This window comes from Poecile atricapillus, chromosome 12, assembly GCF_030490865.1.
Source record: "Poecile atricapillus isolate bPoeAtr1 chromosome 12, bPoeAtr1.hap1, whole genome shotgun sequence".
In the NCBI taxonomy this organism is placed as follows: domain Eukaryota; kingdom Metazoa; phylum Chordata; class Aves; order Passeriformes; family Paridae; genus Poecile; species Poecile atricapillus.
In genome coordinates, this window is record NC_081260.1 from 6,104,209 (window position 1) to 6,176,297 (window position 72,089).

At 37.5% G+C, this 72,089-nt stretch overlaps 1 long non-coding RNA gene across 1 annotated transcript; it reads right to left on the reverse strand.

Annotated features, from left to right (window-relative positions):
* Positions 1 to 7,961: 7,961 nt before the first annotated feature.
* Positions 7,962 to 28,363, reverse strand: LOC131583789 (uncharacterized). The gene is made up of 3 exons (XR_009278594.1): positions 28,222 to 28,363; positions 19,848 to 20,051; positions 7,962 to 11,153 (listed from the first exon to the last, which is right to left on the reverse strand). It is a non-coding gene; the product is annotated as an uncharacterized LOC131583789 (long non-coding RNA).
* Positions 28,364 to 72,089: the final 43,726 nt, after the last annotated feature.

A 72,089-nucleotide genomic window follows, 5' to 3' on the forward strand; every position in this document is an offset into this window, starting at 1 on the left:
AATCTGACCTTCATAATTAGCATGTGGAACTATAGTAAACTGAATTTAATCACTTCAAATTCAATATCAATCTCTTTCTCAAAAAAATGTTGTTTGAAGCCTCCTTTTTACTTTAATTTAAACTTATGAAGCTGATTTGTGAAAGTCCCTTTTAAATTAAAAATAATACTTTATTTCCTTAGCCAGAAATTAATGTGTTGGTGGTCTCCTTCCAATTGTCTGGGAAATGGAAGAGGGCAAAATTCTTGCCTTTTTATGTTAGCTACCTAGATGGCATCATTTTTCTAAGAAAATGCCTGCAAAGCAACCTGTTGTTCCATAGAGGACATATACATGCTGGGTTTCAGTTTAAAAGGAGCTGCTATGAATGTCAAAACAAAACAATTAAGGAAAGATTAATTGCATTTTTCAGGTAGCTAATCTTTGTTTAAAGAAAAAAAAAAAAAAAAAAACAAACAAAAAGCAACCCTGCAAGATTTTTCCTCTCTTAGCATTTTTGCTTCTTTAGTTTATGTTTTCTTGCAACACATTGGGTTTTAGGGTGGGTTTTTTTTTTTCATATTAATTTCTTCCATCTTGCTTGCAGGAGGTAAAAGCTAGATTGTGCATGCAGTAGGGATTGTAGAAGGAAGAAAAATGAGTCCCATGATTAAGTTAATAAAATTACATAGAGATTTTTCTTTTTCCTTCTTCTGCAGATTTTCTTTTTGCTAGGATGGCCTTATTATGAGCATGTCCTAGGGTGACTTGCTTGATGCTTGAATCTGTTCTGTTTATGCTGGATATTGAGTTTTGCTCTTTTAAGACTGGTTCTGAGAGTGAAGAGGGGAAAAGAAGCACAGTTTGTGTTGAGAAAGAGCCCTCACTGCCCCACATCCTGCTCCTGGACTGTGCTGTCTGCAGCACCGACAGTGGGAGAGAGCTTTCCTTCGCTTTTTGTTTTTTTAGCTAGTTGAACCAGAGAAGTTCCCCAGATGGTGGCTTTTCTTTTTCTTGGCCTGCTCGGCCCTGCTCTGGACTGAAAACCCAGAAAACCCTGGGAGCTCACGCCTGTGACCCACAGGGGCCTGGGCCTCAGCACTTTCCAGCACCAGTCCAGGAGGGACTGAATGAGCTGAGCTACACCCCATGACAAGGACTTTCTGAATTTGCCATCTCTTCAGAACAGTGAGGGGTTTTATTGTTTAATATTATTAATTTCTTATGCTTGTGAATGCTTTGCTTGTTAAAGAAACAGGTTTTTATCACTTTTCTCCAAAGAAATATTTTCCTGAACTAGTTGGTGGAGGGGCCGCTTGAATTTATTTTCTAGAGGGACCCCATTCAGAGGTTTCCTCCCAAAATTTGCCCTAGACCAGGACAGAGCAGTACTGTTTGTAGGCTCTCTATATCTCATTTTCAGAACATATTAACACTGTGCTGTGCCTGCTAAAGCATCTCCCTTGAAGAAGGTACCTCTTAACACGGGCACACTGATGCGCCAGGGCTGCTGACAGACACCAAAGCTTTTGCTCACCAGATGACCCTGGCTCTGTCTGCATTTGCCTAAAAGACAGGATAAAAAGCCCATCTTTCTCTTTTTTTTTTTTGGCAAAGATATCTTATGCAGCTCAAGCTATTGATTATTTCAAAGCCAATAAACACTTAACACTCCTTGCCTCAGTCTTGCATCCTTAAAATGTGCAAGTAACATCACCCTTTATCTTTCCAATGTGTGAAATGAAAAAGGGGAAGGGAGATTTTCACCCTTGAGAAACTCAGAGGCTCTCCTCAGCTTTGAAATAAGTTCTGTGGTTACACCATGGGTAAAGAGGAGATCTTAAAAAAAAATCAAAAATTACTCTAAATTGTTTTCATTACCTGGACCTTGTCCTGTTCCTGTGGTGACCACTGATAGGGCACAAGAAAATGAAATGAGGTTGTGTCAGGAGAAGTTCAGATTGTGTATTACGAAAAGGTTCTTCACCCAGAGAGTGGCTGGTCACTGGAACAGGTTCCCCAGGGAAGAGGGTTTAGCAGTTTAGATTTACAGGGACCAGAGACTTGGTGCCCATGATCCTTATGGGTCCTTTCCAGTTTGAGATACTCTGATCCGTGACAGATTTCAATATCTACAGTGCATGGAAATTCTCCTGTGGTCCTTGGACTCATGACCCTGAGTAGTAAGGCAGAATAGCTTCACTCTGGGAAGGAACAGACCCTTCCCTGGGCTTTCCAAGGTGATAATGTTCAAGGTGATAATGTTCAAAGTATATGCTATATAGAGGGCAGAAAAAGTATAACGTGCTGGTTGTGCTTTGTTTTGTTTTTCTTCTAAGAAAATTAGTATGCAAAAGGTGAAAAAAACCTCCTTACTGCAAAACAGGGAATAATCTTCATTTTTCCTGGTCATTAAAAATTCCCCAACACTTCTTTGTGGCAGAAATTCAAAGGCAGCCTGTTTACTTGACTTAAACTGGACAAAAATTTTGCAAATTATAATGATTCAAATATGTCCTGTTCATCAGTTCTTCTGATGGAGGCAGATCCTCCATGTTAGTCTGGTATCCTGTGACAGTGAATTGAAACTCTATTTCAAAGTAACAGGACTCTCCAGAGACACAGTCATCCAATATCCTGCATCTAATTGCACAATACAGGGCTTGAGGATTTCTGTCCATCTAATGAATTTCCCTGTGATCCCATTTTCCAAAGTAGCAAGAGTTTATTTCTCTTTTTTTCTTGCCAATAAGAACTGGGCTAAGGGAAAGTTACTTGTAGGGCTTTGAAGTATTGAGTCATTTACTCATAGAAATAATTAACGGCTGTAGTTTTACATTAACTGTTTTTCTGTTGCACTAGATAGCAATTTAATCTAGGTTTTAAATCATTCGCAATCATTAACCAAAAAAAAAAAAAAAAGCCAACCAAAATAAAATAGTCTTTCTTCTTCACATTGAAAGCTAATTTCTCTTTTGTGTTAGATGACTAAATACCTACCATCAGAAATAAAAGATTGTATGAAAGAGCTAAGCATAATAATACAGAATAGATAGTTAAATATGGAAAGGACCAAAAAAAACAAACCAAACAAAAAGCCCAGCAACAAACAAATAAACCCCTCACTGGTGGGGTTACCACTGAGACACTTGTCCAGGTGTTAGGAGACTTCTGCAGCACCAGCCTGCTGCAGAGGGGTTTCAAAGAATCCATAAACCCCTGTAATGTTCCTCTGAGCTTTGCCTTGATATAAGGAAAAGCAGTATGCAGGAAGTTCCATCATCCTTCCTCTACAGTAAGTGGTTATTTTCCAAGGTCTGTCTTACTCAGGTCAGCCCTGCTGGATGATCCTTTACTTCCTCCAGTGGGGGCTGGGTGAAGGTGGTGAGACCCTCTCTGGGAGCTGTTGCCCTGCCCAGGGCAGCAGGAGGCTGCAGCCCTTTAAAACAAATATCCCAGAGTCTGCAGGCTCCCAAAGAACATTTTGAAAACAAAATTTAATTTCATTGGTTCACTTCTTAAGCTCTATGGGTTTTGAGTTCTAAAAGGCTTTGATAGGTGTTATGCAAGTTGTATAATGATTAAAAGATTGCTTCATTTTTTTCAGGGTGTATTGTAAAGTAGCACACTAATGGAGGATTTTATCCTTAAATTGCAACACTATCTGTGTGTGGCAGAAAGCTTGACCTTTTTAATAACTACCCTCTCATTGATGGTTTTCTTTTGATTTTGTTTTTTTAATATTTTTTTCCTGGGCTGGGTAGGGGGTTGACAGTGGTTTTTAGGGGGCTTGGGGCTGGTTGTTGTTTGGTTGGGGGATTTTTTTGGTGTTGGTTAATTGGTTTAGGTTTGTTTTAAAGGTAGTGGGGTTTGATTGATATCAGAATGCAATTAAAAAAATTGTTTTCCATAGTACATGCATAGTCTTGCTCATGCAGAGTTTAATGCCCAGGTCGCACTAAATTTCAACTAGACTGCATATGAATTAGCTTTTATACTGACACTAAAAAAAGTCCCAAACTGTTTTATAAAAATATTTCTTCCTCAAAAACAAGTGCAAGAGAAATTTATTGCATGAGAGTTTTAGATCAACTCTGTATCTAATTGTCATAACTGCCAGTGATGCTTTGAAACCCAGCTCCAAGTTTATCATATAACATTTGGTATCAGCTGTAAAATTCTCCAATGTTTGATTGAATGGCAAATGTTATTATCCTCCCAAAAGGTTTTAATTAAGATGTTTGGAGGCCAAACAGCTGTGCATGGAAATGCTTACTTCAGCTGAAAAAATCAAACTTTGGAACTCATAGTTTCAAATACTTAATTTATATGCCTTATCTTTTGCTTATTATAGAAATCTAAATAAATGGGACTAGTGGAAATTGCAGACACACTTCTGCTGGTACAAACTGGGGAGCTGGGAATGAAAATGAGCACTGGATTCATCTCTTTGTATTTGCAGAATATCTGATTGCTACACCTTGGCACAAGCGTCTGTACCAGAGAGGATTGAGCCTGGGGGGGATAAGGCTGAAAACTCAGGAAGACTTGAAGTAGTGCATGACTCTGGGTGATTATCTAAATTACAGATAGAAAATTCCTAGAAAATCATTCTTAAATACATAGTATCCAGGTGTAGGGCATCTAGTGATCTCTTATGCTAAAACTTTTGGAATGTGGGCAATTTTTTTGTAAGGGTTGTATCTATCCCTCACTCAGTTTTTATTTATGACTGAAGTTAATGGAGGTATGGGTACCAAGCTTTAGGAACTTCTTTGTTTGTGGAGGGGCACGGACAGAGGTTGTTTCTGTGGTTTGCTTTGGTGCTTGTTTGTTTTGCCTTTTAAAATCTCAGCAAATTTTACTGCCTTCCTCAAAAATGCACTGTAAAATGGGCATGTTATAGGGCTCTGTTTAGACTTCAAGTTTTCTGGGGGGGTTTATGGTGGGGTTTTTTTGTGAAAATTCCCTAGTATGTAATTCTTGCAGCTTAAAAATATAACTGGGAGTATAAAAATTTTCAAAGCAAAACAATCTTCTGCCTGCACTATGAACCAAAGCAGGCTGGGGGGCTCCTAGAAAGCCCAGCAACTGTTGGGCAAAATTACTTTAATTTTTTCTATTTTGCTGATTGAATGGGTTTGAAAATTGGGAGTAACCTTGAAGACTGAACAAAGAAATTCAGTATTTTGAGCCCAGCAAAGGAGATAGAGGTGTCCAAGGGCCAGGGACTGAACTGCCTTTTAGCAGATGTCTTGTTGTATGGGCAGATCCTTGTTGTACATCCTGCTAGGATCTGACAGTGAAAGTAGATACTATCTACATGAGCACCCCTTTTCCTGTGTTTTCATCCTCTCTGTGACTGTCTCACCTCTTTCCAGAAACAAATTACCAGAATATACCTGAACAACTGTGTATGCTACCTCTGTAAATTAAAAAAATAGTAGCTGGACCATTTTAATAGCCTCTTTCCTGGCAGGCACATTTCATCTGTCATAGGAATCTAATTCGGAGGCACAGTAGGTTTCCAGCCATTAGCAGATGTTGTAGGTTACATTCCATTCACTACCCTTGGAAAAAATATCCAGCATGTATTCTAACAAAGGAGAACTGTGCTCTTGGAAAGAGGCTTGCCATGCTATAGAACTCCTGATTTAAAATGTTTTTCAAAAAGAAAAAGATGCAAGAAATCTTCGTGTACCGGGAGGGCAAGAAAGCAAATGTTCACACTGTTTTCACTTCCCAGTATATAAGGGCCACTTCCCAAAGTAAATGAAAAATGAAATTAGGACAGAATTCTAGTGTCAATAAAATACAGTCTTTTTTGTGCCAGTGTCTTTCAACTGAATTTCAAGCTATGCTTGCTTTCTTCCCTGCTGTGTTCCCCCTCAACTCATACAGCTCTTACCTCACTGGCTCTTACCTTCGAGATAGAATAGAAATCAAATTCAGGGGGGTGTTCTCTTCCTTTCTTTCTCTCTCCTGTCTCCTGTAGTGCTGTTGTGATCCCTAGAAGATGGAAGAGAGGGTTTCCCCTTCAGTTCCCTTGAATTCAGGGGGTAATAATGGCATTTACCACTGTGTTCAAAAACCAGATAAATGGCAACACCCAGGAGTCTGAAGGCACACTGTCAGTCAAGAGAAGTGTCAGTCTTGCTCTTGGCAGGGTGTAGCTGAGGGCAGAAGTGACCAGGTGTCCCAGTCACTGGTGACAGCAGGGAGGGGACTGCACAATGGCGAGGGAACAGCTCAGCTTGACAGCCCTCCCCAAGTGTGAACAAGCCCCAGGTAAAGCCCCTCACTTGCAGCATGGGGCTGAGGGTACAGTTGTTGTTTAGTAGCAAGAAAAGAAGGCTCAGGGGAGACCTTTTTCCTCTCTACAACTACCTGAAATGTGCCAAGGTGGGGGTCTGTCTTTTCTCTCAGGCAGCCAGGGACAGGACAAGAGGAAATGGCTTCAAGTTCACAGCTACAGGGGAGGTTCAGCTTAGATATTACGAAAAATTTCTCCACTGAGAGAGTGAAAAACTGGAATGGGCTGCCCAGGGAAGTGGAGTCCACATCCCTGAAAGTGTTTAAAGAAACTGGTAGAAGTAGCATTTGACAATCTGTTTTAGCAGGCATGGTGGCATTGGTTGAAGGTTGATGATCCTGAGGTCTTTTCCAACCTCAATCATTCTGTTTTTCATTGGAGCTGCCAGGTCCCCCTGCACCATTGCACTGATTTCAGGCACACAGAGGTGAGGTGAGAATAAACCCTGTGTGCTGTAGGATCTGTAGCTCTGGGAAGCTGTTGGGAATTGCTGGAGGGCATGCTGTACTGTTGGGAGTCCCAGAGGAGCCTCACTAAGATATCAGAACCCATTATATGGAAGCTCTATTTCCAAACGCTTGCAGCAGAAATCTCAATGTGACAATAACTGGGAATTATGACCCTCGGGGTGGAAAGCAAAATGTTCTGTTATTCTGGGAGGAGGTAATGGATGTCGTCTCAGCTGCTGTGCTCTGTGCTGCAGCTCTTCTGCCGGGATCACCGCAGTGCAGAGGAGCAGGGAGCCCCCTGTGCTGATGGTGCTCTCACTGGAAGCCACAAAGGGCTCTGGCCCTTGCTCCCCCTGGTAGCTCAGGCGTGGTGTTTGTGGAACACCTGGCAGAGAGCTGGGGGCATCCAGCTGATGGTCACTGATGTTCACTCTCTCTCTCTCTCTGCCCTGTCATGTGCTCTTATTGTAGTTTTGCAGATTTAACACTCTGGGCTTGATCTTAAGACTTCACAGGGATGTGAAGAATGATTAGAAAATGATGTTTTTGTAAAGTTATATGATCTGCTTTGGTATAGGTACCACACAATATTCAGCTAAGGATTATGCAAAAAGGCACTTAACAGAAGAGATTGAATGACCAGATATCCAGGTTTCTAAAAGCTTATTGATCAGCCAAGACAATGCAGCTAAAGTGCTTGAAATTAAAAATCAGCCTCATATTTTCTTATATTAGCAAAAGTTAAAGTGTAAATCAAAAATGCACTTATAAAAAAGTAGGATTTTCAGATCCGGAGAATGATTCTTATTGAAATGGCTTTCTCATTTTGATTGTCTGGCAGGCTGAATAGGAACTGCAAAGTATTCTTTTCTGAAAGAGGTGGGACAAAGGTATTGGAATAAATTTTTAATTGTCCTCAAGTATGTATGTGTGACTGCACTCAACTACTGTTCCAACAGAGGATAAAGGCTGCTCATTTCTCCAAGGTGGTCATTTGATTTTTTTTTTTTTAAAAAGAGAACTGGAAAATTAGCCAAAATGCCATAATTTAAAATAGATGTGACTGTGTAGTGTTCAGTGAGCAGATCATGACAGAGCAATTTGAGCCAGAGATAGCAGGTTAAATAATGTGTGGTATTCAGCTTTCTTTCCAATTCTTAAATCTGAAACCAATGTATGTAGATGAAAACCATATGAGACCAAAATGTCTTTTTCTCCTTTTTTTAATAAAAATTGATTTACAATATCCAAAATCAGCTGCACATATTAGATATGGATGATTTCCATTTTCCTACAGAATTAATGTGGGGGTTTCTTATGAATATTTATTTCCTGAGATTATTCAGAAGCAAAGACCTATTTTTAAATGAGTAAAAACTTCTGCTAAACAGAGGAAATATCTTTTCTGTTCTCTATCTACAGGAAAGCTTTCTGTGGCAGTGGCCCAATTTAAGTAATAAGACATTTTGAGGTGGTCTGTATTTGGGATCATATAAAGTTTAAAATTAGAGCTCAGATAGTATCCAAGATTTTTTTTTAAAGATAGATTTTTAGGGAGAAATCTTAAATATAGAATACCATAAGAGCCAATTTTATACAATGGTCTTTGTTATCTGGTTAGGCTTCTGTTCCCAATAAGAGGAAGTGGGCAAATATCTTCTATATTACAGGAATGTGTCCCTTTTAGTTACACATTTCAGCCTCACCTCTAGTTATGCACTGCTTCCTGTAAGGCTTATGCATTGATAGCCCTGCCCTTTGTAGTTTTGCCTGCAGTGCCCCTAAGAATGAAATAAAAAAATCTTCATAATGTGAGAGAAGCTTGAACTGGTGACAGACAGGAGGTAATGAGGGCAGGTGGGCAAGTGCTGGGGTCCCTGTGCTCCCTGCAGAGCCTCGGGACAGAGAGGGGTGCTGAATGCTGGGCACACTCAGGAGGTCCCTTCTGAGTAAGCCCATTGCATTTGTGCCTCTGTGAAAGGGCTAAAATATGTGCACTTGCAACATCTTTGTGCTTCAGTGCCAGCACCTGGATCTCTTTGGGTATAAGAGAGGGCATAGCTGCTGATTATGTGGTACTGCTTGTGTTAAAGCTCTTGCAATAAGGGGTCTAAAGGAAATTGGCATTGAAGCAGCAGGAACAGAGATTTAGCTTAGCCTGCCTAACCTATAATAATCATCATCCTGTGTCTGTTAAACAATGTTATGCACAATTCTACTTAAAAAGCAATAATGTCTGTTCCTGATAATGTCCACTTTTATTAGAAACTGTGAAGACTGACATGCAACATTCTAGATTTGCTGAATAGCATTTTACTAATAATTTATTGCAATTTAAGGTATAGCATATTCAGAGGATATGCTTCTATTATTAGTTGCAGTAAGAGGAATATTCTTGATGCAGTTAGTATAAAGATGACCATTTCTTACTGTTTTGAGTACTTGCCCTCAGAATGCAACTGCTGCTCTTCCTCCTTGATGTGAAGTTTTTCTTGATGGGCAGAATGCTGCTGTGGATACTAAAATAGCTCATAGCCAGACAAGACCCTACAGGTTTAATAACGAAAACACACTTTGAAAGCTGAATACTGGGACAAGTGCTGCCAGGTGCAAGTGCTTCCATGCTCATGTATTCTTAAGGTTAAACAAACTCATAATTTTGTGCTTCAGACCCCTGATCATCTTGGCTGTGCTGCACTCATTCCGTTGTGTCACTGTCTGACAAGCTCAGCTCTGGACAAAATATTCCAGCTGAAGTCTCACAAGTGGCAAACAGGAGGTAATAACCCCCATATATCAGCCACTACTCCCATTTCTGTACCATCTGCAAACTGGGTGTTCCCTTGCTCGCCATGCAGGCTGTTATTAAAAAAACCTGAGAAATGTTGGGCCTGGTATTGAAGCATCAATCCCTGAGAGATCCCACCAGCAACTAGCCACCAGCTGGACTTTGTCATTTTTCTTGTTTCTCTCCTTGTGATTAGAAATGGGTTTGAGGAAGTCTTGCTGCATAATTTTCCCACAGATTGATTTTTCCTATAACTTTCTCCTTTTTCTTAGAAATGGGTTATATGCCTTTCTCCAGTCATATGGAAGTCCCTGAGCACCACACCCTATGAAAGTCTGCTTCCTTGGGACCTTCAGCTGCACCCCATCTGCTTGCCTGGATTTGTATATTGTTCAGTCCTGCCAATAGCCTTCTTCATTATAGAAACACAGGATTTATAGTGTGATGGAAATGCAGTGATCCAAAACATTGTTAAAGCTTCTGATTCTGCAAATAGGATTTTCTCTTTTTTTAATCACTTGTGTTGCATCAGCTTGTGCTTCGACAGATGGTTAAGCATCCCATAAGACTAAAATAGAATATTGGGAATATGTCTTTATCAATACCAAAGTCTAGTAAACAACCTTCTCTTCCCCACATCCTCTGGAAAATATCAGGCTTAGCTTACTTATATCTTGTAATGCTGTTGCTGATAGAAATGTGTGAATGGCTGCTCCTGTAAATGGATAAGATAAATAAGAATTACTATGTGGCTAACTGACACATGAGAAAACTAGCTCTGCTGAATCCTTGATCAATGCTTTTTCATAGGAAATATTTTCTGCTTGTTTTCAATGGAAGTTTGGCTGGCCCAGGGAGCTGGTAACATTATTCCACATCTTTTCCTTAAATCACTACTTACAGGCCAGACTGGCAAAGCAGTAACCGTGAGGTTTTGCTCTCTAAAGACTGATTGATGGCCTGTGTGAAATAAGTTTGTTCTCTCAGTATAGCTACTAGTGGAAGAAATTCATGTCATAACAACAGCATAACAGCATCACAGTGTATTGTCTCTGTGGAAATTCAACAAGAAAGTGAGGACTGATAGAGCCTGGAAATTAATTACCTTTCTGCTCTAGAGGGTCTTCTCTCAAAACATGAAAGGGTGAAAAGGCATCAGTGACACCTTAGTGATCATCCTTGTATTTAAAACATGATAAACATCAGAATATTCTCTACTATTTCTTCTGTTCTTTAAAACTACGTTAGTGATGATAAATTCATCCACATTTCAATATCAAAGGGAGAAGATTGTACCAGATGAAAAGGAAGTTAATGAACAAATGCCTCTACTCATTGCATGTGCTATTTTTAGAGCTGAGTGGAATGAGTGGTTGGGGGGTATTTGTTTGTTTCAGGGGATTTTTTTCCTTTCTTCTTATTGTCATCAGTAGACAAAAAATTATATAAAGACAAGAAATGCATTATCCCTGTAACACTGCCCAACATCCATCCTCTATTCCAAACAGCTGCACCAGTGCACACAAACTCCCAGCCCTTCTGTGACTCCTGCAGCTGGTTTCAGATGGAAATGTCTGTGTTGAAGTCCATCGTCGTGCACTGATGACAGGTTCATGTTGCATTGCTGTTGAAAGAGAATGTGATTCATTGCTGTGCCTCCAGATATTACAAATGTGCTGTTGTATAAAGGCGAGATAGTCGTGAATTCTCCCTCTCTGCTGCAAGCCCTAGTGCACCATATGCTGAAGGATACTGCATTTTAAGCTAATAATGAGAAACAGCATAATAAGGTCAAAGCAGTGATGATCAAACTGAACATATGCTGTGGCATATTCCTACTAAAATGAAGACCTCCAACTATTAATGTTGTTGTTACCAAGGCAGAAATATTTTTTCCAGGACATAGTCCTGGTATACTGTAAGAAAATCTGACATACAGGCTCCAGGAAGTGGGTATCAAATGATCTGTAAATGCCTTCAGTATTAGTTAATATTTTCATCAATAAACTGGAAAAGAGGTAGAACAGCAGCCTAATGGAGTTCAATGACCTGTTGAGAGAGTCTTTTAAATGTATCTGGGGAATGGATAACATAAAAAGAAATCCAGGAGAAAAAAAAGAGAGAAGTATGCCAAGAACTTACTGGTGGAGAGACCAGATTTTCCCTTTCTTTTAAATAGGATAGAATACAACATTGCCACTTTGAATGGCATCCTCTCTATTCAGGGGGTAAATGCAAGAAGGAAAGTGGAAATTTTACCTAACAGCATAATGTCAGCTGTATTTAGTTGTTTGAGGGCCCACCATATTAGAATATTTTGATTCAGCAAAACCCTGCTATTAAGAAGTTACTGTGAACATTGCAAAGCAGTTTGTCTCCATCAGTGCTATTTGATAGGGATACAGTGTGGAGAGAACCCCTCTTCAGAGGGCAGTTTCCTCAGGCAAGACCTCACTCTTGCTGTATGTGTTCAGTCAGGTATTCTTTCACCAGATGTTTCTGATTTTTTCATGCTAGTGCATTAAACACAAAGCTTTCACTGTAACCTCTTCACTGAGAGCAGACTGTCAGAGAGGACTGCATAAAAGCAACCAAAGATAAAAACCTCATACAAATTCAGTGTTGACTTATAGCTAAACTAATTACATTTACTATATAAGTAAAACTTGCTCTTCAGCTTTATTTAGATTCTCTAAATAAAGTGTTGAAGGACAGTTACAGAGATTTGACTTAAAAATAACTAGAAATTGCTTCTAAATTGCTAGACCTTTTAGGGGATCTGGCCAATTTTAAAATGGTTGTGGGAAACTACACAACTATGAAAAAATATTTCTACAAATCTGTTGGATGCATAGAACATTCACCTTTAAATGTATTTTAGCTTTTCTAGAAGTAATATTTATACATGTCAGTTGGCACTATTTTTTTTTTTATATACTTATTTCCTTTAAGTTAAAGTCAGCATTAGCAGTCAGATTCCTTTTAGTTATCCAAAGTGTCTGTCTGTAAATACATTGCTTTAAATCTGAGGTAGTTTTATGGTGATAGGCAGGTGTGAAAGATGAACTTCAATGCAAATTTTTGAAGTCCAGCACATGGCCTGGAACTGGTTCTGCTTGCATGTGCCCAGTTACATTTGCATTCTCCCAAAATGCCAAGTGACATTTCACTGCCTGTAATCTCAGACACATTTGGATAATTACCTTTTGGGCAGAGCTGCTTTCTCACATTGTTCTTTGCCCAAACACAGTTGTGAGAATTGTCATGTTTGGTTATGCTACATTGCTTCCTGTCAGGAGAGCAGGGCACTGGTGAATGATGAGCAGCCCTGCTGTCCTGGGAGTGCCATTAGTACCTCCATGTGTGGTGAGGAATTAGCAAGGACCTGCACAACAGAGATTCCCATGGAGGGGTTTTCTCTGATTTCCTTGTTTCTATCCTGTATCTCAAAGTCTGGGATTTAAGAGATAGTTCCCATTCTGTCTGCATTTACTGCTTTACATATTGCCTTATTCAAGCAATTTTAGAACAGTGCATAAAGCAGTGCAAGCAAAAGCATGAATGTGCATGGACAAATGATTGTATTGGAAATTAATATTCATTAGCTTGAGCCACAGCTGTTTCACTTTTTTTATCTCTTGCCAGTTCCAAAATAAAACATCAAGAGGGAAAATATATGTTTCTGCCAGTTTTAAAGGCCCAGATGCTTAAAAAGTGCACTAAGACATGAGTACTCAGTGGCTTTCAGTTGTCTGTATCACACTGAACATATATCCACTGTTTTTCTCACATTCATTCAGGGCAGGGGGAAATTCATGCACATGCCTATTCATGCTGTTAAAAACAAGATGTTTCTAGGAAGTTTTCTAATGTTTGCTACACTTGCCTTTTCCATGACAGGGGGAAAAGCAGCTTCTGCCTTATCTCTGTCTAATCTTGTTGCATCCTGAATATCAGCCATCTTGGATAATATGTCCTAAAACCATTAGCTGATCGTTTAATTTTTAAATTCTGCCACAAGTGTTTGAATGCAGCAGATGATTAAAACTGTGGCACACACCATGCAAGAAGAACCTAATTGCATGTCTTTTTTTATTTCAATGCATTGATGGATATAATTTCAGCCAGTTAATAGGGCAACACAATATCATTATCTACGCTTGATGTAAATAGGAATGTTACAGGCACATTTCCTAACTTTTCTGAAACCACAGGTAGAGCAAGAGATAAAGTGATGGTATCTTTCATTTTGGTTTTCTCTGCAAATATAAGCAGAATTTTACTGTTTCCTCCTGTCTGGGAAAATGATCTCCAAAGCCAGCAGATGCTGATGCTCTTTGTTGATGAACTTTCCATGCAATTAGAGCAGAACAGGAAGACTTGCTGATTCAGCTTTCATAGCTCATCTCAAGGCACCTATCAGAGATCATTGCCCTTGAGACACCTCATGCTTCCATTTGTATTTATCAGTTGGCTCCATGAAGGTAAGACTGAACTTTGTAATTTTTTCATATATGCTTGCTTTTCAAAAACTGGAAAGAAAAAAACGAAAAACCCAAAATGTGTTAACAGGAAAATTAACACCCTTAACAGTGGTATTATACTGTGTCCAATAATTCATGAAATATGAGGTAAGGAGGAGCTTCCAAATGACATACTTTGCCATAACTGAGACAAATGACCTGTTGTTTAAATTTAGAGGATGTTGTTAGTCATTGTCTGTGTCTGAAGAGAAAATTAAAGCCGTTGCCTGTTTTATACAAGTCAATCACCTTTGAGACTCGCTTCGTGGTTTCAGGTGTTGAGGGGTTTTTGTTTGTTTCCTTCTCCCCCCTCCTTCCCTCTTTCATTAATGAAGAATAACTTCTGTTGCTTGACACCTTGTACATTACATTTCAAAATAACAGCCTTGAAATATATATATATATACATATATATATTTTATTTTTAATGGTGAAGAAATAAGACTTTGAAAGAAAAGGTCAACGATAATAGTGTAGAAGTGAATCCCTGCAACATAGCATCAGCAGCAATTTGAGACATAAGTGACCTTCAATTTAATTTCTATTGACGTCAAATTCTTCTTCTAGAGAACAAGGACAGTACATGGCCTTGTAAATATTAGTCTCAAATAAATTCACCTTTGCTGCAAGCTTTTATATACTAACACTCAGAGTAAACAAGTGCTATTGCTTTGAGGTTTATAAGATTTTAGGAAGGTGCATTTGATAAAGTGTGCAGTGAAAAAATCATAAACTTCTTGAATTTTTTTTTTTTTTATTTCTTGTTTTCTTGGTGACAAATTATGAACGAAGGATTTCATATTAATAATTGCATTTGATCTTGATATATTTACTTTATTCCAGAAAAAAATTACCAAACTGGTGCCTCTCTTTGTTCTATGTACACATTTAAAATAATTCCATGTGAGTTGTTGCCTGCTTATATGTTTAAATATAATTATGTTTTCTCTTTACATCCTCAGTGGAAGTAATAAAATTCTAGCTTTATAAGGATGCAATATTGTTGCCTTCAAATATGGGAGAGATTTTGAAGTGGGAAGCTGTGTTATTACTGAACACTGGTTTTGATAATTTGATGAGTTGGAGTTCTGACAGACTCTTGAACTTCTTAAGCCATGTGTTTCTGAAGTTGCAGTGATAGTCAGAGTGGGAGGGATGCTGTCCTTCACCCACTGTGGAAAAACATATGTAGCTGGGGAAAAACTGCTGTCTGAATCACTGGTTGTTTCTTTATTGGGCTTATTACTTTATATAGGACTACAGCATAAATACCAAATAGAGCCCATCCTGATTTTAAAGTGCCCAAGAAAGAATTTACAGCTTTTACTAGAAGACAGCCTCACATTTGAAGACATAATCCATTTGAACTTTTATACTAAACCAACTTAAGTTTATCGAGATTCAACTTCCAAATCTCCTTTCTGGATTTACTGTTTTCCAAATTCTGTCTACTTACATGAATTGCTTTCCCTTTTTCCAATACACCATTCCATCTAGCCAAATTAGAATGGTCACAGCCTAACCACTGATCCAAGGCAATTTTTGCAACAGTTTTTTATTGTTCTTCAGCACTCTGCTACCTTTAAAGATATTAAATAGCAGAGATGTGGGTCACTCCCAGAACCCCAATATACCCATCCTAAATCACTGCTAGTTCCTTGTTAGGTAACTTTGTCTGCTCTCAGTTCATTCAGTGTTAAATGAATTTTAAATTCACTAGATACTATACACCAACACCAAAACAATCATATAAGTATTCAACCTATGGGAACAACAAGCACCTGGGATAAAATTTGCTCTTCTATTTTTTCTCAGACGCAGAGGATTTAGCACTTTTCTTGCTGAGCATCAATTGCTTGAGATTCAAGAGGTTAAAATGACCTTGAATAAGCATCCAGGTTTGTTTTTCTGGAAGCTGTTAAGCAGACACCTACACTTGAGCCACATGGATAGCTCCATACAGGATTTTGACTCTCCTGTGTACAGTACTTTCAGTTCTTTATGTAGCTGTTCAATGGGTCACTCTGCTCCTTTGTGGTTTTCAGAGAATAAACTGGAACTAGAGAAGTTCTTGGCCCAGCTCAGGTGTTCCCATCCTTTGGAGACTCTACCAAACTATTTCAGCTTTGGTTAGGGAGTCAAGTGCATCCATCAGAGAGAGGAAATGGCCTCAGGTTGTGGCAGGGGAGGTTTAGGTTGTGTGTTAGGGAAAACATCTTCATTGAGAGAGCTCTCAAACATTGAATATGCCATCCAGGAAAGTGTTTGAGTCACCATCTCTGGAGATATTTAAATAACGTGTGGATGTGGCATCTGGGGATGTGGATTAGTAGCGGCTTGACAGTGCTTGGTTGATGGTTGAACTTGATGTTCTTGAACAGACTTTTTCTATTTCTAAATTTATTCTGATTTCTAAAGCTAACTGCCTGGTCTGGAAAAGTGGTTGATTTGAATATGCAGATGGAGACAGTCTCTTCTAAGGTATCAGCAGAGATTTCTGTGATTCTTAATTAACTTCAGCATTTAAGTGGTAGGTTTTAATTTAACTGAAGTGTTTTAATACTTCCAAAACTTATTTTTATTACTAAACTTGCTTTTGAATGTAATTCACATAAACTTAGTAAAATCTTCATGAGGGACTGAAGCTATTTCAGGGTTCACAGACAGGACAACATTTAGCAGAATTTTCTTGCCTCAGCATTTGCTATATGAATACCAATGAGAAAAGGACAATATTTTGCTTTCTCCTTGAACTCTGACTGCAGTCTAAACTTGGATTATTTTGATACCAGCATCTTCCTTTTTTAATATATACATATGTATGGGGAGTGTATGAAAATAATAATAAAAAAATTACTATGTTGTCCTGATCCATGGTCATGTCTCCTGGCATTTCATGATTCAGTAGCTGTGGAATAAATTATCTGCAGTGAACTGACTTACTTGTTGAAGAATGTGACTTGCTGAAGAATGTGTAGGAGGGGGGAGAAATTAGCATATATTGTTACTTTATACAGTGCTAAGCCTGAATTTCAAGGAGACGATAGTGTATTAATTTTTTTCCTAAATTGATATTCATGCTAGACAGCAATGCCATTGTTTGTAAATTATGTCACCTAACAAATCATGTGGGTGCTTCATTCAGTACAAGAGCACTCTAGGAGCCATGGACATATTATTAGAATGGGTTTAAATGCTTAGCATATCGTTATTGCCAGGAGAACATACAGATCTGAGCATGGTGCTGATGAGATTATTAGTCATGTTGTGCAGACCAAATATTTTTATAGCTAAATCACTACCTGTTCAAAGGAGTTAATTTTTTTTTTCTTTTAATATGAGAAGCAGCAACAGTAAAAGATGGTGTTTAGAATCAATGTTGTCTTTCCTACATGAATTCATTTATCTGTCCTTCCTTATTTCTTTCCTTGGCCCCTGTTTTAAAGTTTAATTTGTCTTGTTCTGTTATTTGCACCTCAATGAGGCAGAGATGCAAGGAGAACATGATTTATTGCCGGAGATAAACATGAGCTAAGAAAAGCTTTTAGGCCATCATGAAAGGGAAAACTTAGAGATAAAAAGGTTGAGGTGCCACTGCCATTATTCATGTTAGGGCAGTAGCTCAGCACAGATGGGCCTTTTGCAATTTTGGTTTTTTTTAAAGCAAAGTAAGAGATAATGCCCTTTCTGAAGAACTTTTTCTTTAATTGAAATAAGAATAGGTGAGAAAATGGGATAGCCCCATTTCACAGATAAGGAACTGAGAACAAAGAAATCAGTGCTTGATTCAGTGTCTACATGAGCATGTGTTTGCTTTCAGACTGACTAGCTCCATTTCAATTCACCACTGTATTCAGAGTGACTTTTTACCAGCTGAGGATCCAGCCCAAGTTCTCTTTGTATTAGTTTGTCTAGTCCATGAAGAGTAGCATCCTCCTTCAGCTGCTTTTTTGCTATGCTAATGAAATACTGTAGATTTTAAACATAGAATTGGGTTTTTATCAGTCTGCCATATGTTTTCCATAGATAACTACATGGTCTAATTGGTTTGATTCAAACTACTGACATCAATATGCAAATCTGGTTGAATGGAATGTGTTTATACTGCAGCTTCCTTCTGAACCATTGATTGAAATATGAGTGCTTAAAATAGATTTGTGGGGAATATTTAAGTAGTTTGCAATTGTACACATTTTGTGTTGCCCATGCTGACTCGTGTGAAACAAATAAGGAAAGCATCCTGGTTAGTTGCTCTTCTCTGGCCCAATATGTTTTAGAGCATCTTAATGCTTGCAAGATTTTTAAAATTGAGTTAGAGCAGAAGTGGCATATTTAGAAAGATACGTATGTATGCTTCTGTGAGGCTAACGCTATGTTGTGCTAACTCTGCAGAGATACTACTGGAGGATTGAGCTTTCTGACACTTTTAAAGTATTAGTTACCTTTCCTTTTAATATTGCATGGTTATGGTGTTGTCCTGAACGTCTGTCTTGTTTCCTCGCTGTACTCTGTCCTTTCTTTCAGCGTCCTTCCCCAGTCTGTTAAGGCCAGATACCAGGTGGCCATGCCATCCAATTATTTCCATTGGAAGGGCTACCAGTACAATATTTTACTGTTCATTTCTCATTACCACAAAACATCCCATTTCTGTGCAGGAGTCAAAAAATGTTTATGCTTGCATCTCTGGATTGCTACAAAAATGTGCAGGCTCAGTATGTAATCATAAGTGACTACAAAATTTCCAGTCTTACTGGAAGGTGCCTGAATTTAAACAAAATCGTTTTGTAGAGAAGCAAAAATGTGCACAAGCTAAGCAAAATTTTAAATACATTAACTCAATTTTTTGACATTTCTCTGGCAGGTTTGTATGATTTGGTAGCAAAAAAGCTGCCCACTGATTTCTGACTATTCTTTATTCAAGCAACATACATTATAAACAAGTAAAAGAAATTTCTCATATACAACAAAATATAGATGTTATCACCTTTAGTAGTTCATGTTATATAGCCATGTTTTCTGATCATAATTCAGTATCATTATATTAAATAGATTGTTACTAGTATGAATCATGTATTGATTTCTTGACTTGGTTCTTTTTATTAAGTGAAGAAGCCCATGCCTTCAAGAGCCACATTATGGCAAATAAGTATCTCTCATATCCTCACTAAATTAGACTCTGACAATACACAAAGTAGTGAGTAACACTTTTAGCTATTTCAAGCCCCTTAAGAGCTGCTGGCATTTTTAAGTGCCAATTTTACAGAATAAGCTATTGGAGGAGAATCTCAGTTGCTCTTTCAAGAAATGGAAAGGGACTTGAATAGTGAAAAAGACTTGCAAAGCATAATTCCTGAAGGCCAAGTAATCAAACCATAGATAAAAACAGTCAAGTAAATGGCCAGTAAATAGAATTGTAGAACCCTGCTTAAATACTCTTTATATGGGTGTCTTCTGCTTGGAGCCCATCCAAGCACTCCTTGTCACAGCTGCCAGAGACAGGAGGATAGATCATCTTCCTAAATTGTGAAAAATCATTTGATATCAAGTTATGTCTTTTATTGCAGGTTTATAATCTTGGTTTTGTTATGCTAATCATGAAAATAGAAGGAAAAAAAGGCCATAGCCTCATGGTAGTCACTGAGAATTCAGCCAGTCATTTACAAGGGGACAGGGTTTTATTCCTGCTGCTTCGATTCTTTCTTCATGTTCCTGCTCTTCAGATTGAGTCTCTGGTAAAGAGCAGGTTCCATGAAAAGGGGCACTGAAGTGCTGGGACTTAGTCTGAATAAACTCACCAGCCAGGTGTTCTGGAGGGCAGAAATCTCTCTGATGCAAACAGCAAACTTGTTCTTCCATCTGGCTTTTGCTGCCAGCTTCAGGGCGAGCTCCAGGAGTTGAGTTGCTTTCCCAGTGGGAATACTCAGCTATCTTCATTCAGCAAGACAAACATGCTCTTAAACTGCATCTAGCGGTGCTCAGCTGGATTATGCTTTCACATCCTTTAAATGCACCAATTGAGAAAGAAAGTTAGATTGAAAATTCCATGCAACTATGCCAGAAGTTATGTTAAGAAGTGATAGAAAATAAAAATGAATGGCAAATACCTCATTAGACCTTGCTGTGCTTCAGACAAGGCAAAGCTACTTTACTTCATTTTCTACAGAGTTTAGAACTATTTGCTTATGCAGCTGCTTCTCTGTGGGTGGATCTATCGGTGCACAAAGTCACTTAACTGGGGATGTCTATGATTACTGTTCAGAGAGAGCTCTCTGAAATCTGAGGGGCAATGAAGATGATTCTACAGGAAATAGCATTGCAGAATATTGAATTTTAGAAAAGTTTTATAGGCCTACTACAAAATGCTTTTTGGCTGAAAGACTTTATAAAAAGATTAACATTTACAATTCTCCTCCAGACTTTTTCTGAATGACAATGTGCAGCTGTGGTTCAAGATGTTTACAGAAATAAGCACCATTTTCAGGGGTATAAATGTGTAGTAAAATCATTCACATAAAAAAAAAATAGATTTAAAAATACACATATACAGAAAGTTGTATCAATACCAATTTTCTAATGAATCTTTGGCCTCCCAGTGTAAAAATGAGTAGAACTTAATTTAGTGAACATGTATTCACTTGCTTATATTTGTTCCTTTGAGTCATTGTATTGGATTTGAATTTGTTGTCTTAAACTGCAGCTTTTTCTGATAACATCCTTGCTTTAAAAGGATAAAAACCCTATTGATCACTTATAGCATCAAGTAGAAAAGAGTAATATTATGAGACTTAGGACAAGATGGTGATTTCAGCACCAAAAGTAACTGTCTGAATTTTTTTCAAATTATTGGGAGAAATAAATTGACCTGTGTGATAGTGGGTAAAAGGACAAAAATCTTCAAGATACCACTAGTTCTCTGGAGGAAAGTACATACAGATTTATGTCTGTGCTTTCAGCTTGTTAATTTCAGGACACTGTAAGTTGCTGATTACCACTCCACTTCTGCAATTAGATCTGTTTTCACTGGCAAATGGTAAATGTGCAGGCTTCTTGGAGGATCCGAATATGTGTATAAGACAAAAGATCTTCAGAAAAACTGGCTTCCTCATGTTATTTTCCAAACACTTGACATCTTTTAGCAATGCAGCTTCCTATTCCAGAGACAAGGCACAGCTCTGTAGAGCACCCAGCAATCTCCTTTAAAGTTATCTTTGTTTCTATGAAGTTTGGAATCTGACTCTCAACAATAATTGTGCATTAATTAGTAACCTCACTGAGGAAATATGCTCCAACTCCTGCAATGAGAAACTTCTTTAAATTGAAAAGCACAGCAGATTTGCCAATGGATTATAAATCTGAGAACCGTTCTTAGACTTAGAATTAACATTGTAAGGTTATATGCAAAGTAATCCTTCAGATAACATCAAAAATTGCTTCATAGCTAGCATATCAAAGCTAATGTTTTCTTCATTGCTGTATATCCCTTGCCATAAATTTCTGTGTATTAGGTATTCAATTCTAAAGATAAAAATTTGTTTGCTTTATTTGCACTTGTAAAAATGTCTCTCTGTGTGTATATGTGTATGTATATATATATATATATATATATATATATATATAAAATTGCTTCCTGTATTGTCTCTCTGTTAAATTCTATGTTCATGCTTCTACATAAAGACCAGTGCTCTGAGCTGGCTCACAAGGCTGATTAAGCAGTAAAAAAAAACCAGCTAACTTTGCAAAACTGTTCTCACAATCTAGATTTGCAGGCTGAATTGCCACATTTCAGTTGATTGCAACGTGTCCTTATAAATGTTTGTATAAAATTCTGACAGTGTATATTTTCTGGATAAAAATAGTTGTCTGTGTTCTATAACTGATTCATGAGGGTCAGCAGTGAGACAGAAGATGGAAAAAAAATTATATGAGGGACTGAAAATGAAATTGGAATAATGTTGGCTTTGGTGAGGAGACCAAGCTGGGAGGAGTGTGCAGATTTCTGGAGTAGATTTTAAGGGCCTGCTTTGGGAAAACACTTGCAGTCAGTTTTGTTTCTGAGTGCATGTGTCTCTCATATACTGCAATCTGAATTATATGATTGGGAACAAGCATCTGGGTGAAATCTGGTTATTCATCTACCCCAGCATTTCTGAACACAACATTTATTAAAAAAGGCAAAACAAAATATATAAATTAGGGTCTTGAGAAGCAGTGTAAATAGAGATACAAAGAGACTTTTGAACATACTCAAATTCCTGGCATGACTCTGATAAAAAGCAAGCCATTAGGGATCAGAACTGTAATTTAATGAGTTTTTGTAGTGTGGCCAAGGAAAGCTCTGCATAACCATCCTTACAGATTCTTCAACAAATTCCAGTTCAATCAGTTAAGGGTGTTCTAATAATTAAAAGAAAGTAAATTAATAAATGTATCTTGCCTGTCTTGTACAGACGGACCCATAACAGTACAATGATATTAACTGGGCCCAAAGATGGGAGATTTTGTTAAAAGTTCTTGGTATGCATTGATCAGACTGACCATGGGAAGAAGCACTGAGACAGTAAGCCAAGTCTCACATGTTAGCCAAATAAAGGAAGATTTATTTGTGTTTCAGGATATTTTTTTTTTTATCTGAGGAACAATTTTATTTATTTTATTTCTCCAAAAGATAAATAGGTATTTATTTTATATATTAAAAAATAACATTGTTAAGGGACTTATACCAGTGTAGCATTTCACATAAAAAATGTTTTCTTAGTGTGTGTAGTTTCACGTGGGTCTTGGGTCCTCAAAGAGACAGGAGCAGTTGTTGGTTGTTGTAAAGTTGTTCATTGCATGAATATATCAGTCTCAAAGGTGAAGAGTTCAGAGTATTAAAGTCCATGCTAAAAGCTTTCTGGCACAGAGTCCCAATGTTCTGAGCAGTAGCAGCTCCCACACCTTTTTTCTTCTTCTTCTTCTTTCTATTCTCTCTTTTTTCTACCCCAATATGGGGGGATCATAAATCATCCAATCAGCTAAAAACATGATTCTAAAACATTCTTTCTGCACCAATCTGAGCATAATTCTAATGTACAAAAGTAGTGTCAGTTCTTACCCCAATCTATGCATATAGGTTTATCTGTTTACACCAATGATTCTCTCTGTTCTATCTAGAAATGCAAGCAATGTTCTTACTATGGTTTCGTTATGGCTGCAGCAAGGTTAAATTTGTAAAATGTAACACTTCTGAACTTTAAACTAGGCTTTAGGGCTTTTTACTAGCTAACACAGTCTCTTAAGGCACTTAAGATGTATTTCTACCTAAAACTTACACTCCTACTTCATGTCTGTTGGTTAATATATATTTTAGTTTCTCTAAAGGCTTTAATTCAATCCCTGCATTCCTTTCTCTCTCCGAGGGACTCAGAGGCTTCTATTTCATGCATCTATTTCCAACATTAGTGTCATTTACCAAAGGTGCTGGCATACTATCAAAATTTCTCAAATCAAACTATCAAATGAATTGATAACAAATTACTCTGTATGCAACTGGGAGATTTTTAGCCTGCTGTTGACTCAAAACACTGCTGGACCTGGTCTATGTACTTTTTTAAGATGCAAAATATTAGCTTTGGAGTTTATGATTCATTTTTTTTTTTTTTTTATTGGTAAATTACTGAGGAAAACTGTTGACTGTTGGTCGGTACAAGCTGCATGGGATGGGATGAGGTGTCCCTGTTCCAGTCAAGCTTCCAGGAGCTGCTCCTGTCCATCCCAGCTCAGAAGAGCTGTGGGTGTCCACCCCTCTGAGCACCTTGCTCACTAATTCCCAGGAGATGGTGCTCACTTGGTGGTGTTCTGCTGGGGGTTACAAATCTGTCAACAGCTGTGAACAGCAAACTGCTTCTGCAGAAAATCGGGGTGTGGGAAAAATATAGGAGGAGCTCAGCAGCTCACCCAGTCCATCCCTGCTGCAAATGGGATTTAGAGAGTTTGGGCTTTTTCAGTGTGAGATCATCTAACTTTAGCACTTTAGATTACCTAAAAGTTCATATTTTTACCAAAAAGGCCTCTTTGTATTGTTCCATGCTTTTAGACTACTGCTACATATATGGGAAGAGGAATGGAAATTATACTGCAGCTCTTATTAGAGGCATTATTAGAGAAAACACTTGTCTGATGGGTAAGTGCAGTGTTTACCTTTGCTATTTGATATAATAGGATTCTAAAAACAGGAGGCAGAACTGTTCACTTGAGTAGAAAGAGGAGGAAATAGGAATTTGGAGCTTTTTGTGACTCAAAGCTTTGGCTCCGTGCTGAACTGTAATGTATTCACCACACACTGTTGTGGAGATCAGATTCAGCTGCAGCTGTTACAGCTGACAAACACTTTGCTTTAACTTTCATGGTGCTGTTTTTGAGTTTTTCTGTCTGCATCAGAACATTATAAGCAAACTGTTCTTGGGGTGCCTCCTACCTATGTCTAGGAATAGAGTATCACTTTAAAACCACACTTGATCTGAATGTGAAAATGTCAAATTTAATTAAACCACTTTTAAATGTAACTGGTTTCCAAACATTTAATTAAAGGGATCATGTGTTCTTTACCAGACCACTGATAAATAAAGGTGAAAACACTACCACCTGTTAGGCACACTGTCAGTAGAAATGCCTCTTCAAAGCAATGCTTTATGTGCTGCTGTGTCCATGGCAAATATGTTTTTATGAGCCTGATCACAAAAGAAATGAACTGGTCTGCAGGTAAAATCTATCTTTGGATTTTCAATATTTTGCCAGTAGCTGTAAGAATTAAATTCTCAAGCAACTCTATAATTATCATGATTCCTGAACTGGGAAGAATGCTGAAAAATATTAACATCAGTTAGTCAGTAAACAGTATGTGGTTTCAATTTATGATGATATTCTTAGCTCCTATGAAGCTAAGAAAGGAGAAAAAATTAGTTCTTAGCATGAGGCTTCCTTCAGAATTACCAATATACCTCTTTATGTAATGCTATCAGATCGAACTAATTATTTAAAGTAAATTTGTTTCATGCCTTTTGTGAAAGCAGAAAAAAAGAAAAAAAAATACTAAGAGGACTACTGTACCTTGAAACATTTTCTCCCAGATATCCACAGCACTGCAAACCTCACAGGAAATAGTCATAGAAATTTCTTTTCCCTGGTATAATTATATTGAATAACTGTTTTGATTCTGTGATTATGCACTGATATTTCTGATTGATTTTCCCTGTAATTTCCTTTTTTTTTTTTTTTTTAATTTTGTAATAATGCAGGGCTGTTCTCCCTGCCAACAAATTATGATTTTTGTTTGGAAAGGAAATTATTCATTTCCTTAGTGACAACTTCCTGTACAGAGATGTGTGGCTTTCTAGGAACTGGAAATGACTTCATAAAATTTTCTTATGCTTTCCTGGCCCTTCTTCCAAAACTAAAGCACCTAATATCCTGTCTGGTCTGACTTCAAAATTAGTGTTCTTAAACAGCATTTCCCAAGGGTCTATAAAAGTGAGATTAAATGGCAAAGAAATTAAAAACTCTTGTTCCCCTGACAGAAGCAGAATGGGGGTTTTGTTAGTTTGTTCATTCTCATCACTGCTGCATAAATGTGAATTTTGAGTCAAAAAGTTTCAGGGCTGCATATTTTGTGTGTGTGTTAGAAAATGAAAGTTTCATAAAATTGTCTATGAAAGTATTTTAGGGCTATGTTTGGGAGAAACAGGATGGGATGGATGAGAAGCGTGTCTCAGTCGTATGCACAGGAAGGAAACATTGACCACCAATGCACAAAGCCAAAAACTCCAAACAGCTTTTATGATAATAGTAAATTTTCAATGAACTGCAAAACCTTTCATATTAATACATGACATTATGCAAATCAACTTCCTCTTCTTTGAGCAACTAATGTAGTCTGCTCTGCTGGGAAAGGCTGAAAAGACTCCCAAGGCAATGGTAAACATTACTGGAATTATATTACGAATGATCTAGGACTTAAAATTGTGTCTTCTGTGCTCCTGTGAAGTGTTATCTCTGACTGTGCTTCAAGGCAGAGCTGCATTAAAGATGCAACAGGGAGATGCAGCAGACTTCAATGAATTCTGAAAGGAAAGTGAATGGGGAACAGAGTTGTCACATACAGTATTTTAATTGGTTGCCTTTAAAATTTTCAGACAGGAGATACTTCTTTACATAACTCTTAACTTTCATATGGAAAGCATTGCCATGGGAAGCCTTAGAAGACAAAATTATAATTTCAAAGCAAGAGATGAGATAGATGAGTGAAGAAACTACAAACTAAGTTAGGCCAGGTAAAACCTGCAGTTGCAGATGTCCCTGAAATTTAAGTTTGTCAGCTGAGACATCATCTGAAATTAGGGACCACTTTACTCATCTTTTGAGTTTCCCTGACCTGACATTGTTAGACACAAAACTGGAGTAAAATTTTTGTCTTCAAGCACAGTTGTGCACTTAAGTGTATATATTTCCATGCTGTTTCTATTCTATCCATAGACTCATGTTCTTGAAAAGGTTTAAGTTGAAAAAGACCTTTGAGTTCATCAAGTCCAGCCTCTAACCCAGCACTGCCAGGTCCACCATTAGGCCATGTCACCAAACACCATTATTTAATGCTGAGAAAGCCAAAATATTGGGGCACTATAATAAATTGCATTCAAAACTATGGAGTTAAATTAAGGCAAGAAATTGAACATTTGTGTCGGATATCAAAGTGAAGCAGCACTTTAGAAGTATAATTATACCATAAATCAATTTTTATTCCAGAGCTTAGAAGTTTTTCCAAATATTGCCACGTGTACTTCAAATGTAAGTTTTCAGTTTCAATGTTGTGTGCATTAGTGGTGAAATGCAGTTCATTTTACTGCATCAGAGCAAATTCTGTACTGGCTAGGGTACAGTTGTTATTAGGAATGTAATCACCTTTCTCAGTTATTTCATTGCTGTGACTCAGATACTCAGAGATGCAGGAGTTTCCTGTCTCCCCAGATGTTTTGAAGACTCATTAGTGTCTGCAAAGCTATTTAAAGACAAGAACTGCTGTTTGCACGGTAGTAATTATGGTCAATTAATGCTTGTGTTGCATTTATTTGCAATTTTTGAATTAGAGGTAAGGCATCAAGATATATCATTGGTCAGTATCACAGTGAGCTGTGGCTTTCAGTTTTGAGAACCTATCCTGAATTCTTGCACTTTCCTATTTCAGCATAAAAGCTTTTTAATTTCTTTATTATTTTAATGTCAAATAGCTTTGTATAAGTTTTAATTTTGACCAAGAAGAAAATTGCAATTCACTTGGAAAATAAATATTAACTGAGTCAAAGCTGAAATTAGCATTTTTCTTTAGGGCTGCTATCCCTCTGAACCTTTGTCTAGCAATACAAGAAGTCAGAACACTGACTGCAATCACACATTGTAATCATCATAGGAGATACTAACAGATTTTGCCTGTCAATAGAGATTGTGATTTTCTGTTATAAAGCACAAATGCAGAGTCTGAAACTGTGGGGTGGAAAGGTGCAGGAGGAGAAGGAGGAATAAGAACAAGACTTTTTCCTGATTTTGCACATATCCAAATAGTAAAGGCATAGCCTAGCTGCAATAAAAAGAAACAAACATGTTTTAATTTCAAAACTTGGCTACAATGCTGCAGCTGTAATTCCATCAATAGTATGGAAAGTGCATTAATTGGCATACACTTTTCCAGAGTAACTTAAAGTACAGAGAGAACCTGGTCTGTCACCTGCCAGTCTCAGTGTGAATCTAGTTTGTAATGACAGACCATATCCATCACCACTCACTAAGTCATTTTTTTAATTGCTGTCTTTGTTCAGTCTTAGCATTTGGCTGTCACATTTTTAAGAAAAATGGTCCAACTGTTTTGCCACTTGCTCTAAGAAATAAGTTACCCTCAGCATATGGAGGCTTTCACAAACAATATGCTTTCTGTTTTCTGTGCTTTGGATTTCTCTGCAGAAAATTGGTAAAGCTAGTGTGAGATTAACTGAAAATGCTGCTGTCCATAACAGCAGAGCCTGCAAAAACTTCTTCTGCACAGGAGCTTGCTAAGGAGGTGGATTTAATGTGCATCCTGCTTCCACTGAATTTCCTATAGTGAAACAGCACAGAAATAACAACGGTACTGAAAGGCAATACCTGCCAGTGAGGAGATGCTCCCTCCCAGACCTGCCCAGTCCCTCTGGATGCTGTCCTTCTCTCCCTGGGGCACTGCAGCTCACAGCTCGCTGTGCTGAGGGTGCCCTGGATCCCCCTGCCCATGGCACCCACAAAGGTGTTAAACAGCGCCAGCCCCAATCTCATCGTCGCTGCTGCCAAGGCTGCATTCAAAACACTCTCAAGAGTTTCACAATCTAAGAGTCTGTAAATGAATATCTGCCTGTTACTCAAAGCTCCACACTGACTTCATCCAATGCACTTGTGTTAGGAGTGCCAGTGTCTTGTCTGTAGGTCTGTGCTTGAAGATTTTTCAGTATTTTCCTCCTTGAGGAAAAAAAAATATTGAAAAAGGGAAAACAAGAACAGCTCATTTTACTGTGGTTAGGTTCATGTTGCAATCTAATCACCCACCTATTTCCATCAAAGTAATTCAAATTGCTAATTAGTAGGAATTGCTTTGATTTTACTGTTTCTGGTCTTTTTTGACATGTTACATTTTTCAGTGTGATGTGCTTCTTTGCTTGAAAAACATTGGTAACGTTATTAGTTCTGCAAGATGATGGGCTTTCTTCAAAAATATCAGCTCTGCTGTTTTCATGTTATGTAATTTATCATATCTTAATTTCCTTTGGTTTGGTAATTTTTTGTAATTTTTTGCTGTATATTTTATATAATTTTATTTATGTTCAAATACTATTCTCTGGCAAAAATGATAATATAAAATGTCTGTGTAAGCTTCATACAGTACAATTTTTTGATAACTTAAATTTGCCATTTTGCAATTCTAAGCAAACATTAATTTTTATATAGCTGGGTTTAGAAATTTGTTTTACACAGTTCCAAGAAGTTTAATTTTCCTTTCTAATAAGCCAGAAAAATAATAGTCTGGGAAACAGATATAGTTCTTAGAGTATTCCTCTTGGAGGGAGTTTTATCTTAAGCAGTAAGTCTGACATTTCAAGGCAGAGTGTGACATTTTTCATGTAAGTATAGGAGTAAAGGGCTATGATTTGCTACCCTTCTGTGGCTTTTTCATTCAACCTTATTACTTTCAAAGGGGATGTTTCTTGACTATGTTTCAACCAAAAAAATGGCTAATAAGGAAGCTGAAAATGATGATGAAATGGAGATACAGGCAAATATTTTAAGAAGGTACATTTCCTGTCAATTCAGTGTTCACTGAATATCTTCATATTCCTATAGAAATTCATAGACAGAAGTTGAATCAGAGAGAAAGTGGATTTCATCTGAGAGGAACTCATTAGTGTTTAAAGTAAATTAGATAAAAATAATGACCAGGGTTCACACTAAAGCCTCATGTTTCTGTGTTTAAATCAGTTCATATGTGTCAGGGAACAGAACTTTCTGAGAATGGATGAGTTTCCCATATTTTCCTGTGCTGTGGTTCTGGTACCTTTTTTTGACATATTATTTTATTTTGTATGAATTAGAAATTATCACAGATTTTATGTAAAGGTGCAAACATGAGTGTTATTTGACTAAAGAGTCCTTAGGCATTAAATTCATTTGTTGTGGAATGACTTGAGGAAAAATCATTGTGGCAAGATGGGCAAACCAGTAAGTGGTAGAAGTGAAAGGAGTTTTTCTAATAGCAGGGTGTGACAGGATGACTGACAGTGTTATGAAGTGCCTTGCCACCTTCTGGGTATCACTGGGTGGACAGCCCTTTCCATCAACAGCTGTAAAGAACATAATCAATTGGGAGGAAGGGAAGTATTTTTGTGTTTGAACTGAATCACTGTATAAAATGGCTCTAGGGAGCAAAGAGTGTAATGACATGTCTGGGTTATAGAAGAGCATCTAGTAAAGCAAGAGTACAACAACCCTCACCCAAAAGCTTTTAAAGCACAGAACCAATCAAGTTAAAAGAATAATGTTGCAGCCTTAGTACCCTGGGCCTGCTCCCACTCTTGTTCCAGAAAAGATTTACAACTGATTTCAGCCTCCTTGCTTACCCATTCTCATAAAATATATTGTAAGCCTTGTCTCCCCCAGACAGAAAAAACTTTTTTAGTTATCAAGGCTTAGGTAAGAGAAAAGTTGACTACACCAGAATTTTCTAATTGAAACTTGATGTTGCTCTTCTTCTTCCACCTTTGACTGAGCAATAGTATTTTCTCCCTGGCTCTGGAAAAGGTTTAAAAGGAGGGCAGTGGTAACAATGGTCTTGCTTTAGCTTAAGATGTGAGAATTGAGAAGAATATGGGCAGACATCAATCAGGTTTAGGGAGGAAGAATTCTGAAGAGTTACACAGAATTGTCAGTAGACATCCTTTGCATGCTTCAGAAGAGGCAAAATCTAGTTGGAATGAAGGGCAAAAGGGTAGCTGAGTATGAAAAAAAAAAATCCAAACCTCTTAAGATGCATGCTCAATGTCTGTTTTAACAGGAAATTTGAGAGTCAATTGTTGTTTCAACAGCCAGTTCAAGTGAATGAACTCCCTCATAGCTCTGATCAAGGGCAGAGTGGAAATCCTGCTGTGCTGTGTAAAACATATTTTTATTTTACTCTTAGATGCATTATATTCTTAATTCCTTTGAATTTCCCACTGGAATTGGTCTCTGATGGAAAATAGTCTCAATCCCTGTGCTCTTTACATTGCATTTCTTCAGCCCATAGTCTGAGTTTGGATCTGAGGATGGAAGGGGATGATGTGGGAGGTGTTTTTGGGGAGGTTAATTATGGAAGGAACTCCCAGCAGAGAGCTCAACAATAGAGAAGAGTTGTTCTTCAGTGTTGAGTTCTATTTTGGCTGTGCCTGATCCAAATACACATTATTTTGAGTTCATTATGCCACATTTATACTTTGACATAGGAAAAGGCCAAATTTGAAGCCCTATTTCAGCTCTTGCCGGGAAGTCAAGAAGGCCTGACTGAATTTAACTTTTATTTGTCTGAACTCAAACTTTATCACATGTTTCATTTCTTTACCTTTGCTGATCAAAGCAGTGTATTTGATCTGTGAATTTAATGTTGCTGACTGCTGTGTTGTAAAGTGGTTTCATGTTCCTACGTTTTAGGGACAATGACTTTATTATGGAAGATGTTGAAAAAGCTACAGGAAAACAAGAAGCCATTTTAATAGAAATAGGCAGAATGATGTATTTTCCTTTTGAAAGAGACCTCTCATGGACACCATTGAGGTCATATTTAAATTGAATTAAATATTAATTACCAGTGGTATTAATAAATACCACAATTAATTAATTGAATACCTTACCAGTGGTATTTACAGTTAAATATAAAGCATTCATTTATTTAAATCTGGAGATTATTAAAATAATAGTGAAAGGAAGTTCTGCTACCAGAGCTGCTCAGTATTTCTGTGGTAAGGTTTCAAAGTTGCATGACATCCTCTATTAATCTGTCAGCATTAAAAATGATGTGTGTTTGCTTTTCCAAATATGCATGTATATATTATGACCCACAAAACTGCATAGCAAAACCAGATAATTTTATACTCTGATCTGGTCTTCAAAATCTGTGAGTAGCTCACCACACTGATCTGGTGTTTTATCTAGCTCCAAAGTACCTTTTATGTGGGAAAAGTTTATGGAGCATTAGCAAATGCCTTTGTTCAGATATTGGACTGTGGTATCTCATAGAATGTAATGCTATTATACACCATTAATATGTTTTGTAACACATATTACTAATGTTCTTCCTGGACTCACAAAATTATCTCTACCTTCTAAATCTGTCAATAACAGAACTGCAAATGGTAAATCATATTTGGTAATATAATTAGTAAGTTTTTAAGGGGTTGACATTTTCCATCTTCTTCTATTTAAATTTATTTTTATATAAAGCAATTAAGGACATCCTTTTTCCATTAGGGAAATTATATTTAACTTCTGTTGTGATAATGTATGTTATATATAGAAGAGAGAAGGTACTTGAGTTTCACTTTTTTCCCTGCAAGGTCATTTTGATTCCTGGTGATGTAATTTTTCAGAATAAATATATTAATAGGTGGTGCTCTTAGCACAAAATCAATCAAAACATCAAATATAAATATTTCTTTTGACATAATTACTCTCATGAATGAGAAATTACTTTAATTCACAAAACAACTTTAGGCTTCTGACAGATTAATAATCAGAATGGAAAGTGTCACCTGAAAGCTGTAACATGAGCACTTTACATTCTTGTCTGAGATTATGGCTTCTTGCTGGAGTTTTCCATGACACTTCATTAGGATGATGGCACACATCAATAAATATACACAGATATGATGAAGAGCTTTTGAATGTATGTGCATTAGACATTGAGCTGTTTGGAACAGACGAGTGTGAGAGTAGCAGAGGTACTCTGGGCAAAAAATGAGAATATGAAAATAGAAATGAAAATAGCTCTGCTTGAGATGATTTTGTTTCCCGAAATAATGCTTGAGGAATAAAAATTTCTTATTTCATTGTTGCTAATCTCAGTATTTATTTTTTCAAACTAGTGTTTAGTTCGTCTGTGCACATCACTCTAAGGCAAAGCACTGACATTGATTCCATAATGGCTGCAATTAATTGCATAAGTCACTGTTAGTGTAAGTCCCAACTAGCTTTGTACAAAAGTCCAAGGGAGATATTTTTGTCCTACGTCTTAGTCAGAAATGTGAGAACATCATTTCTTAAGATTTCTGCTCTGTGATTTGCTTCAGGAGAACAGTGGTGAAGAACAGATAAAAATTATACTTTTATGAGTTTTCTAAATTTTAGATAGCTCCATAGGCACTAATGTTGTCTAGCTGACTCTGTCTGACACATACACAGAAATGTTTTTCCCTGTCTCATTCTGGATTAAAATATTCCAGATAATTCCTTAGCACACATGGGAGAAGGGTCTAAACTATATCATTTGAATTAGGCATAAAGTAGGAGGGTTTGGCTAGGTGATCTCCAGAGATACATTTAAGCTTGAATTATTCCAGAATTCGGTGACACATGATTAGTTTTAAAAGAAAAATATCTGTATTCCTAAGAGAGATTGCCCAATTCTTTCCCAAAAAGTTCTTACAGAGTAGTAAGTAAAGATACAGAGAACATAACTGTTGTAAAGCTGAGGTCAGTGTGAACATTTTACCCCTTCCCTTGACCTGAAGAGAATCTCTGTGCACTGCACTAGTGAGCACCCAAGAGCATTACAAACTCTGCTAAGGAAGTGGGAGTGTGTTTTGATTTTTTTTTTCCCTGTCTTACAGTTTTTTTAATTTTCTTTCCTCTTTAATTTTCTATTTTGTTCTTGTTTTCTCAGAATTCACAAAATAACAGTTTCTGTCACACTGGGGTAGATTTAGAGACTTGCTCTCAATGAAATTGTCTTATTTTACAGTAAAAATGGTTTGCAAGGGAGTTTCTTCTTGATTTTATTATACTTTACATTCTGATACAGGGGGAAGTTTCACATCCTTGTAAGTAGCTTACAAAGCTTGTGACATGTCATATGCTGCCTCTCCAATTGTTATGATGCACATTTAATAAGAATTTCCATAGGAATACCTGTTTATCAGTAAATGAAGCTGCATGAAGAGTTATAGTTCTTTTTAAAGACAAGGTTATGCTGGTAGTATGTCAAAAAATGTTTCAGTGGTGTTCAGTTCCTCAGACTTCTGTAGTAGGTATGCCAGTCTTCACTCCATTAAGGTTCATTGCATAACTTTCCTGAGGAAAAAATATTATGAGCGTAACTTAAAATGCTCTGTGACTGCCATAGAATGACTTATTCAGCATTCTCTAAATGGTTTTATGGTTTGATAGTGCATTTAGTTATTTTACAATATCTGTGGACAAGAGCATCCTCTTTGAAGACAGTCAGGGGGTAATATTAGATTATCTTCTTGATAATAGTGTCACTGCCTCAATAATGCAGGTAGATGTTTTTCTTTATTCCTCTTACTTTATCCATTTTTTTCATCTCTCTACTCAACCACAGAGACAAATAGAAGGCTGTTTTTATGTGGTTATTCCATATGATGCTCATGTGATATGTGATACATGAGCATCAATTTTTTGGAGAGGACTTAAGAATCTTTAGTTTTAATATTTTTAGTTTTAATTTCAATTTTAGTTTTAACAATGTTAGTAAAAGTGTGTTGACATCTATGCTTGTATTATATTTTAAGTAAAAAGTATGTTTTGTTTAGGTCCCAGACCTCATCTCCTGTACTAACAGCATTCTGGCCTCAACTAGAAGGCAGGCATTGACTCTTTGCCATTGTAGTTTTTTAAATTTTTAATAAAAGGAATCAATTTAGCATATGGAATTCCTTTTTTCCTTTAAAAACAAAGTTTTTAAGTATGTTGCTTATTTATATTTGACTTCTATTTTAGACTTTAAAGTTCAAAGCACTTCATAGAAATGTGCATTTCAGTTTGGTGAATTCAGTGAAGTGAAACTGGCCTTTCCAGTGCATCATGTCTGTGAATACCTGTATGGATAATTAATTTTGAAAATATCTTTGTGAGCTAGATGAGTCCTTCTGATTCAGTGTTGTGAATGTTGTTTTTTACAGGCCTGTGCTTCTTGACCCTAGGTGGTCAAGACAAGAAAAAATTAAATTTTGTATTGGGGAAAAAGAAGATAAAACTCGAAGAAAGAAAACCAGATTTCTCTTTAACCTTAGTGTGCAATTAGTGTTGAACTCTGGAATATGAAGCTCTTAAGAGCCAAAAAAATAGAGGCAAAAATATAAATGAGAAATATGTGTAAACTGGGCACTAAGAAAAATATAGATATATTGTTAAATGTAGAGCAATCAATCTTTAGAGACTTTTGAAAGTTGATAAATGGAGGACGATGACTGTTTCAGATGTGGTTGCTTCCTTTATTTTCTCCTGTGTTGGGTGATGATGGAGAGGATGAAAAGGAAGACCTTGTCCCAGTCAAGTGTGACAGTATTGGTGTTCCCAGACAAAATCTTAGGCAAATAAATAGGTGGCCCAGTTTCAGAGGAATGAAATAACTACAGTAAAGATTAAGGATAAGCACAGACAAGGATGTAACATCCTTCAGACAGATCCTGAGCTTGCATCTGCCCTGAAACATCTAAACAGAACTCTTTGGCTTTTTTATATCCTTCCAGGCTGGCAAACCATCAGGTGCTTTGCAGAACTGATCTGAAAATACCTCAGCAAAACTGTTGTTGGACATGTGAAGTTAGGTAGATAAATTAGTCAGGTAGGTCTGTTTATTTTTTTACTGTTGCATTTATATCACAGTTAAAACCTGTCTTCCTTCTGTTTTCCATACTAAATCAGTAGATTGCATCCTTGCCTTGTGCATCCTCTGCACAATGTTTGGAAACTGCATTAATGGACAAACATAATGTAGGAGCAAAACATACATGGAAGAAGTAAAAACAAGATCTTGCATCTTGAAAAATGCAAAATATTTCAACCTAATGCCTCACCATTCTCCATGAAGTTTGTTTTTTATTTTGAATTAAGAAGTCTTGTTCTGACTTTACAGATGAAGAATGATAGTTACAGATGGGTTTAATTTCATTGAGAGAGAAAGAGGTGCTGACTTCCTGCATTTTATTAGCATGTGGAACACTGGGGAAAAGGTGTTTGTTAATTCACTTCAGCAGGCGAAACTGGAAAAATGTCATGCACGTTGGGCTTTCTCTCTCCTGCTATTTCTATTTTTCTCAAGAAGCTACTACAGATTTTTCCAGACTTGCCTGTAGAAAAATAATAAAAACCAGCATTTACCCTCAATCCAATGGAATTTCAAAATATGTGAACCAAACATCCTTGCAATTATGTCATTTAGCTTTAATATTTTCAGTTCTCCAGAAAACTGTCCTATTTTGCCCTCATTCTTGAAAGAGACAGTCTTCTGAGAAATAAAATTAGTTTCATTATTAGTATTTGTCTTCAAATTAGTAGATGAAGTCTTGTTTCTCATCAGTAGATGCGTATCATTGTTTTTCCAGTTAATCTTCCTTTAAAGTTTAATAATTCATTGATCTTTTAAATAAGTTTGGTTTAATGCCATCAACTTCCAATATAATAAGGTAAAATAAGCAATTTGTGACTATTGGTCTATCCAAAAAAAAAACCAATTTTAAAGTCTGTGCAAGATGTAGAATAAAGATTTTCAGCCTATTGCAAAATCAAAGTAGTAATTAGGATTGCCTAACTGGAAGAGAAGGGTTTTAGCTGTGTAAAGTTGCAGAGGTTTTTATTCATCTTAGTTCAGTGCCATGAAAATATGAAAACAATTAACATTCTGTTTCTTGAACAAGACAAGTGAAGGAATGTATCCACTACATGGAGATCAGCTGAGACACTTCCCTTTCAATGGGAAAGAGAGTGAAACAGATTTACTAAAGGATTAAAATTCTCCTCTATTTTCCTTGTTTAGTTCATAAAATTCCTCTTTTCACTGGAACTGGACTTCTCTATGGCCTTCTCAGTGACCATGAAGAGTCTCAAGTACTTTAGGTAAAGAACAAAACTCAAAAAAAAAAAAGGCCCACATCCCAAGATCAGATTTAACTTTTGATTCTAAAGACAGAGATTGGCATAGGCCTTTTGTTTTCTGAGCTCTGATTCTAAATATGATATAAATAAACTCTTTAGTGACCCAGATGGCCTGCAACTAATCACCATTTTCATTAGTCAGTATTAGTAAATTAGCAGGTTCATTAGGCCCTGCTGGTGTCAGCTGCTACAAGGACAGAAAGGTTTTGGGTTTTTTCCTTTTTAAATGGCAGGGTCAAATTAACTTTTCCGTAGCCCATGAAGTTGTCCTATAAGATTTATAAAAATGTCATACCTGATTAAATGAGCTCAAGGTCTAAATACTGTTGGGAATTGCATAGCCTGTAGTGTCAGTGGGTATGGGAAATTACTGACTGAAATTGAAATCTGCATAGATGTCAGTGTTTATTGTAAATTCCTCTGGTGGGTGCATTGCTAAGAGTCATTGGGTATTTCCTCCTAGATTTTAACTGTATTGAACTAATTAAACCAAAATTTTTCTTCACTTCTATTTTGATGAACATGTAGAAGTAATCCCATAGGAATCCTACTTTTTCACAAGATCAAAGCTAAAGCTCTACACTAGAAAACACTTCCTCACTTTTTTAACATTTTCTTCCTTTACTCACCTCTCAGTGAGTTAAATCGTTAAATAGTTTCAAAAGAAATTATTTAGTGGACACTGATAAGGTAGCCTAGTATGTCACTGATAAGAGAAGAAAGAAGATAACAGTTTCCAAGATGATTATCAAAAATCCAGGAAGCTATTAACATATTGAACAAAGATAAGCAGATAAATAACTTGTGGCAACTTCACAGATTTCTGGAATGATCTTCAAGTATTGATTTTGATGAAAGAATCATTAATCCTTGCAAAATGCATCTTAAATTGTTTCATCTTTAAGGAAGCAAAACTCTGGCCTTGCGATACCATTCCTCCTGTTGATTTCTCTAGCCCAGAACATCACACCAAATACTCATGAAATGCACAGTCTGAGAAATAAAAATATCCAGGCTTGCAGGAGAGATTGATAGTAAAGAAGGACTTTGCAACTGGCACCCATGGCTAGTTTATTATGGTAGTCAAAATTAAGCTGTAAAGTGTTTTCATAATGTATTAAATAGTATCATAGTTTAAGTAAGAATTTAATGATGCAATTAACCTTCACGTACTCCTACCTGTTTATTTATGTAATGATGGATGTTTGATGCCGTGATTTAATATTTATCCCACCATAAAGAAAACACTTCAATAATTAATACCTTCTCTCATTAGTCAAGACCTAACTCATTTGCGTAAGATATCTCTCATGTAATTTGAGAAATGTAATGTGAGAAATTCAAATGTACTTCTTCCTTTCAAAAGAATGAAGCTGTGGAAATTGGAGAGACAGAGGGACATCTTGGTGGATTAGGAGTTGGCTAGATGATCATGGCTTCATCAGTTGTTGTTCATGGCTTGGTGTCCCTGTGGAGACCAGTGAGGTTCCTCGGGGTCATTACTGGGACCACCAGCGCTGTTTAACACCTTGATCTGTGACAAGGCCAGTGGGATCCAGGGCAGCCCTGCGGGGTTTGTTGATGATGCCAAGCTGTGTGAGGCAGTCACACACTGGAGGGAAGGGATGCCATCCAGTGGGACCTCGACAGGCTGGAGATCTGGGGCTGTGTGAACCTCACAAAGGTCAGCAAGGCCAAGGGCTGGTGAGTTGGGCCAGCCCTGGGCACAAGCACAGGCTGGGTAAACTGAGTGACTTGAGAGCAGCTCTGAGGAGAAGGCCTGGAGGGATTGATGGATGAGAAGCTCAGCTCGACCTGGAAACTGGCCTTGAAGCCCAGAAAGCCAAATGTGCCATGTTTTGCACAGCTTTTTAAGGCATAATTCTTAAATAAGAACAACAATTCTGTTTCTTGTTTAAAATGTATAATTAATACAATCATAAGGAAATGACTCTTTAAATTCTGTCCCAAATTATATTAAAGTATTCCAAACTGTTTTCTGGGTGTAGAAGCATCAGTTATATAGCAACAGAAGGCCTCAAATTAGTTTGAGAATTTATTTATACGCGTGCTTGTGAATACACATACCTGTGTGAAACTTTCACTGGTTTGATCAACCAGGGCAACCTGATTTTACTTTATTTTGCTTTGTGTTTTTGTTTTATTTTTCTGAATAGCTAGATGCAATTTCAGATTTTGTCAAAATCTATTATTGATATTTTCCCTAATTTCTATTTTCTTCCTTTCTTACTGGAAGAACAATGACAGACAGTGATGGTTGAGGTTATTCACAGCTGTCTTTTTTTGCTCATGGTTTATTAATTTACTTCACATCAGAATATAGAAAAATGTAGCTGTCTGTGAGTAGTAATAGGGAACGGGTAGTCAATTAAATTTTGGAGAGCTTCTTAGTCCCATACTCCAGATAATGGATTAAGACAAAAGGTTGGGGCTAAAATCCTTTGTTTTAAGGATTCTTTACAGATACTGTTATCCGAGGTAGACATATGTGTGTTAGAAAAATCTAAACTGTCCATAATGCAGTTTTAACTTTTTTGACAGATCTTTCCTGAAATAAATGTATCCCCATGAATTCATTGTCTTCAATTGCAAATTACAAAACTAATATGATTCATTTTATAATTAGTTTTTTAAATCATCAAGTATTCTGTTTAGTACAGTTGTCTCTTTCCCAAGGAGACTTGCCTGTTGAATATTTGAATTCTCCATTCTTTCCTAGATGGCTAATCACCTTCATCACCTACTGGTTTGGGCTAAAAAATATGCAAAGCATTTTATAGGAACAAGTTAACCTTAATTTTCTAAGCAGTCACTCACCACATAAGTCTCACAAAATTCAGATATGATAATTTTTGCATGATTGGAGTCATGGGCAGGGAGAGTAGACTTTGTTTCAAACCTCTAAGTAACCTTTCTCTCTGAAAGCAGTACATTTCTAGAACCTTGTACAAAAAGGACCTGTGTGGTGGGACAGACAGTGTATTTATTATGTATTTCCAGTTTATTAAAGACACAAATTCACAACTCTGGTGACTCAGTACTAAGTTCAAATTATAGTGAGTTCATGTGGTATCCTCATTCTTGGCTATCATGCAAAGAACTGAAACATGCTCTGACTTTTTACTGCCAGATTTCTCAAAGCTGTCTGCTGGGGCTTCAGGAGTTGAGCAGTTGCCAACCTTAGGACTTCTGTAAGTGAATTTCTGGCTGATTTATGCTCTGATTCACAGTGTATAGTTCACTCCTGTGAGGAACAGGTGATGTTTGATGTGATTTAATGCAAAGGAATTTGTCTATTTCAAGTATAAGAGAGCAGCATCTTCAGTGGATCATGGGGACACTGGGACAGGCCATGCTCATGAGAAAAGGGTGCTCATGTGTGAGACTCAGTCTCAGCAGCTTGTGAATCCTCACCAAGGGCATCCTACATCAAGTGAGGTGGCTCCCTCTGAAGAGAACAACCCCCAGGAAAATGAACTCCATGGATCACCTCAGCTAAGCCACAGGCAGCTTCTCAAATCCGTGTTTCTCCGTCCCTTCTGACTGCATGTGCAAGCTCATCCATTTGTAGCAAGGCTTGGGGTGGGAGCCAGGGCTATAATTACCATTCTGTTCAGCACTGTTTTGCTTGTTTTTCCAGCATAAAGCAGTGGATGTGGGCCTGGTGATGTAATAAATGGGTACAAAAGGTTAAATCTTGTTCAGCATATGGGGAGAAATTTCAGATAAAAGGAGAGTGCAGCCCATTTGCCAAAAATCTGATTCATGCAAGAAAATCAGAGAGGAGGGACAGAGTAGAGAAAGGCTGCTGTTATTTTTTAACAAAAGACACAACCAGTAGATTCTGCCTTGACTGAAATTACATCGTTTTGAGCATATAATTGTTGGGAAAAAATCGTCTAGAAGCAGCTAAAGCTTGCTTTTGCTTTCCCAAAGCATCTATAGCTAGCTGTGTTTCATGCTAGCAATCTTAACCATTTAAAAATCAGATAAATTCTCCCTATGATTATAAAATAGATTGATTTAAAAAGAAGTCAGAATATATGAGAACTTCCCTTTTGCCACCAATTAACTTTTGGTGTCATTTTTTTTCATCAGACTGAGGCTTCGACAGGTTGCATTATGTGGCTTCCCCTGTGGTTTTAGCAAGTTCAGTGATATTTGAGTTTAGCTCATAATTAAGCCCCAGAACTTTTTGCTGTCTTTACTGACTGATTTCGTTCCTTCAATGCCAGGGATGGAAAGGCACGAGATCCCTGACACACATCATCTCAGGCACATTGCTTAAACTGACAGAATGAAAGACAGGGTAAGACAAGTTTCAGGAAATTTTCCATTAAGGTTCTGAAATGGGTCTTTGGAAATGGGTGTCTTACTGGGTTCTTCTTTTCACGTGAAGATACAATATGGTAAAAAAAAAACAAACAATATATTTACCCCTGATTACATTATGGATTCAGATATTAAAACAGAAAGGGGAGCCAAGCTGCTCTCCTAGTAAAGAAACAAGAGCAGAACTGCACTGAGAGGCAGAAGAGAAAGCTGCTGCTCCACAGCATTGCTCAGCAAGCACCATCTTACTAAAAAAGAAACTGAGGATTGAAACTTGACAGTAAAATAATAAATCTGGCAAATAGCATGAAGGTCAGAGACAAAACCATCAGGGAAAGGAGAAGGAAGATGGGGAAGAAAGAAGAGAGAACTTCAGCAGAAGTGCAGCTGCAAATTGAAGTGACTAAGGAACATGAAAGAGGAGGTGGGGTAATTGGATCTCTCAGTGGTAGGTGACTAGGCAATTGCATGAGTGGATACAGGCAGCTCTATAGGACACAGCATTTGGTTGTCATTCAGGGGGAACTGCTATTAAATTCAAAGTGAGAAGAACAACAGAAAGAGACAGTTCAGGAAAGTTACTCTGGGAAGATTAAAACAGGAATTTCAGTCCAAGTCACTGTGGTGCTATGTTAGCTACCTAACAGGGCTCTTTCCATTTTAATCTGGTTTTTAGGTTTGACAGGAAAAAAAATATTTTCATCAAATATATAAAGGACAATATTTTCAAAAGTGCCTACGTCCTTTTCAGAAATTGCTTAGACTCAGTCTCATAGAATCACAGAAGGGTTTGGGTTGGTAAGGATGTTAAGGATTGTCTAGATTTACTCCCCTGACGTGGGCAGGGACAGCTTCCACTAGACCAGGTATCTCAAAGCCCCATCCAGCCTCACTTTGAACACTCCCTGAGATGGGGCAACCACAAGCTCTCTGGGAAACCTGTGAGAGGGCCTCACCAACCTCACAGTACAGAATTTCTTCCATATAGCTAATTTAAACCTACTTTCTTTCAGTTTAAAGCCATTTCCTTTTGCCCTATCACCCCCTCCTCTTGTAAAATGTCCCTCACCAGTTCTCTTATAGACCCTTCAGGAACCAGAAGGTTGTTCTAAGGTCTCCCCATAGCTTTTTCTAATCTTTCCCAAGCTGAACAATCCCAGCTCTCTTACTTTGTCTTTATAGAGGAGGTACTCCGGCCCTCTGATCATCCTTGTGGTCCAGCTCAGGAATCTCTTAAGGAGCTTTTTATTGTTGGGGTCCCAGAGCTGGGTACAGCGCTCTGTACTCCACTCTCAACAGTGGAGTAAAGGGACAGCATCACCTCCCTGGACCTACTGGTCACAGTCCCACTGCTTTAGCTGCAGCTCAGGATGTGCCAAGAAATTTCACTTATTTTGTGTAGTGGTCCCAGATCTCATATAGTGGGAAGGGAGAAAAGAAACAGAAAGGAATCATCAGAAGGATGATACTGTCACTCCTTCTTTCATTAACCATGGAAGGACTCTAGACAGTTCCACAGACCAGGTACTTTAATGCTGGCAGTTTCAGGTGGAAAATGGTTGATGAAAATTATCCTCTGAGTACTTTGACAGGGTGTATTTGTCCTGGTTTAGGGCAAATTTGGCAGAAGACCTCCAGTGGGGCTCCCCCCGGGAAGCAAACCCACGTGGCCCCTTTCTCCCACCCCCCAACCGGTTCGGGAAGAGATTTCTCTGAGAGAAGTGGAAAAAACCTGTTTATTTCACAGGCACAGCACTACTCAGCACAAAAATGAATGATATCAAATTAGAAAACCTCTCGCCCTTCAGAAGAGATGACAAACTTCAGAGGGTCTCTTTCCTGTGGGTGTTTGCTCTGTTATCAGTCCCTCTGGCGCTGGAAAATGCCGCTGCCCAGGTTGGGCTCCCGGTAGTCCACGGGTGCAAGCTCCTGGTGCTCCCCCGAGTCCCCAGTTCAAAGCAGGTTCGATTTGTTTCAGAAAAAGGGAAAGAAAACAGTCCAGGAAGACCTCTCTGCTCCGGCTAGTTGGAAAGCCAAGGCGATCTGTGTCTTGTTGCCTGTCTGTGCTGTAGTCAAAACTCCCGATGTGGGGGGAGCAAGTACAGTCTCTGATAACAGACTCGGTGCTTCTTCTCCACTCACTTTTACTCTCAGATAGAATTTTAAAAGTACAAAACCTGTGTCTGGGTTAGGTGGACAAATGGGGATACACTTTAACATCATAACCAACCCAGGACACAGGGCAAAAAAGGGATGCAGGATTATACATATCAGGAGGGCTAACATAACAAAATACATTTGATATTGTTTAATCTGAACAAAGTGAGATGTTTTGAGGTAATTAGGTAGTCAAAACATCTGAGTCAAGTAGAATCCCAGTCAAATAGTACACTTTTATCAATTTCTGACAGACACTTAGCATCTCCTCAATTTGATTATTTTTCCTTCAGAAATGGAATTTTGCATCAGAAAATCATTATGATTTTTCTCCCAACTCAGAGAGCACCATTAGGTGCTGGTATGATCTGCCAACTGTTTCTAGAACTGCTTCATAACTCTCTTAAAATTCATGGCCTCTTTTCTCCCCTTGAAAACTGAATATGAAATGTTGAATACTTCTCCTATTCTGGTAAGGACAGCATGGCCAAAAGAAAAGTGTATTATCCATCCTATTACCAGAAAGAGATTTAATTAACTTCAAGTTTATTTTCACCTTTTAGTCACCTGTCAGTTGTTCTGTGATAATAATTCATTTTGGTTGGCTTAACACAAGTTAAATTTGTACAAAGTGAATTTGGCTCAACCTCAGCTGTATATGCCAGATGACAGGTAAATGTATTTGTCTTTATTGCAGGGTGGATTCCATGGAATCTCTTTGCTGGACATTCAGGCATCCTTAATACTGAACAAGACTTTTTACAAAGAGACATTAAATTTTTATTTATAGCTCTCATTAAATACCATAAAAATCTACTCAAAGTTATTCTCTTAGTTCTGAGTTTATGCTGAAGAATTTAGAAATTTTCAGTGCTTCTTTGTCCTCTGAAGTGCCACCTGGACATTCAGGTATAAGGGAAAGAACCTAGAAATAATTTTTTCACAACAGACCATCTTTTCATTCTATCTTCCCTTTCTTTCTCCTTGCTAGCCCAGACAATATTCGCATTAGCTGAGATATATTTGCTTTGTAATTGAATTTCAGTTTAATTTATTACTGTAAAATATTTTTGAAAAAAATCATAAGGGAAGAGCCTCTACCACTTTTCCAAACTGAAAAATAACTTCCCCTACATACACACCATCCAGATTTATTAGATCTATCTTCCTAACACAGAACACAGGCTGCTGGCTAAAAAAGAATAACTGATAGTTAACCTCTTGGGCTGGAGAAAAGATTCCACTTTCAATGTCTTTTGAGTTTGTTTTCTTTTCTGCTTGTGGCAAAACAGCAGAAAATGAAAAATGGAGGGGATGTGCTTTCTCCACATGAGTGCACAGCAGTTGGTGCTAGCAGGGATGGGGCAGTAGTAAATGGTGGCTGGGACATAATTGTGTTCAGTGGTCCCTGTTCCTTCTCTTCTGGGTACAGGTAGCTGCAGAGTCCTCTTGTTCCTGGGTGCTGCCACCTTCTAGCTGGCTCTGAGTTTGATTTTCATCCTGGAGCCACTGCAGTATCATTTGTGAAAGGGGGTTTAAAATCTGCAAGCACAGTATTGAAAGCAGTATCTGTTAAGCACTCTCTTGTTTTTGCTTCTCATTTAATGGTATATCTATGCATTTAATGTTGGTCTGAAAAGCTGGTTTTATGTAGGCAAATTTGCCTTTTTTCTTTACTTTTTAATTGAAGCAAATCATATTCCTCTGATATCTTGTTTCCATGCCAAGTTTTCTCCAATTAAGAAAAAGAAAAAACAAGAATCCCCAGGCAACCCTGTTACTCTTAGTCATAATTAAACCATCACACCTGAAACATCCAGCAGGCTGCTTGTGAAATTTCTAAAGTGCAAGGAGAAGCCACATTAATATATTTGGGCTGTGTGCCAGCACACAGAGATGTGTAAGCTAAGAAGGGAACCAATACTTTATAGGAAAGAGAAAGGTATTTCCCAATTAAGCAATAAATGAATATGCAGCTCAGGGAAACAGTGAATAGTAGGACATAAAAATGTTGCTTTTGTCCCTCTGTGGAAGGAGTCTGTCATTTAAACACAAGCTCTATTTTGTGAAAAATATACTTTTTTTTTTTTTTTTAATATGAAGCTTATGTGTGATATGTTACTGTGTTGCTTTGCAATGGAAATGTCTGAGAAGAGCCACTGAAGCTTTCATATTCTTTTTATTTGCATTAAGGACAGTTCTAAGACACACCTGATACAATTCAGAGCAAAGGCAAACAAACCCCAACCTATGGCACTTTGTAGCTTCATAAATGTATTTCTCCAAAAAGTTGCTTCTCTTTTCTAGAGCTGTTACAGAGAGCTGTAGAATCTGGGAGAGTCAATCAACTGCCCTGGGGAGCCACTGAAGCTGCTTCACCAGCAGTAGACAGGGACAGAATGAATGAAGTGAGATGTTTTTTCCTCACAGTATTGCTTTAAATAAAAATCTGTTTCCAGGTAGAATATCTCACTGGAGAAGAATATGATTTAAACTCCTTTTCCTTCTTCCATGCATTGCTAAGAACCCAGAGGCTTTATAATTACCTTGTAGCTGAAAAATCAATGGGTCAGTGGATGTAACTGGCCTCTACTGGTTGGAAAATATATGTTTTTGGGGTTTTTTTTAAATGTTCTTAGAAAAAGTTTCGAGATGGAAATAGTCAACTAGTAAAAAAAAGGAAATAGCTGAGGGGCGGAAAACCTCAACCCTCCTACCAATGCTTGAAACTGGGAAGAACATTTGAAAGGTAATTTGAATTGTTTTTCTGAAGACATAATTTTTTTCTCCTTTTCTATCTTCAGAAGAGGACTTTTCAATAGTGAAGTCATCTTTCTCATAGCAACAAATGCCTCTTAGAGGAGCTTTCCCTGATGCCTTGTATTATCAGCAACAATTTTTGTATTTCCCCTCACTCTTTTCCTAAAGATTATTATAAAAGATGGAAATCATTCTGTGACCCTGCCTTAATCCTGTGAAATAGATTATCCTTGTAGCCTGAAGTAAGTAATTGGCTCTTGCAGGAAAACACCCTTAACTTGGCATAACATTGCCTCTTAAAGCTAATAATCAGTCATTAAATTGTGTTCTCGTTAGTGAAAATTCTAACCTCTGTTGCAAGTGTCCCAGCACAACAGCTCCAAGTCCTCAAAACAAATTTTACATAAAATTAAGAAATGGGGTAAAAGCATGCTTGTTTTTTGAATGCATCACAGGTAAGTGTAAATGTTAGTACTTTGAAAGATACACCTGCATACTCCCTAAGACTGGGGTGTAAAGCCACCTTCACACTGGAGTTTTCACACACAAATCTGGGGGTGCTTGTAAGACAGTGGTAGTACAAGAGCTTACATTTGTGCTGTTATAAATGAAGCCTGAGTTTTGGAGATTAAAAGTTGGATGGTTCCAAATTACATTGGGGTACCTACGTGCCAATCAAATCTGACGAAAATCAGATTACAAATCCAAATTTTTAGATTTTTCACCTGAATTTCTAACTATTGTTTCTAACTGCAGCACCTGAAGTGCTCACCTCAGGCTGTGTGTGGAGGGGTGGCGGCTGCAGAGGGTGGCTGGTACCAGGCAGGATCTGGAATGCACTCTGGAGCATCATTCCCACCCAAAAACCTGCAGAGGGAGCAGAGAATGACGAGGTCTCTGATTTAGGCAGGTCAGAGAGATGCCCGAAGCTGGAGGAAGTGCAAGTAGACTGAAGTTCTTTCTTGGATTTTAGCATTAATTACCTTTGTCAGAACAATTCAGAAAAATGCTTGATCTCTTCTTTATCATTAATTTTCTTTATAATTTAATGATGCCTCCCCCAGCTCAGCACTGTGCCAATGTTACTGCCTGCAAAGCAGGGATGTGTATTGGGCTTAAATTCTCACAACCACTGCAACTGAGCAAATGTTGCTGTCCTATTTTATATGTGGGGAAATTGCAGTGCAGAAAAAAATTAACCAACTTGCCTACAAGGTACCCTGTGGCTCAACAGATTAAACATTAATGCAGGATTTCATTGAGTATAATTCTGCTCTGGGATTTCTGTTTGTTCATTTGCTTTGTTTGGCAGAGGTTTGAAGTTTTGATGCTCTTTTTCCTCAGTTTTGCTAAGAGCAGTTTTTATGTTACCTTTGATTCTGAATGCTTGAGGGTGGCTTTAAAATTCTGGTTGAATTGGAATAGGAAAATCTTCTGTATATTGGATCAGTTCATTTCAAAGCCAGAAAAGCTGCTTTAGTCAGTGAATGAGTGATTATAGCACCTCTTCCATCATTCCCACCAGCCTGTCTGATTTAACTCATTCAGTGTCCTGAGTCACTGGGAAAGCTGAGATTAAGATGCACCTCACCTGCTGTGTCACTGCCTCTGGCATGCTGGCCACAAGCATTGAAACACTTCATTCTTCTTAATCTAATCTATAATTTTAATGAAACTATCAAAATTTAGTCGTGTGGTTAACACATTTTTCATTCCATTTTATTACTATACCTACCTTAGGACAATGTAATCAAGTCAAATAATGTACTAATTCTGCGAATTTCTGAACCTCTTCTACATTGTTTGCAAGAAATTTGATTGGCATAGTAGGATTGAAACACTGAATTTCTCAGCCAAAATTATCAATTGCTCATGAGAACAGGTGGGTTTATAATAGGAATTTTTTAGTTAGAGGATTTATTCAGTCAGATAGGCATTCAGATTCTTATTTTGGGTACACTAACCTGAGTAGTTGCATATTTTTCTCATTAAGATATTTTTCTTCTTAATATTTGTGGAATGAAGGTTTACAGCCCATTGTTATTTAATGGTTTTTAATTATTTATATTTCATAACCCTGAAAAGTTGCAATGACATTTTGTAGATTTCCTCTATTATTCTGCATAATTTATTCTGAATTGAAAGAGAACAGCACTAAATTGTACTAGTTCTCTCCAGTAATGAATAGCTCTTGAGACAGGTTTTTTTCCTGAAACTAATTATTAACTTATGTCTGCTTCTATCAGTATCAAGAAAGATTTTACAGGTGTTTAAAAAACAACAATCCCAGGTGAAAGTTTTGTGGTATTTGAATTAACAAGGATGGGACACAATTCGATAAAAATAGCCAAAATAATGAATCTGAAATGAGAAACTATAGCAAGTTTGATACAAATATAGACAGGGACTCCATTTATTCTTTATCATTTACACTGCATGCAGAAAAAACAGTAAAGATGGTTCTTTACTTGCCCTCTGGGCAAAACCAGTGAGCTATACAAAGCATTTTCTCCCCCTTTTTCAGACTACTTTAATTGGGTAGTTTGATTAAAATCTCTGTTTAGATGGAGAAACTGAAGATATTGCATCTGAATGAGTGAATGGGCACAAGGGGAAATATCCTGAGGATATTGCAGCTGTTTGCAGGGATAAAGAATATATAGATTTTTTCCTCACAAAATTGTGGGGTTTTTTCTTAGCATTATCTTATTGCCTATTGTAATTTTTCTTCTTTCTTTTGTCTGTTTTCATAAGAGTCTGCTTGACTGAGGTCTTCCTTTTCACCTCAAGAAAAAAGAACAATGTAGCAATGGATGAAATATGCTCAGAGAGGACAAATTAAAACTGAACCATTGGAGTGGAAGAGAAACACATGCCTAAAGAGAAAATGCAATAGAAATGCTCTCAGAGAAAATATTACACTGAAATTCTGAGAACATCTATATGTTGATTCATCCTTATAGGCCAGGTCATGGTCCTTTAACAGGAATTTCTCAGTTCACCGTCAGAGACCAGGGTTGGGACCCATCACAGTGATGATGGAAGAGGATCAAGGGCAAGTGGGAATCTCCTGAAGTCTGGGGCGTTTGCTGCCTTATTCTAAGTTAGTTTCATTTGCATTTTCATGCCGAGCAGATAATAAATCTGGCAAGGGCAATACTTTCTAGGAAAAGTTGTTTCTGTAGAAGAGAATTCTACAGTTCTGTAAATGGTGCTAGAAAGTTTGGAGAAGGAAATTTGATTTGTATTTTTGGGACTTTAGGAGCTTAATGTTGCTGTTAGGTATCCAGTGGTTCTAAAAGGCACTTCCAGCTGTCTGCAGGTCTTCCTGCTGTCTGCTGCAAATGTGAAAACCCAGAGGAAGTCCTATCTTATCAGGAATACTGATCAAAGGGGAGATTTAAACAGAAAAACCTGACTGAAAAAAATAATAGAAAAGGCAGTGGTTAAGGACCACTAATTTTTCAGTTCATCTTAGAATTATAGAAACAATTGAAAATAAAATACCATTCCTCTATTTTATCTGATGAAAAATTATGCCCTAAAGGATGCTTAAAATTAGTTTTCCCACTCAATTATAAAATGTCACCTCATAATGCTGCTTTCATGTATGCATGTGCCCTTGTTGTTTAGCAGAACACATAATTAAAAAATATGTTCAATACTTGGAATTAATTTTCCTTTTCATAGCTTTAATTCAGAACTAACAATAACCTTTTGGTCTTCCAATTGGCCGTTAATTTATCCTCCTTTATTTTAGTCTGCACAGGTCAATAAATCTTATACATAGGTACAGACTGACTTGCAGAAGTTGAGAATTCCCAGCCTTTCTTCATGTAAAGATGGATACAAATATTGTCACTGAAATTTTCTTTTTCAGGCCTGGAATGTTCTATTTATTTCACTATTATGTCTAAGGAAAGAAATAGAATAACCAGACAGAAAATGCTAGCTGAAGTCTGAGACTGGTCCTCCTCTGCCTGAGAATCTCACTAGGAAGAAGCATGGAAACCTAATTTTTCTTATGTGTAGTGATTTATTTTCTTAAAGGCTTTATCTTCTTTTGTAACTGCAGTAGAACCTGACTCTAACCCCGTGTCTGATTAACATTAGAATATTTTTGTCTGGTATTTGTATTCATTACCTGTTTCAGTAAGACAAATGGATTTCTTTTGTTCTGCAATGTAATGGTGTTTTAGACAGTTTATATGGATTCCTCTCCCCTCCGTTATCCTTACGTCATGTGGCAACTAAAATTTTGCTGAAAGATATCAAGAGACATACTAAACACTTATGTTATTAGATTGAAAGAACAAGTGTCCAAGAAGCAGCAGCTGAAGTTCAATAAGCTGATGAGACATTGTCTATTAAGTGACAAACACCTGTCTTAAAAATCTGATTTTATCTATATAGGACTAATGCTCTTCAAATCCAGTTTAATTGGGGTCTGCATGCAATGTTCTCTGATCACTCAAGTAAGGAACTATGATTCATTATCTTCCAGTATTCACCTGGTTCAGGAATTCTTCATGGTATAAACAGCTTTAAGAAACACAGAGAAGCTTAAAAACAATCAAGGTGGGCTTTTTACACTGTGAGATTTCATACCTACCATTGCAGAAAGAGCATTGTTTTATTTATTTTCCCAGAAGGAATATTATATAGCATTAAGAGTTTGCAGTAGTAGTTTTCTCTGGTAGATCTGTGTCTGATTTCCGCAACAAATCAAGTGCATTAGGGTTGTTTTTTTGTTTGTTTGTTTGTTTGCTAGTTGTTTGGTTTTACCTGTCACTCTAAATACAGTCTGTTTTTTTAATGAACATAAACTCTTGATCTTTTACAGCTCAGAAAATTGACAGAAGGTCCATGCTTTCACCTTGATTCTCCTACTCAGGGAGAGAGCAGCAGGCATAGGATGGATACAGCTGAGGATATCCTCGAGGTGCTATCAATAAAGGACCCACAGCAGCTGGGAGCTGCTCCCTGGGGAGGGGACAGGCACTGGAGATGGTCAGAGAGCACTGGGACTGAACTGGGAGCCCAGCAGAGAGCCCAGCAGAGTGGGGGAGGCAAGTGTGAGGAGCTGAGGCAGAGCCAAAATCACCGAGAGGGAGGTGGAGGAAAGAGAAGGAAAGTGGAGGTGAGGACAAGTGGAACAGCAGGAGTTGTAGGAAAGATATCTGATCATGGAAGCAAAAGCAGAGGTCTGGAACTCAGAAATGGGGGCACAGATTTGTAACAGAGAATGAGTTGGCTCAGGAGTGAGAGAGGGGGAGCAGCAGCAAGAGTTCCAAGGCTGGGGAGCCGTGGGGGAAGCCCAGAGGGGCTGGAGAAGGCAGCAAATCAAGAAGGAGATGGATGTCAGGAAAGGAAACCAAGCATAAGAAAATTTAGAGAACATAAACCTCAGTGACAGCATGTATGTACGTATGATATAGGTACACCTCAAAAGGATAGACTGGTCAAAGTCTAATATTTTTTAATCTTTGAAAATGAAAATGTGAGTATAATAATTTCTATCAAATGCTTCAATTTCTTATTATTTGAAAAACCTGGCAAAATTATTTCCTCACCTGTTCCTCTGACTTCATCCTATGTTGAGATGAATGAGTATTTTAAAGAACTCAATTCTCTTTTATATCATTAAATATATTCATGCTTGATAATATGCATCAGTCCTTTCTGTGGGGGAGATTATTACTAGAAATAATGTGGTGCATTAGAATTGCATTAGAATGTAGATTTAGGCCATATTTAACTTCCTCCTGAGCTCTGTGTTGTGCAAGCAGTGTACAAAATAGATGTAGTCCAAGGTAAAACCTGACAGGAGCTCATGCCTGCAGGGGTCAGCAAAGAAGCTGCTCAAGTTCTGCCCCCCCTAAATCTGCTATGATTTCCTTTGCTCTGTGGAGTGCAGGATGTTTGGGTAGAACCAGCACACACAATCTGAATTAATCAGTCAGCTCAGTATTAATAATTCAGTGCAAATTACAATGGTCTGAACTGCAAATGTACTTATGAAAGTCAACGGTAGAGCTCTCTTTCACTTTCAAGCTGCAAAAATTTAAATCTCACTGGAAAAAGATTGGAAATCTCAGAAACCTATGGTGTTATACTGGGAGTCACACTTGAACTGTGACCTTGTGTGTTTTAATGAGTCAGCAGCTGATGGAGAGAGGATGTGCAACAGGATCTTTCTCCACAAAAGGGTGTTTAGTAGTTTTGGGTTATCTGAGTTTCCTGTGGGATGCTCTGCATGCACAAGTATTTAAAGACAGGCCTCTAGCTCTGGGGGATAAGTAACATTAGACATGATGGAAGAATAATATTTCTTTTCTCAAAGGTAAAAATGTGAGGATCTTTGGTTACATTTCAAATCCATTCTCACTACTAAATGGGTTTTCCTTTAACTCCAGCCTTTCTGCAAAAGAGAAATCTATGTCAGTAAAATGGAGCAATGTGGTTTGCTTGTTTCCACTGTGCAGCAAAGGGACTGAGATTGGCCAACTCAGCTGAAACTAAACTTCTCATTTGAGGCCAACAAAATAAAATATTTCAGAATTTTTACATTTTTCATTACTTTTTCATAGATTGAATACTGCAGTACCAGTTTTTTTATGTGTTATTTAAAACACATCGAATTCCTGGCTGATGTGAAAGATTTGGTTTTTTTTGGTCACCTCTGTATTAAATGTGAAATGATAACTCAGAAGGTAAAGTATTTCTTATATCCTTAAATACAGGTAGTAATGGTGTTTTGTAGAAAAATGTGCACATTCTGGACTCTTTTTTAAAAAGAGAATATCTCTGCTGAGGAATCAGGAAATTACACTGGGGACCATTATTCTCATCCTTCTTGAAGTGCAGTTCTCAGTAAGAACCACAGCTGATGCTCTGGTTTGTGAGTGGGAGAGGCCATTGTCCTGTATCCAATAGAGAATATGAATCACTTATGAATCCTCCTTTAACCTTTTCCTTTTTCTCTTCAATACCTAGGGGTAGGAGAGCTATTCCAGTTCCTAGTTTCCTTTTAGCATCACTGTTGCCTAGTGAATTGTTCCCTATCCAGTATTTTTGCAATTTATTCTTCCTGCCCAAGTGTTAAACTTCACAGCTGTCTTTATTGAATGGCATCTTTTTTTTTTTTCTAGAATATTTTCTCAGTGTGCCAAAATAATTTTGAATTTTAGACCTGTCCTCCAACATTCTTGAGACCCTTCTCTGCTTAGAGTCACTTGTGATTTTAAGAACTGTATTTTCTATGCCACCATGCACTTTGGTAATGCTTTTTATAATTAAGGTGTATGTCAAAGTAATTTATTGTAGTCATTAAAAAGAAAAAAAAATCCAAAAAGATAGTCAGGGGAAATCATTATTCTTTTGGCAATAACACATTCAGATAGTCAGCAACACCTATTCTAAACTGAGAAATAATCTTTCATTCAGGACCCTCAAATCCCCCTAAGATTTTCAGATGCAAGGTAGCCTGGAGCAATGGAGCATAGAGAGCTCCCAGGTTAATTGGCTGTGTTCTGCAGCATGTGCTGCATATACAAAGGCCCAGTCTTGCTTGTCCCACAGGAATATTTGATAATATACTCAATTTGTGACACTAATAGCAAATAAACTGTCCAAAAGAAAATGAAATTTGACTGCCTTCAATTCCAGGAATATAGAGGTTTGTTTACCCAAGTCACACAATTTCTGGTCCCTAAGAATGAATCTAATAATTTAATGCTTTTGGACCTGGGCTCTGATATACTGAATTTTACCAAAGGCTCTGTGCCTGGTGTAACTTATATTCAGCATCTTAGCCAAGGGGAATTAGAGTCACTTAATGTATCCAAACCCAATATGCAATCAATGCCAGAGGGCATTTCTTCCTCTCAGCAGAGAGACTCACTGGATAAAGAGGGAGACAGAGCTGCTAAAAAGTGTGTGTGGTCACAGCAGGCTGGAATGAACCTCACCCCACAATGTCTCTTTGCACAGTCACCTGTCATAATGTATTTCTATATCCATGGATACTTAGATGATTTTCAGGCCTCAGTTCTTTTGGTAATAATGGAGAAGTGGATTGAGAGCATAGCAAATAAATTAAATTACTTATGTAGGAGGCAGTGAAATATGACTAAATGCATTGGATCCTCTTGTTCCTGATGATGCATCTGAATCATTCACCTCTTCTGAGCCATTCAGTTTCCTGGTGGACACACTCCTAGGAGAGAGGTTTAGCTGAAAACTACCTACAAGGAAGTATATGCTTGAGTAAATCTAATTTAGAAATCATTAGCAATCATTATGGAAGCCTTGTTTATATTTGGGTTCTTATCATTCACTGAACTTGTAATGCCTCTGAACAGGGACTTGATTTGTTTTGTGGGGATTCTGGTACTGTAAATAATGTAATCAGAGATTATAACCTCTGATTTTGTACCACACATATGCAATAGCAATGAAAGGAAAAGCTTTAGTGGGAAAACAGTAAGGAAAATTTTCCCATCCTTAAAGTAGGTCTCTAAAAAAAAAAATAAAGCAACCCTCCCCCTCCACCCCCCAAAAAAAATCCCAAAAGTGCAGGGGAAAAGGATGTATGAGTTTTATGAACTGATCACTAAATATCACAGATTAGAATTTAAATGGTTCACAAAGTTTAAAAATACAGTCTGTTCAGTAGTTGCCCCTGATTTCATCACTTTATTGTGATACCTGAAGGGTTTGTCACACTGTGTTTGGCCTGCAGGAGCAGTAAATCTCAGAGTTAAGGAGGAGCTGTTCTCCCTCCCACATGACTGTACTGAGGAGGACAGCAAACACCGATCCCAGCGTGACTCCAGATCTCCCTGTGAAGAGGGGTTCTCGTTCTCCCCTGCTCCCTTCTTCAGTGACACCTGATGCAAATCGAGGCCACTCTGCTCACTTCCCTCCAGAAACACGTGAGTTTAGTGTCATCATGCTCAAACTGACTTGTGTCCTCATCTCTACTATTGCAATGAAATGTAGAATGGAAGCTGAACACATAGGAATGTGCAGGTTTTAGGGCCCAAACTACTCAACTTATTCAATTTCAGTTTTTTTCCTGTGTGAGATTATTCCATTTCTCATGGCTCCTCCTGCACACTTTTGGCATAGAATTCTGACCTGGTACAGGTTCCCTGGAGGACTTTCAGTCCCACAGACTCCAAACTTCTATGGGTACTAACCATTTGTCCCTTTCAGGCCATCTAGAAAATGCAATAACATAGATGTGAGGAAAAAATCACACACACACACAAGGTAAAAAATGGACTGTTCTGTGTATTAATTAGCTAAGGAAAAAATAGGGAGATGGATGAAGCTCTATCAACAGACCTCTGCATACAACTTTCAGAATGAGTTTCTTCATCATTAAAATGCACTTTGGATGGACTATTCCTGTCCTGGTTGTGAGTATTCTGGATTCGGGATATCCACCTATGTCTGCAGCCACGTCTCCTCTTTTCTGAAACCATTTTCCTCCTCTGGTGTCATTCTGTGAGCTCATATCAATCTTTCACCCTGTGTCTGCTTTAAAAGACTGGGTTCTTCAGATTTATTTTTTTTATACTTCACCCTCAATCCCCCCTTTTTTTCTTTTTTTGTGGTTCCAGACAATCTGATATTTTCAAATCTCATCCATCTTATCATAATAATGTGTTTTCAGTCAGATGGGCACTTAAGGGGTTTTTTCTTTCTCTACTGTTCCTACTCTGGTAAATAACCAACTTGACCCTGCTGACAGAGTTTTTACATGTGCACATTGATGTATTCAAAACACAGCCAATAATTCTTGAATTTTGCACAGATTTCTTCTGCAGTCACTTCCTGCAAAGACCCAGGAGGCAGATGAAGGTACTGTGAACCTATGACAGACTGGCAAAAAATAATTTAGTAATCTGCTTCTGCAAAACTGCTTTCAGGTAGATTTTTCTGGAAAGAATTTTCTCAGCTGATAAGGTTACTTTTTGGTTGTCAAAGCACTGTAGGAAAGCTCAGGTACCATAAAGTTTCCAAACATTTCTCTGGTTTCTAAAAGCTGTCATAATTATTTATAATGTGACAAATTATTATTTTCTTTAATATTTAAATGGATGCTATTTTAAGCAGTATCTGAACAACAAAGCAATTTAATTTCTCTGATATTATTTCTCACCCATTGGTGTGCTTGCTCTAAATCCAAAGCAATTTATGGATCTCAGATAATTTTTCTGTAATGCTTTCAATTAATTGTTCAAGTTTTGAACCTATAATATTTTCTGCTAGCTATGCACATTCATAGTCCTTTCTTTGCTGATATCCATCTATCTCTGAAGTGCAATTATATTGTATTTCCTGTTTGCAAGTATAAAAAGTCTGTATTGACCCTAGTGGGATAGAAAGCTATTGCTGGTACAGTAGCCAATAAATCTTCGAGTTGGAATATGTCTGCTTTAATCTTCACTGTAATCAATTAAGCTTTGAGGTTAGGACTTCTAAGGTTTAATTCAGTTGGCTGTTTGCAGAAGTCTATGAAGTGTCTTTTCTGAGGGATTGTTTGTGATATTAGGATGCAGTTGCAGAAGAATAAATCTATACACAAGACCTAAATTTGGATACAAGCTATAAATGATGGTTGAATTACATAGATGGGTAATTTATTGCCTTTTTTTTTTGATCAGAAGTCAGTTTATAAGGTTTAAGAATAGGAGATTTTTAGTTTGTACAGAAAACTTGTATACATGTATTACTAAAACTCCACGACTTGTTTGTTTTGTTTTGAGGTTTTTTTTAGCAATTATTTTAAATATGAATAATGACTCATGCATTAGTCAGACTGTTAATTTGAAGATTCACTTCTAAATGCCATGTGATAACAAAGCTCCTGCTACTACTTCCACTTGTGTTATTCTTTTTTTTTTCGTCCAACTGAGTCTCAGAAATTCAATTGTATGATCCCTCCCTGTCTGACAGTGCTTCAGAAATGGCAGCCAGCCTGCAGTTACTGTTTAGATATCAAGATACTCAATCTCAGAGCCTCAGGAAATCATGAAGCGCTTCCCCAGGATGGTAAATGTGATATCCCTGCTGGTTTAGCCATTCAGAAGCAGCATCCCAAAGGTAGTTTGCAGCACAGAGTTACAAGAACCCCAGGGCCCACAGAAGTTATCCTTCCCAAGGGCTTTGTGAAGCACTGCTGGAGGAGGCGTGAGCCAACATCACGGCAAAAGCCAGCAGTGGCCAGGCTCAAATCCCCCTGGCTGTGGCCATAAGAGCCTCTGGCTGCAGGGAGCACCCCAAGAGTCACCCACCTGCCCCACACACTGAGCAGCTCCTCTTCAGTGTCTCTCTGCCTTTCCCAGCACTATCTCTGTGCTGGCATTTTCCACCACACAGACCACACTGTACTGGGCTGACCTGTGTGCAGCAGTGTGGGTGGAAATCTTTCTGATGAGCTGGTCCCTCACAAGTTTCCTGCATCTGTGACAGAACCAGGATAATAAGAGTTCTTTCTTGTCTGTCTGCACCATTTGCCTTCCCCCCCTCCACCCCCCTTGCCAGCCTAACTGGAGCAAAGGATGCTGCTGCTGTGAAGAATAAACTTCTCTTTCCCTGTGAAATATGGAAACAGTAAAATGCTCCAGGTGTTCATTTTTCCAGCCCCCATATAAGTCAGACGTTGTAAAGCCTGAGCAATAGACAGCATTTCCTGTTTGATCGAACAAGGTGGTGTATATATATATATATATATAATTTTTTTTTCCTTTTTTTTTCTTTTACCCTGTGTGGCTTTTCATCTAAAAGCAAAGATCCATTTAAACTGAAAAGCTCTTGTGGCAGTATATTAGTTTTATCAAAAGTTCCACAGTGAGGAATAGTTAAAAAAGGCAGGGGAGCGCACCCTGCCCCCAGGCAGCCAGGACCATGGGTTCAGGGCTCTGCTCTGACCCAGGAAGGGCAGCACAGCTTCCTGCTTTCCTTCATTTAAAGGAAAGTCTGGGACTGGAGCCTTCCATCATGCTGAATGCACGACCTTAGAGTCACACACCTCAGAGCATCCCTTGGTGCAGGATTCTTTCAAAGTCTCTACATGGCCCTAGTTCTAGCTTCAACACTTCCTTGCTAGAGGCAAAAACAATTTTGCTACAAGCCCTAGTGTTGTGTCTCATCAGGAAGAGACTCAAAAGACAAAAGGTTTGAACTTTTATGTAGAACCTGGATTGTTATTCTGATTTTAAGAGGCAATGAATCAGACCAATGGTTAACATTGCACATTAGCCATTATCTCTGATAGTCAAGGGTGTGTGTCTCAATATCCCATTTTCCATCAGCCACCAGTAGTCAGCTAATCTTATTTCAATGCATGATTATAAAAACACAAAAGTAACACATTTCTTAGCTGGATTGACATTTTGCTATTTATGGCTTTTAAGGTCATGTATATTTATGAGCCTCTAAAATAGTGTGTCCAATTTCAGATCATCATCAATGTCCAAATCTCACTAATTATGAAGTATATGTTTTAACATGCATGATTATAAACATTCAGAAGAAAAATTACAGGTAATATTATGACTAATTTCCTGTGGAAACTGATAAATTGCCTTCATATTTATTTCTTCTGGAAAACTCTGACTTCTTGGTTTCATAATTCCCAGGCAGAATATTTATACTCTTGACAAATAAGGCAAAATATATTTGACACTTTTAAAACCCATTTACTTGCCATTTTAAGAATGTGGTCTTCATTAATAGAAAAATGTCTTTTTTTTTTTTTTTAACAGAGTAACTGACCTGGCACTTAAAAAGGAAAAAAAATCTCCTTGCTATTACTAAATCGATTTTTTATATATTTAAAGACTGATTTATATGCCTCACTATCATGCATCTTTGCTCAAATACATTTTGAATTCAAGCCTTCAATGATGTTATTTAATTAGGAGAATTGACAAATATTTTCCAATGCCTTACTGTTCTCTCTGTTTAAACTTTACTGGACTTATTTATCATGCACTTGAAAATATTTGTGATATATAAGCATTTTAAATTCTGTATAATAATTAAGGAATTGCAGTGTGTGTTGGCTAGTTTTTTTATTCTAAAAGAGCAAAACTATGTCCTTTCTATTTATCTGAATACCGCTCAAGTGATATTTCTCTCTGGGTGGGTAGAGTTTCTAGTGTCTCATAAGGGGTACACTCATGCTTCAACCATAATAAATTCAGTTTCAAATTCATTCAGCCATGAGAGACAAACCCCATGGGAATCCTGTGTAGTTAGTTGCAGGACTACTTGTTTGAAAATTTTTCTGGTTATTAAAGGGTGAAGGTGGGGTAAAAGCTGGGGGATGGACTGAGAGAGGACCCACAACACAGGAGAGAAGGGCACAGGAGCCCTGGGAAGTGAGGCAGGGCCAGGAGGCAGAGCCACCATGGGGAAAAGGAGCCTGGAGATGATGTGGAGCTGTGCATAGGGAATCCAACTGGGAATGAGAGGATGGAAAATGCATGGAAACTTCCAGTGTCTGAAGAAAATAGAATATAATCAGGGTGAGTATTGTTAGAGAGCATTAAAGTGGTAAGAGCCTTGTATGAGTGGCAGGTGAAAAAGCTTTGCTTTTTTTTTCTTCTAAATATGTAGCTGGATGGTTTAAAAATAAAAGCTTAAGTCACTGCTGCTTATTTTGCAGACTGGGGGTTAAGAGTGTTTTCAGCAAGAACTCTGAAGTACTTGGGGTAATTGTCAGGGTGCAGAGACTGTTCCTGTGAGCCTCCAACCCCAGATTATCAGCCAAAACACTTGAAGAAAATTAACAATCCTAATTTTTTTAAAGATATTTGGGTTAGAAGAGCGTTCTGGTAAATACAGATTTTGATAAACTGCTAAGATCAATTCTCATTCGAATTCCAATAGGAAACATATACCTCTTTTTCTTTAAATGAAGCTGTTAAGGCATTTTTACATGTTATGATAGATACACATAAGTTTCAAGTAAATTGACTTAAAAATTTCCATGTAAAAGAAATCTGTAAAGCATTTCCTTGTCAAAACTTTGACCGGTTGTGGTATGGAAAGGAATCCAGGTAAATGCAGATTAGGCATCATTGTACTGGGCAACAAAGAGTGGTTGAGTTTATATTTACTGTTTGCCGCTGCACTGACACTTAAACTGTGCTCTTCTAATAGCAGTATAATGGTTAGGGATCCACATAGTAATAAAGCTGCTTATAGGATGGCTACAATAAAAAAAATAAACCCCAGAGTTAGTTGTAAAGTTATTTAATTGTCTCTAAATTAGATGTGGGGAAAATAACTTTTAAAGCAGGCAATTTTTTGTAGTATTGTGGATTTACTGTCTGAGAATGGTTTTAACAGGAAAGAAATTTAAAACTTTTAAAATTTTAAAATTTAGATTTTTTAAATTTTACACCTGTAAATGTGAATACCTGGCATAACTTTAATGAAGAGCAATGGTTTAAAGGCATCTGCAGCTAACTGCAAACCTGAGTTGCAGCAAGCAACAGCTCTTATTGAACCACTCTACAGTAAAACATATGTTGAATAAATTGTAGAAAAATAAATGTAAACATGATAGTAGAAGTCATAGTTTTCCAGGGTAAAAAACCTAACTAAACAATCAAATTAAAGGTTATTTTATTTAGGTATATAACAGTTCATTTCTTGTTCAGTCTTGTATTTTCTACTATGAACTTGGCTGTTTGCATACATAGAATCAGGAAAATAACATAAAATATTAATTAAAATCTGCCATATTTCTTTGGTTCTGGTAGCATTTGCTGAGTACCAGCCCTGTTATATCACCTGGTTGAACAGTGTAATTCCTGTTCTCCTTAGTGATGTTTCTCTGTGTAGATTGTAAATCTTTACTTTTTTATTTCTATTTTCTTCCATAAGTACAATCACTTTTTCAGTGTCAGCTGGAAGAAAATAACTGGTTATTAATGCATTCATGATTGAGTCTGACACAGGGGCAAAAAAAGCACAAATAAAAGCTTTTAATTAGGCATATCCTTGATTTTGTGTGACTGATTCTCTGTAGGTTTGTGATATAATAGGGGTGATTTTCAATCTTGTTTTGGGAGTGGTTGTGATGTGGAAAAATGTTTCCTGAATCTAGTGCACAAGTCAAAATGTACAGAATCTCTTTCTCAGCGATGCTTTGTCACAGATAGATGCTAAATACTGTAACTATCAGGGAAATTTCTGAGCTTGGGAAATGTAAGGGACTTTAAAATTTCTCTCTAAAATTCCCTGAAAGGAGGTTGTAGCCAGGTGTGGAGCAGACTCTTCTCGTGAGTAACAGGAGACAGGATGAGAGGAAGCAGCCTCAAGTTGCACCAGGAGGGGTTTACAGTGGATATTAAGGAACGTTTCTTCACTGAAAGTGTGGTCAGGTATTCAAACAGGCTGCCCAGGGTAGTGGTGGGATCACCACTCCTGGAAGTGTTCAAATCTGTGTAGATGTGGCATTTGAAGGTAGGTTTAGTGGTGAACAAGGTGGCGCTGAGTTAATGGCTGGGCTCAATGACATTAGAGATCTTTTTCCACCTTAATGATTCTGTGAGAGTGAAATGGGCTTTTGGGGTGGCTGCAGGCAGAGGGTGAACCCACAGCCTGCCCAGAACTGCCTTCTGCTGCTCTGTCTGAATACAAGGTTGAGAGTCTCACATTGGGATTTTGGACACTGTCAGGTTTGAGCAGGAACAAGATTTCAACACAGCTGCTGCATTTGAATATTGATGGAAATAATATTTCTAAGAGCTGGATCTGGCTATGAAAGAACTGTAGAATTAAGGCTGCCATGGCAGAATAGCAGTAGGTTTATGATATTGAAATTACTGGAGAGTGAAAGGCTTCTCTTGTCAACAGTGCCCATAAAAAATAACAAGGCAGTATGTAATGGCATCATTAACTTTGGCTAGAGGAAAGCAGAAACATTTTATTAAAAAAATACTTGAAATGAGCTGCTGTTTCACATCCTGTGATAGATAGATGTCCTGGCAGAAGACACAAAACCAGCTGTGGTAGGTGCTGAAGTGTTTTGGGAGGCAGCAGAGGTGATTACCTTTCCTGAAGTGCAAGGACAGGTCAGAGCTGTGTTCCTGAAGAGGAGAGACCCACTCTTGGGGCTGGTGGGGGGAGTTACTTCAGCTCTTGGGGTGGACAGGCTTACTTCAGCTCTTGCTTCATCCTCTGGGTGAGGGATGCTTTAGTCTGAAAATGGTTCAGCCTGAAAAACCAAACTCCTCTACTGGCAGAGTATGATACCATTACCAGAATAAATTACCAGAATAAAATTTTTCCTTTGTCTGATTCTTCTGGCCAAGCTGAAATCTGGGATGCCTCACTCCTTTGTAAATCTTTTTATTTGACCTTTTGCTTTTCTGATTTCAGGGGCTTAAATCTGAAAAATGTGTTGCAGGGTTATTGTAGGTACCAACTAAGCAGAACTTTGGAAAACTAATGTCAAAGCCACATTTGGAGGAAAGCCCAGTCTGCAATCAGAGGGAGTTCTGGTTGTCACACCTAGAGAAGCTTGGTGACCCATGGATGTACCTGGTAATCTTTGGTATTTTATTCCAGAACTCTCCAGATCCTGCCCCAGAGAACATGAGCTGTTATTGTTGCTAAGTTCACTGGAAGCTGTGTGAGAATCTGGTGCAGCCTCTCTTCAAGGGACAGCAGAAAGCACTCTGGATTTTGCAAGTGATACATTAAATTTTATTTTTATTTTTTTTTCCAAATACATATTTGCCCTACCTCTGGCATTTACAACAAATCTCTTTGAAGGAGGAAACACTTTTGCCTGATGTGGCGTGCCTCAAAGAAAACAAACTATTTCTACTTTTTTCTTCTAGTTGGATACAAGTTATAATTTACAAAACAGTCACATGGCATACTGCCGTGTCAATCAACCTTTTTAAAAGGAGATTTGATTTAAACACTGCTTCCTTAAATCATGTGTCTACACATCTATGCTTTCAATGAAATTAATAGTTGTCAAAAGAACAAAACACATATTATCTGTTCCTTACACTGACTTGAGCAATAATGAATACTGTTGAAAAGAAAGACTCCAGAAGATATGACAGACATGAAATCTTTTGGTTTGGGTTTTTTTTTTTAATCACATCAGAAGCACTGAATATGCATTAAAACTTGTTATTGTGTGTGGAGAGGATGAAAAGTCTTGCGGAATTAAAATCACTTATTTTTTTCCATAATTTTGGGTGAACAGAAGAGTATAGGGGAGAATTTTCTTGTGATGGAATGAAGTCTTATATTGAAACAAAATATATTTGAAATTTTCTGAAAGGTCCAGCCATAAAAGATTATTTTAAATGTGTGGCTAAATAATTTTGTAACTTTCAATACAATTTCTCAATATCTATTGCAGAAAATAATTTTTCCCAGGATATCAAGGGATAGTGTGCCACCACCTTTGCTGACTCTTTTCCCTGACCCACAGAGCCATGAACTCAGCTGGAGCTTTCCTTTGTGATGTTCTCAGTGAGGTTTCCAATTCCTGCCTGGCTCCTGGCTGCCCTCACTGCTGAAGAGTCCTGTCCTGGCTTATGGGACGCTAAGCAAGACTGTGTTGCAGATTAGATATTTTCTCTCAGCTTTGAGTTCAGCTTCAATAGTGCCATCTTCTTTCTGCTCTAATTTTCTTAACTCCTCAGAGCTTTAATTCAGCTGTTACAGGTGTTTCCCTTTTTTCTTGTTATCAGATCAGTTTCAAATATAAATGCTGCTGCCATATTTGATGCTATCACAAATTTCTTTATGGATTTCTTTTTAGTAATTTATCTTTTTTTGCTGAAATCTCTAGAGAGTTTGAAGCCAGCACAAAGATAAATTATTTGGGACACCCAGGCTTGACTTGCATCAAACAGATATAAAACTCTCTTCCATTTTTGGGGAAAAAATTACATTTACAGCTCACCAGGATACTTGTTCATAATTCTGAAACCAGACGAGAGCAAAATTAAGTCATTTATATCTCATCATCTGTCTCTCATTGCTGTGTGCCATGGTTTATTTTTAAAGTGGTAATTCACTTTAACTGAGAGCACCAATGTTTGAATGACTAAAGCTCTGTACAAAAGTAGAGCCATGACAATATTTGTACCCAAAAGCAAGTACTCCACTAACCAAGGAAACAAGTTCAGTCAGGCCCCTTCTCTTCTTTTCTTTACAATGACTTTTGAACTAAATGTTTGCAGCTTCTGGATGATGTCTTGAAACTGACCCAACAACTCCACACATTCCCAGTGGATGTTCTTGGATCCCCTAGAGCAGCTCTGGTCCCTGCCTGATTTAATCCACCCAAGCACGAGTTCATATCTTCCCTGTAAAATTGCACCTGTAAACATGCTGACTGCACTGCCAGCTGGGGAGTGAATTCCTAATGAAGGGAATCAAGGGAAACTTCTGTAATTTTCTCACTACAGAAGAGCAAGTTTTAGAAATATGATTCTTTTTAACCTCCAACAGGCCCCAGACTAATACAATTTGTGCCCTTTGAAATTTTTGATAGATGTCATTGGGCTCAGAGGGGCTACCAGTGACATTTGTGATCATAAGATGCCATGTTCTGGCTTTACACACATCTAAGGTTTGTTAGCGCCAATGTGTTTTTCATGGACTTCAGAGAGTCAGACATAAAACCACAAAAGCACAAAAAAAATAATCTTAACACTTGTTCTGTAAAAAATTAGAGCTGGGTCTGTTCATACAGAGTGAAGTCCTCCTTCTACCTACATCTGAATATTCAGCACTAATCTTCTTAATGCTTATACCTGCCTTAAAATTATGTTGGAATATGTGAATTTTGAATTATGAACGCATGAATATTATGCTAAAAATTAACTTTGGGTAAGTTGTCTGTGAAGATGTGTCATGAATAAGAGCTGATGACAAGATTAATTAGCATCACTGCAAGTTGCAAAAGATACAAAAAAATAGGTCAGGAAAGAAAGTAAAATTAAGAAATATAAATAAAGATAAAAAGTCCTATTGTACCATTTCACAGAAAGGTACCTTAGCTGAACCACTGGATTTTTTAATCTTGAGGAGGTGAAAATTTTTGGTACCAGCTGACAACTAAGCAGGGGTCCAGTTTGTGCTGCTTGGACACTCACAATGCAATCTCTGCATGCCTTGAGCATGTACCATAAACAGTTTTTTCGTCCTTTTCCTCCTCATAGGCAGACATAGACATCTTTTATTGCATTGCACCTGAGAATCTGGCTGGGGTTGCTTTTGGCTTAGCCTGTCAGAAGGGGGATTTCTTTGGTCAGGCCGTTAATTTTTGCTCTAACTTTCCTCTCTATTGTGAATCACCAATGCAAAGAGGTCACACAGTAGCTGGTGTTTTCCTTTCTAAAGGAAATCCTTTCTAATCCCGTCCATAAGGCTGAAAGTAAATATTGGAAGGAAATACAATGCAATACAATTAAATGTCTCCTTTGGAAGAAAAACCACACTGGTTTAAGCTGGCAGGCTTAATTAATACAACTGAAAGACTTGAAAGATGTAAGCAAAAGGTCCAGAAAGAGGCTAACAATAAAGATACATGTAAAGAAAATATTTTAAAAATGTAAAAAAAATTTTTAAAAATATTTTTCAGAGAATTTTACAGTAGTTCTCAAATAACCAGGAGAGAGAGCTAAAAATCTTCAACATTTTCTTCTTAGGAAAAAATTTAATCCTTCCATATTCTATCTATTATAATTTCTTTTGGGGAAGTTTTGCTATCTATAGAGAATTGGTAGATCTTTCTTTCTGAAGGTAGACTCTAATTTCTCTAATTTTTTTTGCCAGATTCTGTCCTTATGATATTCCTTGTCAGCCTACATGGTCATTTCTTTTGCATGTTATCCTCTAAAGCAATTTTAATAACACAGCTTTGATTGATCCTCAGTGCAGTCTTTGTAGTGATCTGAGATTCTGTATTTATAAAGAGTCTCCAGAGAATAAATACAGAAGACCTATTTTCTGTGATTTTATTTATTTATTATATATTATTTATTTATTATTACTGGCTTGCTAATACTGGGAACGTTTTCCATGCATTTTACTCTATACACAATATCTTCAGTGTTCCTTGCCCTATCAGTACATGATGTAGTATAATAAAATAAACACAATAGTTAATAAATAGTAGGCCTGCAAATCTGGTTCAGCTGTAATTTGCAAAGTTAGGAAAAATCTATCTGAGTACAGAGCTCTGTATTTTGGAATATTATAATGAATCAAAATCTGTCAAGAAAAAATCTCACCCTACTTATTGCAGAAAGTTGCTTTGATGCTAATTCCTCTTTTACTTCTTATGAGAGGATTAGCTCAGGGTCTTGAAAGTGAAAAGGAATCCAATCTATCGACTTAGGGCTTTTTCAATGTGTAAATTAAAAGAATTTTTCAATGTTTAAAGAAATAGATGGACTTCCTTATAAATTTCTTTATAAATTTCCAGAGTCAGTGATAGCTGTCTTTTCTGACATTTTGTTTTACAGACAAAATTCAGCTGTTGAGGCTTTTTATTTATAGGTTTGTTTTTTCTTTTTCTTTTTGTTTTTTTAGGAAAGCCATTATAAACTCTATACTTGGGTAATAAGGACCTGTGCATGTTTTTCTTTTCTATTCTGTAATGAATTATGCAGGGTTAACTGGCATGAAACCATATATTTAAGCAGCTGAGAACAATATAAAACATATGGCACTACTGATGAAAATTATGCATGTGAGCTTCTTTAGACTTGTTACTTCAAGGGCAGCTCTCCTTTCATCTCTGTCCATTTAAAGTGACTTCATTCCATGGAGTGGAATTAGAAAATTGTATTTTGTTTTGAAATTTCTTCATATATCACAATCTTTTTGTCTCTCCATCAATTACTGGTGAATAAGATGAAGATGCAACAAAAACATGAGGGAAAAGAAATAAAAAATAAAAACTTGAGACAACAATCTTCTAGTCAGAAGAGCTAGATGAATAGGTATAAACCAAATTAAGGAAAAGCAGAAGATGATAAGGAACAGAGAACACTTAAAAATGAAGAATTGGGTTGAGAAATTCTTCAGCTAAGATTATGAGGAAGGAAAGCAGAGCAGAAAGAACTGAGGAAATTATTGGAAGGTAGTGCTTTGGAGCAGGTGAAAGCCACTGGGTTTGGGAACATTTTAGGTCTCTATACACTGTGCTTCCAAGTAGGAAGTGCTGGTGGTTAGAGAAGGAATTCACCGACCTGTAGGTGAGTTCTGCCTTTCTCACTGGCTCCCAGTATGACCACAGGCAGAATGGGTTTTTTGGATCAAGAGCCATGTGTCTCGTCTCCTCTCCATGTGTGTTACCTAAATAGGATTTTCTATAATGCTTGTAAGGATTCGTGATGTAAAATGTTATTATGTATTTAGGACTCTGCCTGGAAAATAACAGCAAATTTGCTTGATTGTGTGTTGATTTTCATGTCCATTAACTCCTTTGTTTCGTTCACTTGCTTTCTGATTTTTCAACATTTTTTCAATACCCAGCTGAGTAATAGAATCATGGAATTGTTTAGCTGCAGAAGATCTCTCAGATCATCTAGTCCAACCATTAACCTCAGCACTATCACCTGTCTCATGTACTACAGTATCACCTGCCATAAAAAATGATTGCTCTTTATAACCTTCAGAACTGTTATTTTTCTTTTTTCCCTCCCTCCCCTCTCACATTCATTCCTATTTCTTTTTAAATTGCAGTCATACATCGTGCAACTGTTCCATCTTTATAAAATATCTGTTTTCAGGATGGTAAAAGTTCTATTTGTCTATCATTCATCTCTGGATATTATTCATTCCTTTAAAATTATTTTCATTCTTAGTGCTGGGTGTAGACATGATGTTAATCTCTTCTGTACTTTTTTTTATGATTTGGGAACATTTACAGTCATTAAATATTTCTAGAGGGAATGTGTGAAAAGAAGTTAAGACCATATTGCCAATTAAATAAATAAAAACTTCCAAAACACTTGAAAACATAGATTTACATTAACTTTGTGTTATACCACTTTAAGACTTTTTTTCTCTAAGATAATATACCCTTGAAGCTACATGGAAGATCATTGCCCGCTACTGAAAATATCCACAGAGCAAGCATTTATTTCAGCCAATATCTGGAATTGTCTCATTTTTCCATCAGGCTGGTGAGTGGACTACAAATCACTGGGATGCAGAGAGCAGCACAAAAGGGGCTCAGGAAGGACACACCTGCCTTCCACTGAAAACTTCCTTCTGATTTATTCACAGATAGAGGAGAAATATTTTAAACATGTTGAAGTCCTAGAAAGGCCTTTTCAGTTCTGTAATCTGTCAGTGTCCTCAGTACAGTGATGAAGATCATCATGTGCACAACTCCTAGATTTGCATGCAAGAAGCCACCTCAAAGATGACAGATATCATTTTACTGCAGTAAGATATTTTCTTTATGTGATGAATTGTGTACCTTTTTTCTTCCAATTCTCATTTTTTGTCCTTTCTAAACTTCAATAGACCAGATTGTCAGTGGTTTCCCAGGGCATATTTCTCATATTTCTGCTTAATTTTTTTTTTTTTTTTTTTGAGATGAACTGATAAAATTGGATGCTGTGAACTTGCAGTTCTACTGTGTTGCTTCTTATAATAATAGCATTGGTTAGGATTGGGTAGGCATAGTAAAACACAAGAGAGATGCATGGAGGGGGGTTCATACTCGCTGGACACCCTGGGATAAACCACTGAATATCCCTGAGTGTGGTATATTTGGCTTGATTTGTCAGCTCAATCTCAAATCACTGACTAAATGTCCAGGAGAAAGTTATTTGTACAGCTGTATGTCTGCTCCTGGAAATGCAACTCTTTAAAACAAAATGGGCTCATCTGTCCTGTTCTAATTTTCTCAGCCTAATATTTTTTATTTTTGATGCAAATATCTTTTTATGTTTTCTGTTATTTTCCTCTATTGATAGCTTTTTCCAAAAACTAAGGAAAAATGTACCATCATTTCTTTTTCAGCTCTTTTTGGTAACTCCTGTAATATGTAATAGTAATTTATCAAACAAAACTAATTTTATTTTTTCTCCTTATTTGCTTTGTAATTTGTCTAGGTATATTTTCAAGTCAGTTCAATGTTCAGCAGCTAATGTAAATGAATGTGACAAATGTGATTTATGACAATTTGAGCAAAGTTTCAATGTCATTATATGCAATATTTCACATTTTAGCACAGCAGAGCTGAAATATTCTCCAGAGTGCCTTGCGGTTGTTTATTATTTGCTTGTTTTTAGAAGGAATTGAACAACACCAAGGAAGCAACAACAAGGAAAAAAATGAATTTGCCTTAGTTCAGGTGTCTTTGCATCTTGAACCGATCCTGTGTGTTTGAGACACTTTATTTTATTTTTAATATCACACTCAAGGAAAGGAGAGCACATATTTTTAGATGCTCTCAGAGCTTCTAAATTCGCAGGAGGGTGCATTTTCCCCCTCGCTGCTCCTCCACATACACTGTGGTTAATGCAGATGTGAGTTATGCATCAGCATCAGGGGGAGTTTTACGGCAGCTGCTGAGGCACAGCGAGTGTGAGTGGGTGGCGAGGAGAGAACAAACAGCGCCTTTCCAGGGGGAGCTGGCAAAGGCTGATGAGGAACTGCCTAGAGAAGCACCTCATCTGCTCTGCTGTATTCAGAACCACAGAACAGGCACTGAGTCTAGTAACACACATCATCAGAAGGCTGTGGAAGGGCCATCACTGCCCTTATCTGCTCTAAGGCAGATAGGCATTGATTTTTGTTTGTAGGTAGAAAAATTCTTCAGACTTTAAAATGCAAAGTGAATATGCACTGTAGAAAAGTGAGCAAAATAACTGCAGCAGACACTGAACTTGAGGAGAAACAAGAGAAACTACTTTGGTCAGAGAGCTGAGCAAATGGGAGTTGAAAATGTACTACAGAAATATTAGGAAGCATGTGTTTTTACTAACTGTCAGAAAGAATTATTTTAAATTCTTACTTTTTTTCCCACTTGTATTTTTTTACGCACTATTTGGAACTTTCTGAAAACATGGAATGGTAGTGCAAACTTTTCAGGAGCGACTGCAATAACTTATTTCTCCAATAATCTAAACCACTCCTCTTTTTATTTAAAACTATTACCTTGTCCTATGGCAAGCCCTTCTCAGCAGGGCTGTTCCCAAACTGTGTTGACTACAACTTGGCACAGCCAAGGACTGGACTTCTTTATCCACCTGGCACCTGAAGGCTGAGATCACCAGTGAACACAACATTTTCTGCTGCTCACCTTCTTCCAGTGTCACAAATTCTGGCACAGTGGCCAGGAATCAGGACTGGTAAGGAAGGAGGAGTTTGAATCTAGAAGGATTTTACCGTGCTTTAGGCTATGTCTGTGGGAGCCGTGGAGGCACATAAAGGGATATAGAGGTGTCCCTGTACCCAGCTCTCCCCTGGAGGGAGCTTTGGGGAAACCCTGCAAGAAATAATGAAGTCATAATTCAAGACATAGATTTTAATCTGAGTAGTTAGCAGTACAATCAGAAAACAAACAACTGGTCTATACCTTTTATCATTATTAGTAGGTTCTTAACATCCGATCCTGAGGTGATATTTTGATAGGAAAACAGAAAATAAAATTATTGTTCTTTTTACCATTAAACAGCATTTTACACATATCAACCATTTAAAGAAAAGAGAGAAAAAAAATCAACATTGTCATTTTCAAACGGGAAAGCCATGGCAAAAAAAGTGAAATAGCTCGTCCTAGTTTGTACAGAAATCTGAGTGTTCCCTAGTGATCATTGAGAAGGATCCAACCTAATCTTGGCTAATGAAGACAAAATATAAGTTGTTCTGGATGTGGCTGAGAAAAGATCAGACACACTTTATAAAAAGGAAAACCTCACTAGATATCATACCATGTTCCTGAGTCAGTGGTGTGACAGAGCAAATACTCTGTAAATACAAGTAAAGAAATTCTTGATTGGAGGATATTAGTTAAATTAGGAGTATGCCTTGCTTTCGATAAGTAATGATTGGAATGTATTAAGGGGAAAAGTTGCAGTCAGTTTATAATTGTCCTAATCTAACCTTTCAAACTTAAGGCTATGCACCAGTCTAGACAGATTTATAGTAAGTTTGTTTAATTAATGTGGAGCTTTTCTTTTTTTTAAGTATTTCAGTGCTCTCCATATCTTAACTTGGTGGAATTAGTGGAGGATTCTATTAAGCCATGACTTTGCTAATGTAATTTGATGGTTCAACATCTCAGTGTGCCTAGTTTTCACTATTTGTTCCGCTTCAAAATTTGACGTGATCAGTCAGATCTAAGAATTTTAATTATGCAATGAAAAAAAATACTTCAATATTTCAAGTCCCCACAGAAAAAGCCAGTGGGTGTGTAATTAAGAATGAGAAAAAAGGTCAACCTACTTTTTCCGTTTAGTCTAAACCTTAATTGATCTATCTTTATTTCTTTCTATTGATCTATTTATCTGCTTATCCAGTGTGTCACTAATAATCTTGACCTTATTTTCTGTTGATTGATCATTTAAACTAATTTCTAGCCTGAATGATGGTAATTTAATAATGTGAGCCAATTAGAAGTTAAATGGAATCAATAAACCATTCTGTGACATCAGCGGGAGAAACATTGAAGTACCAGTGTCTCATTAGACCTCTCAGCATTTTATATGAATATTTTTAGGGCTGAAGTAAAATGAAGGTACTACTGAAATTGGAAAATACTTCATGATGCTATTTTCTAGCTATCAACTTTTTCCAGCTGCAGAAAATAAAAGCCAGGAACGGCTGTTGTTTGTTCAACCTCAGCAGGCACTCTCCATCTAATCAACATCCAGTATGGGAAAAAGACGTGTTTGCATTCTCACTCCTGCTTTCATCATATCTCTAATGTTGGTTTTCCAGCTTTTTTGCCTTCCACATCCACTTTAAGTAGTAAAAGAAAGGGCCTGATATCTTCTGATCCAATCATGCCGTAACTCATGGATATAATCCATGGAGAAGCC